Genomic DNA, 54,084 nt, shown 5'->3' on the forward strand with positions numbered 1-54,084 from the left:
AATCTCTTTCACTTTATAGAAAACAAATGCTTATAATGAGTGAGACAATCTCTCAGGCCAGAATATCCAAGCAGTGCTGCCTGCTTGGTGGAAAGCTCAAATCTTGCACACACGTACCATATGGTCATGTGTGCCTTTGCATGTGGATTAAAATGGCTGCACAACCAAATGAGGAGCATAGTACCATTTCGGCCAGCTTGGCCTATGAGCCTGGTGAATATAAAAGCCCAAAATCCAGCTTTGATTCTCCTTTTAAAATGAGTCTCATTCCTCAGAAGAGCAGCCAGCAGAAACCATGATTGAGACCTTGAACAAAGGCTATCATGATGATGTTATATTCAGTCTAGGCATGACAAGCATTCATTTTTTTATTAAATTTACTTTAGTTTTTATTTTTCCTAAAGAGTAAAGTCGCCATTCCTAGTCGACAGACGTGATCTTTTTTCCTCTCAAAGGCTCATTTTCCTCACCTTCCTCTAATGATCCTCTTACCAATAGCACATAGATTGTGTTTGTTGCTTCTATGGTTTTTCTGTACTTCTTTCCAATGCAAGAGCAATTATATGATCCATGTCCTGTGGATATGCAGAGCATGCTCGGGTTTTTAGTTAGTATGATTAGGATACCATGTCTGCTGATCCAGACTGTTGGGCCCTTCCGTGGATGGATTGTGTACCAAAAAATCTGCTTGAGAAGACAATCTTATACTTTCACTTTGTGGCCTGAAAAATAGACAATTAAGAAAGATAAGCATATCAACGGCATACATTTGACTAAAAAAGTGGCCAAAAATTTTGGTGGCTAGGATCTTCCAATTGGGAAGTTTTTGGGGGTATGCTCATCTACAGAAGATTGCATCATACCAATACTCTGGATCACTGAACAGTGGCTTCAACTTGTACAAACTGAAAAATCCAAGCATATTGTGGATATCCACAGGGCGAGGATCATACAATTCCTGTTGATGCAATCCATAAAGAAAAAACAGGAAAGGAAAGGTTTTAATTTCCAGGGAAATCTGTTATATGTTTTTACATGGGAAAATCCCTTCTTCTTTCTTGCCCTGTCATTAAGTAGAGGGACTCCAGAACCTTGTGTTTACAATTGCTTTCTCTGCACTAGAGGTGAAACCTCTCTCTTATTTGAAAGTCACAACAATTATATATTGGGCAAAACAAACTCTGCTGAAACAAAACATTGGCAGTTTGTTTTGGTTTTTTCTTGGTCATCGATTGCTGACGATGTTATATTAGTCAAATGCCGGGGTGGTCCTAACTGGGGGCGTCCAACAGTACACGAGCAGCCCAATAAAAAGCACAATGACACCACCTACGAAGCCTGGAGGTAGGGAGGATGCGACGCCAATGTATGGAAGGGGGAGGGTGAAAGCGTATACGGAGAGGGGAACTGCATCACATGCACACACATTAACACATCATGAGAAATATCACACAACAAACTTCATCAATTAATAAAACAGACGGTTATCTCTTATGTTGCAGAATGATCTACTGTGAAATTCCTCTTCCCTTGCACAGTTTAAATTCCTATGTGGAGCCCACAGTTCGGGTTGACCACTGATTAAATGACATAAAATCACCCCCATTGGACGACAAAAGCTATTTTTGATTAAGAGCCTGCAAAATGCATTCTATGGCCATTTTCTATCTTAACATCAAATATTTCAATGCCCTTATTCCGATGGTCATGGTCATCAGATCATGCCAAGGGATTTCCCCAAAATAAGGTAAGAAGAGTTTGTACTGGATCTTGCTTCTCTTATGTCTTACTTATTTTGTGTATTTGCCACAAACATGGTTAGCAGCAGGTTAGAAGAGAAAAAGAGTGAAAATCAACTCCGACTAGATACTCGAGTCTCTTAAAATTTGGGCAGAGTTTTGAAAAAAGAAGGATTTGACTTCAGTAGTAGAGTACAGAACTTCAGCATGACCCACCCAACCCAACTACAACAATGCAACACCTATCAGCCCTACCCTTAATGGTCTATAGTGTTGATTTGGTAAGCTATATCTTAGATTACATTGGCTCCTAAGTAGCTCTAAATAAAAGGATCCTACTTAGCTGATTGAGAGCTTGCAAACAGATGGTCAAAGACAAATATAGGCAACAATTCACATCCTCATCAATGTCACTGTCAACATTATCAAAATCTTGTTCCAACAATTTTAATTTTACTAATCCTGTTTTTATAAAAGGGAAAAATCTAAGGGGGGGAAAACTTTTGATTGATGTGATGGTCTGTACATTAAACCATCCATGCTAAAAAACGATGCATCATATGACGATGCATTGGAGTTTTACTGGATCATTCTATAACAGCAGTTAAAAAACGCTCCTGTGTGGTTAAACTCCTTGGTCAGGTGCGGTCCATAGTTAGGAAATTCAGAACATTCTCTTGCAGGACCTAGTTCAGATGGATCCAACACCAAATATTTTCCTGATTAGACCACCTTAGGCCCTCTTTGGAAGCCACTTAAAAATGAGTTCAACTCATTTTACTTAGATATATTGATCATGTATTAGAGATTAAATAGATTTTTGGTTATCAAGATTATTTGTAATCCCTATAAAAAAAAGATCTCTAATACATAATTGCAATTGATTATAATGAGATGAACTCATTTTTAAGTGGCTGCCAAACACGCCCTTATTAATCTTTTGGAAGTTCCCTGGTTTGCAGACAGTTGGATGTCCACCCAAATGATAAGTGAGATGGGAATGTCCCAAATTGCATATCCCACTTGGACTTGGGGTGGAAAATGCTAAGAAATGAGAGGACTTCCACTGGAAAAGAGGAACGCCCCATCTGCTGGATGGTTAGGATTTCCTGCTCAGAAATATTAAGGGCATGATCACATATGCACAATGGGCCGGCAAAAATCAACCATCTGAATAACCAAACAATGGCCCTCCTAATGTACAGATGCTAGAGCATTATACAAGAAACTGCAGAAGAGGACTGAAATGTACATCTCCACTATGATGAGGGTGCTATAGAGGATCATCAATAAGTTTTGTAAAAAACATTCACATTTTTGCTGTTTGGAAATGAGATTATACAATTGTCATCCAAGAGTTTGTGCAGTGTGTTTGGGTTTTCAGCCTGTAAAATCGTTGATATCATTGGAACCAATCTCCAATATGGAAAAATCCTAACCCTCTGATGTGTTTCCAGAAAGTAGATGTTTAAGAAAGAAAATACAACACTGTTCATATTCAACCATAAAGAGGCCAAATTATTATGGCTAGGACAATCCAGCGATTGTGGTGCATGGACCATCCATCAAATAAATAGCTTGGATAACTGAACCATGATCCCCCTTATATGAACTAAAAACCTGAGGATACCATATGAACTCTCAGGCAGCACATTGTGTAATACCTCTTTGGAAGTATGGAGAGAGAAGATCTCTCAAAAAAAAAAGTACCGAGAGAAGAGACGTGAGATATGGAAAAGAAATGGACTTTGTAGAATTTCTAGTTGGAAAGAATTGAGGAAAAAAACATATGGGTAATGATAGATGCTAACCATAAAAAGGAAAAAAAAAAAAAAAAAAAAAAAAAAAGAGAGGAGAAGATGCAATTGCAAGCCAATCATCAGTCCGCAGGGAAATTAGGAACCAATGTGGGCCTGAAACAGTTTCAAAGGGACACAACAGTCAGCCACAGTAGCAGCAGCAGAAGCAGAGCAGTAAAAACTGGCTAGGGAAAGGGACTGCATGTTCAGTTTGGAGGGGGAAACGAGGGGCTGACGTCATTCTGTCATCAACCCTTCACTGACTTCAGCATGACTTGAGTCTTCTAGCATGAATAGTGCATCCAAGTAGCGTTTGGAAGCCCTTGAAGCAGTTAATCTTACGGATATCACTTGGTTAAAAGGATCTCCCTATATTCTGGAAATTCAGTTTAGTTACTGATTTTGTGGAATCCACCCTGCATTTACTAATATCTGTGGAAACTATCTAGAGGTTATTCCATATTGTTGGAATCAAGGTGAACTCCTGGGAAGTGAGAGTGTGGCTCCCTTGTTCAATGTTTTTGCTAGAGTGCAATGTCTTGGCACCTTCATCCTCATCTATGACACCTCCATTGAGTGAAACTTCAGCCTGTTTCTCTACCATAGGTGGGTGTGGATGTGTTGGATGAAATGCTGGCCATGATGGTCGTTCAGGAGTAAGAGGATGTGGGCAGGGTCTCCTTGGTAGCTTGACTGGACGACATATAGGTCAGAGAATTTTTATCTACTGCAAAGAGATGAACCATACTGTGGACAAGTGTTTGGATCTTCTTGGCAAGGCTGGGGTATCTCAACCTCACTAAGCAAACCCTGCACTATACATACATAATGGTACTTCTACTGGTGGCAGCTCTTCTAATACAGATGATTCCAACATGATGATCCCAATCTCCCGTGCCAATTATGAAAAGCTTCTTAGAAGAAATATGGTGACTGATTCTCCTTCCACATCCTTGGCCTCTCTCGCTAACTTAGTTCATGCTCTTGCTGCATCCTCTGGTCAATCACCTTGGGTGATTGATTCTGGGGACAATGATCATGTGACAGGTACACCCTCATTACTTACCTCCCTAGACGCCTGAGTTTCTTACTCTCCAGTGTTCCTGGCTGATGGTTTCTTGTTTAAAGTCCTCAGTCGAATGTTCCTTTCTATGGCAATTAATAGGTCTTGGCCACTGTACTAATTTGATGTCAAGAACACATTCTTGAATGGTGAGTTGACTGAAGAAGTTTACATAGAGCAACCCCCTGGGTTCGTTGCTCAGGAGGAGAACGAGAAGGGTGTAAACAGTAAGAAGCAGTTTCCTAGGGGCTAGTTTGAGAATTTTGGCAGTGTGTTCATTGATGTTGGCTTTCGTAGATGTCGGGTGGATCATTCTATGTTTGCAAAGCATACTTATAAGGGGACCCTATACAATAAACCCTATGGAGTTGTGTGGTGTGTTTAAAATCCGTTCTTCTCTTGCATCAAATTGATATTAGAGCAAGTTCATCTGTGGGCTCATATGAAATCAATGGCAAGCAATGAGAGGAATGCCATGGAGATTATAATGAGGACTTAATGATCATATGGAGGGACTGCTCCATAAGATATTTAGTCGATTGGATAATTTCACAGGGTCAACACAACATCAAAGTGTGCCTCCTTGTGCATGAGAAGGTGGAAGCATCTTGGAATCAGATGTTAATGGTTCAGACGGTTCTCCTTTCATTCATCCTAGTAGTAGAAGACGTGAATTATTGGAGGATCATGACTACACTTATGATTTAAAACTTGAAATGCCCGAGTTTTATGAAGAATCTGAGAATGACAATGAACAAATCAAAGATTTCTTAGAGTAAGTGTTTGAAGATCCAACAAATGACATGCCTAGAGAAAGTGCCACAATCCATGAAGATACACACAAAGAGCCAGTTGGTGGATTTATAGATGAACATATCAATTAGTCAAATTGATGCATTAGCTTCTGGAACATGCATTGAATGGGCTGTTAGGCTAGTAGGGGAAGCAACAAGCAGCTCAAAGGTATCACATTCTACAGTACATGTCAAAATTGAGATGAACTTGTTTATCCCATTCCAATGATGATTAAAGTGCATAAACCAAAGTTCAACATTGATAAGGGCAACACTGCGTTAACAAGGAGCCGATAGACTCTCAACTCCATTTTTGCAGGAAGCGGGAACCAACGCCTACATGTGGCGGCGTGATTTAGAATGCCATGCATCACAAATGGTGCCGATCTAAAACATAGGCCTTCACCATCAACTATTGCCAAAAGGACACATTATAAAGGTGATCAATCCTATAGATTGCTACCGTCTATCAACTTAAGGACTAGTTTCTTCTAATTGGTTGGGGAATGATGCACAAATGAACGATCTAAGAAGTGTGAGATGAAGATGTGGGTTCCAAAACCCAATTTGCAGATCTGCAGTCTGTTCGGTGGGCCCCACATGTTATGTTTAGAGATTTTCAAGAGATGGGTATCCTTTTTTGTGGGTGTAGCTTGGTTCTTTGACATTTTTATTTAGTAAAGATTTTAAAAGATCTTTAAAGGGGTATTAAGTCAATAAAGGTTTTTATTTCGAAAGATTTGTTTCTTAGTAGATTTTTAATAGGATATAACAAATCTAGGGGGATCTTTAATAAGAGATTAATATCTTGGGATATCTTTGTTATTCATAAGAGATTACATGGTAGAACTTGTGTTATATTTTATTCTATTGAGAATGACTTGTATTTATACATATAAGAGACTCTATTGCTTACACCACAGGGTTCATAATTTCGAGCTTTATCATTGTCGCTCCACCCTGCAATTGCAGGTTGTTGAGATCCTATTCTAAACAGTTGTAACTAAAGAATACGATGGGGCCTGCATGCACACTAGATCAACAACATCAATTTGCTATCACTGTGAACAAGTTCCTTCCATTGAAGTGAATGAATCTTGATTTATGGTCACATTTGATCATACTATCAGATTTGATAAAAAATAATCCAAAGGTCATATATCATCTAGAAATCAATTCAGCGACCAGATCTAATCCCCTAATAAAATCGAGTGGCCAGATCTCATCTAGAATCGAATCTAATGGTCAAATATGATCCAGCGCACACTGCAATCTTGTTCCTTATCTAGAAGCCGATCCAATAGGCAGACTACTTCAAATGGCAGAAAATATGTCAAAGTTAGCAAATAAGAGGTAAAATGACAATTAAGGCAATCATAGCAATTAAAAGTTGGACAATATGGTACCACAGCATATGCGAATAATTGGATCAGACTGATGGTACATGAACAAGGCACAGGTCAGGAGAGAAATTGGCAAAGCAAAGCATCATAAGATCCAACAGCTTCCTCTTAGGGCATATGGTAAGATTGAGCCTACATATAATTTTTTCTATGCAATATTAGAGGTACACATTTACATTAAGGAAATAACATGTCCTCTTATATGTTAATTGATGAAGCACCTGAGAAAGTAGAGGCAAGGCATGACACCACAGCTGAAGAGATCTTGAGGAGGTGTAATAGAGATATGTTAAAGGCCATGTTTACCATTACAAACAATACAGGCAGCAAAGGTGCTCCATCACAACCTACAACCAATCAAAACTAATGAACTTGCTTAGCATGCTTAATTATAACATTTGTGAAAAATTGTAGATGGAGGCTACTAAGAGCAAATGCAACAAAACACGAAAATCAACAAAAAGGCAGTACGAATAGGCAATTTGAAATAATTAGAGAATAGTATTGAGTTCCTTTCGTGTTTTTCTATAAGAAGAATTCATAATATCCAAGATATCAAGGTATATTGAATGTATTTTGAGAACATGATGAATTTTGGTAGAGATTATAGACTGCTCAATGTCATTTGACTCTATTTTCTACTTGATATTCACATTTTTTATGGAAATTATGCGAAATATTTTAAAAATGGACATGCATTCTTTTATCACAACTCAGTGAACCCAGGGAACACAGGGAGTTGGTGTGCTTATTATCTCCCACCATTTAATGACAGTTAGTAGAAATTTAAAAGCATTCCAAAATCGGAAATTTCAAAAGCCCATTTCAAAATGCATAATTGGATTCCCACCCGTGCTTCTTGGATGGTGGGAGATTGAGCGTAATGACTCGGCATTTAAATGGAGCTCACACAATTGTTTCCCCTTTTTAATAGATAAAAGGATAATATTCCTTGGACTGATAGAGGTGAGCATGCATCTGACCCTTTTTTGAAGTATGATGCGAGTGTGGATAATCTATAGCTGCTCGATATTGAATATGCCACAACAAAATGGCTCACTAGAGAATAGATAAGACTGGTCAGTGTTCGAAGTATTGGTATTGCTACAAGCAGTGTTTTAAATATTGACGATATTGGCCGATATATCCCACGATATATCTTGTATCCCACCTGTGCGATACAAAGCACACAAGCAGTAGGATAAATCCCACATGTTCGATCCGGTGAACATTTTTTTATTTTTTATTTTTGGATAAATCATGTTAGATAAGTGTCGAATTGTTACAAATCCATGATTTTTCATGTTTTGCATGGCATGAAAAATCATGGATTGGGAACTTCAATTTCGAGATTTGGAGGAGAAGGATCGAGTTGCGGAAAATTGAAAAAAAAATCAAAATCAAACATGTATGTAACCTAATCTAGTGATTCTTCTTTTGCTTTTGAATGTATTGCTTTTGTTTCCACATGTCTTCTTACATTTATAAATTATATGAATAGAGTTTGAATATACTTGCATCAATTCAGTTAGACAACGCATAGATTAGGACCCCATACAAAGAAAACCCATTATGTGCACTTGTTTTCGTAATGTTTTGATTTATAAGTGTGTATTGATGTCTTTTTTAACAATCACTGAAATTTCGTTGAAAAATTCGACCAATTTCCAATGTTTCCCCATGTTTCCAACAACAATGATACATTACACGATACAACCGATATATTCCATGCGATAACCGATATGTATCTGTATCCCAAGGGTGTGATATGTAACGCAATACCGATATTTTGAACATTGGCTACAAGTATCGTTGGCTGGGGATGCAAAAATAATATCGATATCGCCAATATTATCACCGATAACTGGAAATGCGGGGAAACACAAGAGAGACATGGGAAAACGGTGAAAAGTTTTTAGTGAAACTTCACGAGATGCTAAAATACACATTTCCATATTTACGAATAAAAAAAATTGTAAAAAGAATGCATATGTAATAAGTTTCCATTTAATGGGGGCATAAAAACATATGCTATCATAGGAAACCAATCCAACCATCCCATCTATCCATAAAATCATCAATTCAAACATCCATCAATATCTTAGAATATCGACAACACATGATATTTCGCCAAGAAATCGTCGACAGTTGTGGAAAGAAAACGAAAGACTGTGATATAGATATCACTAATGCTGCGATAACGATAATATCGAGATATCACTAATTGACAAGTTGAATAGTTACAACCATGTGCCCATAAAATTTTTTGAAATGGAAAAATTTTAATATACAAATTTTTTATTATATCGATAAATTGGCGATATTATCCAAATATCATCGATACACTAGCGATACAAGCAACACTTGGAATTTACACAGTCGATATTGGTGATATCAATACATTACTGATACAAGTGACACTTGGAATTTACACAATTGAAAATATCAGCGATACATTAATGATACTAGCGATACATTGTCGATACCTAAAATTTCTAAGATTACCGATGTTCTCGGTATCGTATAGAAAGATAATGCAGTGCAATGTTCGAATGATCTCCGATATTATCAAAATATTTCTGATATTATCTTTATCTCAGCAATACCGATAACACTAGTCGCTATATTGATAACGTTGGTAGTATCAGAAATTCCAGGTATTAGCAATGTATCGCTAAGTAGTGCTAATGTATCAATATCGCTAATATAATCGCCAATATTTTCAACTATGTAAATTCTAGGTGTCGCTTGTATTGCCAATGCATCATTATCGCCAATGTTTCACCAATATTTTCGACTATGTAAATTCTCGGTAATGCTTGTACCATAAGTGTATCGATGATATTTCAATAATATTGCCAACATATTGATATCATCAAAATTTTGTTTATTTGTCGATATTTCAATAATATCGCCAACTTATTGATATCATCAAATTTTTGTTTATTAGAAAAAAAATTATTTCATTTTTTTTTCATGGGCACATGGTTGTATGTAGTGTTCAATTTGTCATTGATAATATTGACAATATCTTGATATTATCGATATTGCAACATGCGCGATATTGAGACCACAATCTTTTGTTTCCTTTACAATTGTTGATGATTTATTGGTGAAATATCATGTGTTGTTGATATTTTGCAATATCGATGGATGTTCGGATGGAAGGTTGGATGGTTAAATAGGCCGAATGGGATAGTAGGACGGATTTCTTACTGTTGCACATGCTTTTAAGGCCCCATTAAATGGAAACTTGTTATGCGTGCATTCTTTTTGCAATTTTTTTTTTTTTAAAATTTCTAAATATGCAAATATGTACATTTTAGCATCTCTTAAATTTTCGCTCAAAATTCCACCGTTTTTTACATGTTTCCTAGCATTTTCGGTTATTAGTGATATTATCAACAATATCGATATTGTTTCCGTATCCCTAGCTAGCGAAACTTGTAGCGATACCGATACTTCGAACACTGATGTAGTGTTCGAATTATCTCCGATATTCTCCATCTCCAGCTTAACGATACTAATAACATTGGTAGTGATACCGATAATGCAGGTAGTATAAGAAATTCCAGGTATTAGCAATGTATCAATATCTCTAATGTAATCGTCAATATTTTCAACCATGTAAATTCTAGGTGTTACTTGTATTGCCAATGCATAAATATTTTCAACACATGATATTTCAAATTTTTTTTTTTTTTTCATGGGCACATGGTTGCATATGGTGTTCAATTTGTCATTAATAATATTGAAAATATATTGATATTATCGATATCGCAACATGTGCGGTATTAAGACTACAATCTTTTGTTTCCTTTACAATTGTTGATGATTTATTTGTGAAATATCATGTGTTGTTGATATTTTGCAATATTGATGGATGTTTGGATGGTTAAATAGGCCGGATGGGCTAGTAGGACTGATTTCTTACTATTACACATGCTTTTAAGGCCCCATTAAATGGAAACTTATTATGTATGCATTCTTTTCGCAATTTTTTTTTTAATTTCTAAATATGCAAATATGTACATTTTAACATCTCCTAAAGTTTTGCTGAAAATTCCATCGTTTTTCCCATGTTTCCCCGCATTTTCGGTTATCAGCGATATTATCAACAATATCGATATTGTTTCCGTATCCCTGGCCAGCAAAACTTGTAGCGATACCGATACTTCGAACACTGATGCAGTGTTCGAATTATCTCTGATCTCATCTCTATCTCCAGCTCAGCGATACCAATAACACTGGTAGCGATACCGATAATGCAGGTAGTATCAGAAATTCCAGGTATTAGCAATGTATTGCTAAGTATCGCTAATGTATCAATATCTCTAATGTAAACGTCAATATTTTCAACCATGTAAATTCTAGGTGTTGCTTGTATTGCCAATGCATCAATATCGCCAATGTATCGCCAATATTTTTTACTATGTAAATTCTAGGTAATGCTTGTATCATAAGTGTATTGACGATATTTCAATAACATCACCAATTTATTGATATCATCAGAACTTTGTTTATCAGAAAAAAAAATTATTTCATTTTTTTTTCATGAGCACATGGTTGTATGTAGTGTTCAATTTGTCATTGATAATATTACTAATATCTCAATATAATCGATATCGCAACATGCGCGATATCGAGACCACAATCTTTCGTTTCCTTTCCAATTGTTAATGATTTCTTGGTGAAATATCATGTGTTGTTGATATTTTGCAATATCGATGGATGTTTGGATGGAAGGTTGGATGGTTAAATAGGTAGGATGGGATGGATGGATTGATTTCTTACAATAACACATGCTTTTAAGGCCTAATTAAATGGAAAGTTGTTATGTATGTATTTTTTTTTTTAATTTCTATATATGCATGTACATTTTAACATCTCCTGAAGTTTCGCTAAAAATTCCACCGTTTTTCCCATGTTTTCCTACATTTCTAGTTATCAGCGATATTGTCGGCGATATCGATACTATTTCCATATCCCTAGCTAGCGAAACTTGTAGTGATATCGATACTTTGAACATTGAGTGTATGTATATAATGTTAGTGTTAGTGTGTAGGTACACCGTCTTTTGTGTTCTTCTGGAGTATGTAAGAGTGCTTTCTTTTGATATAATAAAAGTTAGTGTGTTAGGGTTGGGTAAGCCGCATCTGTTTAGCTCCCGTCTACCTTCTATCCAATCACACTCAGTCACTGTTGCTGATGGAAACTAAACTCCTGTATCTGAATTTGGTTTCATCAAGCTCTCTCTTACTATGCATTTGTCCTGTGTATTGCATGTTCCTAGCTTCCCTCTCAATCTATTATCTGTTAGCTCTCTTACAAAATCCTTAAATTGTTCAATAACTTTCTTCTCTTCTCACTGTGTGTTTCAGGGCTGATTCATGGGAGCGGTGAATAGAGTTGTACACGAACTGAGTTAGCTTGATTTACTTGCTTGACTTGACTCGGCTAGAAACTGGGTTCGAGCCGAGTCGAGCTGATTTTTTGAGCTCGAAAAAATTTCGAGCCGAGTCCAAGCTAGACCAAACTCAACTCGGCTCGAAACTTGACTCGGTTCGAATCGATTCGACTCAGATTGGGTTCACTTAATATAAATATTTACATATTTAAATAAATTGTATATTATATATATTATAATATATATTATATATTATATGTATTAAAAACCTTAAACCTTAAACTTGAACTCAGCTCGTAGGCTCGAACTCAGCTCGAGCTTCTAACCGAGCCGAGGCGAGCTGGCCAGTCAGGCTTGAAGACTGAGACGAGCTGAGTTCGAGCTGGGGTAGCCTACTGGCTGAGCTAAGCCGAACTAGGCCAAGCTCGACTCGGTTCGGCTCGTGTACAACTCTAGCCGTGAATGTGGAGGAATTTACTTTTTTGATGATGCACTTGGAATGACATCTAGTGCCTTGTCTTTGGATAAGTAGTTTGTGTCTTGATGGAATTGTTGTTTAGGGCATCAATCCGTGTCTAAATTGAAACTTTTGTTTCCTTCCATATATGTATCTAAACATTTGAACTGTGAAACTTGCAAGTTCTCCAAACATTATTGGACTGTGTTTCCTCCTAGTTTGTCTAAGAGGAAACCCATACCATTCAAGTTGGTCCACTCAGATGTTTGGGGTACTGCTCTAGTTACCTCCCTTTTTGGATATAAATATGTTGTTATAGTAGAAGATTTGACGATTATAGTGATGAGAAAAGAGGAGAAGAGTGAGAGAGAAGAAGAGGAAAGATGAGAGTATGGGGGAAATGTTGTGTGTAGGCTAATATGCCAAGACTTTGTCATTGTCAGTGAACTACGTAGGGCGAACAACCCCCTGCAAATCCGTAAATTTGAGGAGCACGTCGCAAAAAAAAAAAAAGATGGTCCCCTATGCATTTCATTCTTTCCAGAACAGAAAAAAACCAAAAAAGAAGTGTTAGCGAGTTGACCACTAAAAAAGGAAGAAGAAAACAAGGGAGTGAGCTCAGTACTTCAAAAGACAAACAAGAGAGCCCTAACACCCTAACACAATGTTTTATTAGAATAGAGCATATAGTACATTGCAAGAGAAGAGGAAAGTGTGCACATTACATTAAAAGAGCCACTAACCACACACACTATACACTAAAACTCTCTAGACTCTCCCTCAAGTTGGAGCATAGATGTTGATCATGCCCAACTTGTCACGAACATGATGAAGAACATCACGACTCAAGGACTTTGTAAGAATATTAGCAAGCTGATCCCTGGAACGAACAAAAGGGGTGTGATGATTTCCTTAGAGGCCACTTTCCCTCGAATAAAGTAACAATCGACCTCAATATGCTTGGTGTGCTCGTGGAAAACCGGGTTACGAGCAATATGGATGGCCACTTGGTTGTCAGAATGAAGAGGAATAGGAACTGAAAGAGGATAGTCAAGTTCTTCAAGAAGGGTGCGAAGCCACACAAGCTCACACGCCGCATGAGCCATAAAACGATATTCTACTTCAGCCGAGGACTGAGCAACAACCGGTTGCTCCTTGCTCTTCCTTGTGATAAGATTGCCACCTAGGAATGTATAAAAGCCGGATGTAGAGCGGTGATCATAAGTACTACTAGCATGATCGGCATCGGAATAGCCAGAAATATGAAGATGACCTTGCGAGTGAAAGCAGAGGCCAAGACTCGTGGCTGATTTTAGATACTGAAGTATGTGCTATACGGCCCTGAGATGTGAAGCACGGGAAGCTTGCATGAATTGGCTAACAACGCCTACTGCAAAGGAGAGATCTGAACGAGTAATAATCAAGTAAATGAGACGGCCTACAAGTCGTCGATACATCCCGGGATCACAAAGGAGAGCACCATCATCTGGCTGAAGCTTCTGTGAAGTACCCATGGGGGTGGTAGTAGGTTGCATCCTAACATGCCGATCTCCATGAGAAGATCAATCGCATATTTTCGTTGTGGCAAGACCAACCCTGATGAGGAACGAGCAACTTCAATTCTTAGGAAGAAGCAAAGAGGACCAAGATCCTTGATCTCAAACTTGGTCTTAAAAAATTCTTTGATCTCCCACATTCCAACCGAATCACTACCGGACAAAACAATATCATCCACATACACAACAAGAACCATGATGCCTATCGATCGATGACATATAAAGAAGGAATGAATGGCATGACTATGAACGAAGCTGAACTCCATGGGAGCCTGACTAAATTTTTCGAACCATGCACATGAGGATTGTTTGAGTCCATAAAGAGCCTTCTTCAACCGACATACAAGGGCAAGGTTGTGGGAAGCAATAAAGACAGGGGGTTGATGCATGTAGACTTCCTCTGCAAGGTCCCCATGGAGAAATGCATTCTTAACATCAAGTTGAAACAAGGGCCAGGATAAAGTGACAGCCAAGGAGATGACAACACGAATAGAATTAAGCTTAGCCACCGGAGATAATGTCTCAAAGTAATCCACACCATGAGTATGCGTGTAGTCCCTAGCAACAGGATGGGCTTTATAGCAATTAATGGAGCCGCCTGGAAGGAACTTAATCATGTAAACCCATTGACATCCAACAGGTTTATGCCTTAAAGGAAGAGGCACAAGCTCCTAAGTATGATTCTTCTCAAGAGCAGACATTTCCTCTATCATCGCCTTCGTCCTGTCAGGACTTTGAAGAGCATGTGAGAGAGACCGACAAATAGTTTGTGATGAAAAGGAAGCTACAAACGATTGAAAAAACAGTGAAAGATGATCATATGAAACGAAATTACTAATGGGATGGTGAGTACAAGATTGTGACCCTTTGCGCAAGGCAATGGGGAGATCTAGGCTCAAGGTAGGAGAGTCACTTGAGCCAACATCCAAAGTGAGTAGAAGGGTGGATGGCTGAGCGTGTGAAGATTTATCTCGACGATGATACACCCGCAGAGGCTTAAAGTCACCCAAATCACCAACAGGATGATGAACAAAGGAGAGGGGAGTTTCCCTGTGATCACTAGTGGAAAGAGGAGGATAAGAGTCATGCTCCCCTCGACTTGCAAGAGGATCACAGAGGGATCAACCTGGAGCTGAGAAAAAAGAAACATCCTCAAAGAAGGTTACATCGGCAGAGACATTTCTTGCGAGTCAATGGGTCATAACATTTATACCCTTTTTTACTCCGAGTGTACCCTAGAAGATGCATTTAATTGCCTTAGGGCTAAGTTTATCATTACTTCCATCTAAAATTTGAATAAAGCACGTGCGACACAAAACTTTAGGTGGTAGAGGAAATGAAATGTCATGAGGATACAGTATAATAAATGAAGATTTGTAAGATAGGATACGTGAGGGTATATGATTAATAAGAAAAGTAGCAGTTAGAAGAGCATCACTCCAAAAATGTTTAGGTAGGTGCATACTAAGGAGAAGGGTGCGAACAACTTCAAGAAGACAACGATTCTTTTGTTCTGCGATACCATTTTATTGAGGTGTGCAAGCACACAACGTCCGAGATAAAATATTATACTCCTGCAAGAAGGATAAAAAGGCAATAGACATGTATTCCTCCCCATTATCAGAACGGAGAGTTTTAATGGAACATTGAAACTGAGTACACATTTCATGACAAAACACTTTAAACGCATCAAACACTTCACTTTTAGATTTCAAAAGATAAACACAAGTCATGCGTGACTAATCATCAATAAAGGTGACAAAATATCTAAATCCAAAAGTGGAGGTAACTGGAGCTGGTCCCTAGACATCTGAGTGAACCAAAACAAAAGGTTGAGATTTTCTCCCAGAAGAGCCAGGAGGAAATGTACCACCATGATGTTTAGACAATTCACAAATATTACAGCATAACGGTTTAGTGACAGATAAGGAGGGAAACAAAATTCTCAATCTAGCTATTGATGGGTGGCCTAAGCGGCGGTGCCACTATGTCATAAACTCTCGATCCAGAGAATGGGTACTAAAAGTAGCAATCGGTGTATCATTGAGAAGATAAATGTCTTCTCGCTCATGCCCCCTACCAATCACTTTCTTCGTCTGTAGGTTATGGAACCAATAGTGAGAAGGGAAGAAGGTAATAACAATTTAATGATTTAGTAAGAGAACTAATAGACAATAAGTTTAATGGAAAACAAGGCACATGCAAGACTGAGGATAGAGGCAAGGAATGAAAAAGAGAGATGGAACCAATCCCAGAGATGGGAGTTTGGGTTCCATATACGTCTGTGACATACTGAGTGTTGAGAGAAGGAGAATAAGAGGAAGAGAGTTGTGACTTACCAGTCATATGGGAGGAAGCTCCAGAGTCTATAACCAAGGAGGTTGGAGAGGATGACGCAAGAAACGTAGTACCTGACTGGGCCGAAACTACGTGAGAAGGCTCAAGAATATCACAAACATGAAGCCGCATCGGGGCATCATATATAGCCCAATAAGTGATCAGAGACTCCCCTAAAGAAGACTGTTCAATTTTCATGGTGGAAGACTGTCCCTTAGGAGCAACTGTGGAAGCAACAAAAGCAACGGCACACGTAGGATGACTATGGAGCTGCTAGCAATAATCAATAGTGTGATTGGTTCCACCGCAATACGAACAAATGCGGGAACCATCACGTCCTCTTCCACGTCCACCACAACCACGAGGATTGTGACCACTACGATTGCGATCTCCCTCGTGGCCTTTACCATGACCACCATAACAAAAAATGTGCCCTGAACTCGAAGATGGTAAAAATGCACCCTGAACTCAAGGATGGTGCCCGAAGGCCAAGAAGAAGAGAAGACTGATCGCCAGCAAGATGTGTTGAATGCTCCGGTGACATAAATGAATGGGAAGGAAGAGCAAAGACAATAGCGTGCTGGCACATGGCATAGACCGTCGTTAATGGGGGAAGAGGATCCTGCACAACAATCTGATCTCGAACATGAAGCTAATCGGAGTTCAACCCGATTAGGAACTGTATGATACGTGTATCATCCCGCTACTTATGGGCATGTTCATGATCCTTTTTACATTTGGAAGGAAGAGGTTGATACAGGTCCAGCTCATCCCATATGCCCTGAAGTGTCGCAAAGCAATCTTTTAATGATCTTGAGTTTTGTTGGAACCGACCAATTTCTTGACTAAGCTGGAATACCCGTCAAAAATTCCGAGACTCCGAGAACATATTATGAAGCATTATCCCAAATGCCTTTAGCCGAGGATAAAAACATCATTGAGTGGCTAACCGAAGAATCCATACTATTCAACAACCATGTAATAACTTGATAATTCTCGAAAACTTGTACGTAGCATCTGTAGAGCTTGGAGGATCATCCAAAATATACAACAACTTCTCATGAATTCCTAAGAAACTTTTACAAATTGCGGCCATTGAAGATAGTTGTCACCATTCAACTTAATGGAGGTAATCTGCAAGGGGTTGGATTCAAGAGAGTCCACGCCAAGAGATGAGGGCCCTTTGTCGTCCATAGGAGACTCCAAGTAAAAAGGATTGATTCAAACAACTCTTTCTCACTCAATCCTTCAAGGGAATGAGAGATAAACCCTAAACAATTAGTAATCCTCTAAAATAACAACAAATCCAGTCAGATCTGACACAAACGAGTGAAAAATGGTCCAGCCGCACGTCCATTTGGGGTTAAACCCACTTAAACATGAATCATAGCTAAAAACTCCTCCATGAGTAGCTTGGGAGGAAGATTTTGGTCCATCTTGAGCAAAGAAACCAAAGAAAAACTTACCGATTTGAGAGAGATCAAAGAAAAACGGATTAGGGACCCGATTTTCGAATTTCTCTATTTCGGCCAAAATGCCATGAAAGGTCTAAAAAATTCTTAAAAAATCATGAAAAATCTTTTAAAATCACAATCTATTAAACCCCTAAACTTCTAGCTCAAATGAGGTCCATTCGTCCGTACAACGCTGAAGTCAGCCGTATAGCTGCCGACGTTAACTAGGTGACCTGTCACCTCTCAACTAGTTAAGATGCGAAATGCCCTGATCTATTCTCTAATACCAAGTAGAAGATGATTTGATGATTATAGTGAGGAGAAAAGGGGAGACGAGTGAGAGAGAAGAAAAGGAAAGAAGAGAGTTTGAGGGAAATGTTGTGTAGGCCGACATGCCCTAACACAATGTTTTATTAGAATAGAGCATATAGTACACTGCAGGAGAAGAGGGAAGTGTGCACATACACTTACATTAAAAGAGCCACTAATCACATACACTATACACTGACACTCTCTAGAATTACATTGATTGATGATTGCACACGGATGACCTGGGTTTATCTCTTAAAATCTAGGGGTGAAGTTTTTGATATGTTTAAGCTCTTTTACAATGAAGTGGTCAACTAATTTCAATGCCCCATCAAAGCATTATATTCTGATAATGGGGCCAAGTATATGTCAAATTCTTTTTTGTCTTTCTTACAGGATCATGGTATCTTGTCTCGTACAACATGTCCTCACACCCTTAAACAAAATGGTGTAGCTGAGCAAAAGAATCATCACCTGCTTGAAGTTATCGTACCCTCCTAGTTGGTATGAATCTTCCAAAACGATTTTGGGATGATGCCTTATTGATGTTTTCCTGATTAATCGCATTCCATCTTGAATATTGTCACCCAAGTCTTCATTTGAAATCTTGCATCCACTGGACAAACCGTTTCCATTACCCCCTAAAGTTTTTTGGGCGCATACACTTAGTTCAGATTCTCGATGAGAGTAATGATAAGTTGAGTCCTCGGGCCATGAAGTGTGTTTTCTTAGATTACGCTCGGTCTCAAAAGGGGTATAAGTGTTATGATCCCTTGACCTGTTAAAGCTTTGTGTCTGCAGATGTCATATTCCTTGAAGAGATTCCATACTTTTCTATCGAAGGGAGATCTCCGCACAATCCTTCTACTAGTCAGAGGAGGTTATACAGTCTAATTCCAACCCCATAACTCTTCCAGTTGTTTGTCCCGATAATGATGTGGTATCTCCCTCGTCTGTTACAAAGCCTATTCTTGTGTATCATCAACGAACTAAAACTTCTATTAATCACCCACCTGCCACTTCATCCGCTCCTGCTGGTGGTTCAAGTATAAGCTCTCACCCTCAACCCCATAACAATCTTCCCATCGCTTTACGCAAGCCTTCCTGCTCATGTACAAAGCATCTGATAAGTAATTTTGTCTCCTACCACCATTTTTCACAATTTTTTCCAGTCTTTTGTAACTTCCATATCCTCCTTTGCTACCTTGCGCAATTTGAAGGAAGCCCTGACTAGACTAAGGCTATAATGAAAGAAATGCAAGCTCTGGAGAAGAATAATACATGGGAGCTGGTTTCTTAACATGAGGGAAAACACATTGTTGGATGCTAATGTGGTTTACACCACCAAGTATCGTCCTGATGTTTCTATCGATAGTTATAAGGTACGATTGGTTGCAAAAGGTTTTACTCAAACACATGGCGTGGATGACTTTGAGACATTCTCTCTAGTGGCAAAACCTAACTCTATTTGTGTGCTCATCTCTATGGCTGTAAATTTTTTGTGGCCCTTATTTCAACTAGATATGGAAAATGCCTTCTTACATGGTTATCTTGTTGAAGAGGTCAATATGGATCAACCCACAGGCTTTTCCATGCCTCACAGCTCTTGCGATTCACCCCTTGTGTGCCGACTAAAGAAATCAGTTTATGGTCTCAAGCAATCTATAAGTGCTTGGTTTGACAAGTTCAATAGTACTCATTTAGACTTTGATTTATTCGAAGCCAAGCCAATCCCTCTCTTTGTTTGTCGTCGACCCACATGAGTTATGGTTCTAATTCTCTATGTGGATGGCATTGTGCTGTCTAGAGATGATACGAAGGAAATGATGGATGTTAAATCTTTTCTCAAAACTCGTTTTAAGATCAAAGACTTAGGGACACTTTGGTACTTCTTGGGATTGAAGTCGCACGGTTTAAGTCAAGTGTTGTTCTCTGTCAGAAAAATATGCTTTTCATCTTCTCTCTGAGACGAATGCTAGGATGCAAGCTTGCCGCTACGCCTATGGATACTACTGTGAAACTCACTCCTGATGATGGTGCTTGCCTTTCTGATCTAGGGATGTAGTGTTGGTTGGTTGGCCGACTTACTTATCTCACTATCACCCAGCCAAATCTTTCTTATGCCATAGGTGTCGTTAGTCAACTCATGCATTCCCCTTGTACTGTGCATTTGATGGTTGTGTATTGTATCATTCAATATCTCAAGTCTGCATCGAGTAGGGGTTTGCTCTTTCAACAGCATAGTCATCTTCATCTTTCGAGCTTCTCCGATGCTGATTTTGCTAGAAGCCTACATGATTGACGATCTACATTTGGATACTGTGCATACGTTGGTGGCAATCTTGTCACCTGGAAGAGTAAGAAGCAGTTCGTCGTTGCACACTCTTTTGTTGAAGCCAAGTATAGGGTGATGGCTCATGCAACATGTGAACTTGTTTAGCTTCAAACCCTTTTATAAGAACTTGGTTATACTCCTTCCAATCAGTTCCTTCTCCTTGTGATAATCAGGCTGCCATTCACATTGCTAGCTGTTTATACCCTATTCGACCGGATCCGGTTTTTGGTCAAACCCGTGCGAATCACACGTGTGTTTAACGGTCGCAAGATTATTGCGAGAATATGCGACCGAATTCCAAAAAAATGCTTAACAAATGTTAAGAATTCAGGGAACGCTAGATCGTGGGAAAAATCTATAAGCAAAGAGAGGGCAGAAGTGGTTACGATAACCGTCAGATCATGGAAAGGATCCAGAACGGATGGATCGAAGCTATAAATAGAAGAGGATTCCAGCAGGAAAAGGGTTCTCACACCAACCCAAACAAATCAACAAATAAACTATCTTCAATTATCTTTCAATTATCCTATCAAATTTACATTCCACAATGAAATCGCAGCTTTTATCAAGTAATTTCTTTCCTTCAGAGTAATCATTTACTTACCGTATTTGTTACTTGCTTTCTTTAGCTTAATTCGTCGTATAAACACAGTAGTCGATAGCTATAGCTGTAAACAAAGCACTCTTCAGCGGTCGATTTTAAATTATTATTTTTTAATTATTACATTCTACTCTTCATGCATAAGAAAGTCCTTTCGTACGAAAGGCAAGGAGAACCCATCATCAGAAGACGAACCCTACCCTCTGACTATCGCCTGATCTATTTACACTTTGAGCGAGTGGCTGAATAGGCGACCAATCTCCTTAGATCTCAGTCATAGTCAGTGTCTGCCTACTTTGGCGCTCGTGGTCATTGTTGTTCGGTTTGAATTAGAACCGCAATCCCAATTCTGGCACGCCCACGCACCTGTCACCTGTGTTGGAGAAAGGATAGTTAAAACAATGACGAACAATTTTCTGGCATGCTCGGTGGGACACTATTATAAACCACCAATTTAGTTATTGCCAGAATGTAACGAAGGAGTGGTAGGATTGCTGGGAACGAACCCGCAACGCCAACTGCACCACCCCTGGTGGATGACGTGTAGGTTCAGACACCTCCAAGTGAAATTAATTTGAATGTCAACCCGATCGGAAACCAAGCAAGGCCGTCGATGACTCGCCCTATTCTTCCGGACGAGGTATCAATGGTACTAAGGGATGTACATACAAGCATCCAGATGGTGCAGGAAAATGCGAGAATTCAAGCAGAACAGCTCCGTCAACATGCAGAAAATACCAATCGTTATATGGCCAGTCAGACTGAGGCCATGCAACGATTATTGGCCGTTGTGATGGAGCGAACGCAATTTATGCAACAAAATAATGGTAGTCTGGTCGGTAATGTTGTCCCTTTCCCACCGATGCCACACCATTGCAGCGTAATACGCCACCTACTCCTCAAGAGGTCAGAAATATGCCGCCTCCTGCAGAGGTCAGACGGCTAGAGCGAGAAGCTAGAAATTATGATAATAGAAATCAAGGACCACCAATGGGATTCTACCCCTCGCAAGGTCCTAGGTTTCAAGAGAATGTTAATAGATTTGGTCCGGATCATACGCCAGCCATGGAACCTCCACAAATCGATTGTGACTAGATACTACAACTCGTGCAAGAGGTTGCGGGCTAGGTGTTGGGCCGCAATGCTATTCCTACTTATTATAAACCATACCCATAATGGGTGGATCGGCAACACCTATTGCCAAGAAATTATCAACCGGATTTCGCTCTATTCTCAGGAGAACACGGTCGATCGACTATCGAACATGTTGGCCAATTCAGCATACAATGTGGTGAGCTAGCCGATAATGATTATTATAAATTGCAGCTATTCAGTCACTCGCTAATCGTTGCAGCCTTCACATGGTATTCCAATTTGTTGCTGGATTCAATACATAACTGGCAAGAATTGGAAGAAAGGTTTCATGTTCAATTCTTTTCTAAAAATAGAGACATCACTATGGCTGATCTCGCCCGATTTCAGCAGTTACCTGGCGAATCCTGTGAGAGCTACATCATGCGATTTAAGCGAGCAAAGAGCTGGTCATGATCGAGTTGTGTTAGATCCATCAACTTCTTCGGTGGGTACATTGAGAGTTTCTTCCACCTTTGTTATACAAGAACAAGTTAGATCATTGTTTATACACTCTAAAAAGTGGTTGTGATGTCACCATTCTATCCGTGTATGTGGATGACATGTTGTTAGCTGGAAATGACTTGGAAATGATTCAAAAGACAAAAACATGGCTAAGCTCTAAGTTCGAAATGAAAGACATGAGAGAAGCATTCTATGTTTCAGGAATTAAAATAACTAGAGAAAGAAAATCTCGGTTATTGTGTTTGAATCAAGAGAGATACCTTGATAAGGTACTAAATAGGTTTAGAACGGAAAACTGTAAACTGAGTCCACAACAGTAGAAAAAGGACTGAAATTACTAGAAGTGATTGTCCCAAGGATAAGACTACTTAGATGTTCCCTATCTCCAGCAGTGGGTGGTTTGATGTATGCCATGTGCACAAGATCGGTTCATAGATATAAAGTAGGTCTAGTTAGTAGGCAGCAAAGTAATCCAGGTGTAAAACACTAGTAGGTAATTGAAAGGATGCTCAGATATTGAAAAGGTACAAAGCAACTAAAGTTATGGTATGAAGCAGATAAGATGAAGATTTCAGGATATTCCCATGAAAATTTTGCTAGGGACAAGGAAAAAAGCACATCCACCTCAGGTCATGTTTTATTCTTTAGAGGAGGTGCAGTCTCTAGGTCTAGTAAGAAACAGGGATGTGTTACCAGATATACTTGGGAAGCTGAGTTTATTACGTGGAGTGCAGCTTCTCCCTTTTTTCATCTAGATAAAGTGCTTCTTAAAGGATATGGAGCTTGACACGGCTGATGAGTTCGATCACACTTTTGTGATTACCAAGCAGCAATTAGATTGACAAAATTTGGATTGAATAGCTCAAAGGGCATGCTCAATGAAGTACAATATCATTATATATAAAATATTGTCGAGACCCAAGAAGGGTGAAGCGTGAGTTACTGACCTTCAGGTGATATCTACAAGATATTCACAAAGCACGTACACTTAATGAGACTTGGAGACTCCTAAGTCAAAAAATTCCAAAGCACATGGAGACGCCTAAGTGAGGGAATTCCAAACACTTGAAAGGTGGAAGTCATGATAGGCATATCCCTGAAAATGTGAAAAATGTGATGGTAGGAGTATGCTCATAAATGACAGATCCACAGATTTATGGGAGTAGCCTCATGACGTATTCCGATATTCAGCTCTTATGGGAAGTGGGAGATGTTGGCATGTGTGTGGCCATAGAGCTCCTTGGTTACATCTTAATACGGAAAATAACAGAAGATGCCCATATTATATGATAGGATTTTGGTTTTTTTATTTTTCAAACAATTTTTAGCAAAATTAAGTTATTGATTAGATATTTATTTTTGAATTATTTTTTAAATACATAAATGGAATCCATATGTTGCAAATGGGGAAGAGCCGTTCCTCTATGGAACTTAGTAATCTAAACATTTGAGGCATTTCATCAAATCATTTAGTTGCTATGAAATGGGGAGACAACACTCTTGAAAAATCATCCGAAATAGCAAAGGAAAATAACATTTAGAAAGATTAAAAATAAATAAAATCCCACAGAGATTGTTGGGACATAGTTTATAAGGGCATGTTTGTAATAAAAGGAACGTAAGGGGCTTATTTATAATTTTGTTGCAAGTTTTTTTAAATTTTTTAAAAAAAAAAAATGAGAATAGGGCAGCCGGCCCTAACGTCTCCTTTTCTCTTTTCTTTCGTCTTCTCTTCTTTCTCTTCCTCTCTCTCTCCTTCTTTTCGTCTTCCAATATTCCAGTCCTAGCACCTCCCCTCATCTTCAATTACCTCATGACTTCCACTAGGCATGTGGCCTGAAAAATACTTATGACCTTTTTCTATTTCCATTCAGTGTTCGAGTTGCTGGTATTGCTACAAGTTTTGCTGACTAGAAATAAAGATATAACATTGTTATCGCCGTTAACTGGAAATGCAGGGACAAAGAGAAACAAGAGGAAAACAGTAGAATTTTTCAGTGAAACTTCAGGAAATGCCTAAATACACATTTTGCATATTTAGAAATTAAAAATTGAAAAAAGTATACATTAAATAATAAGTTTCCATTTAATGAGGCCCAAAAAGCTCATGTTGCCGTAAGAAATCACTCCAATAGTAACCAAAATGAGTTGATATAATACAAATGCAGCTATCATATAATAATTAAGACATGTAAAAGTAAATGAATTAAAAAAGTACACATTTTCAGCCAAATTTCAATCCCACAGAGTGACAAGGTGGCTCATAGTCATCATCCGAATCCCATTGCAGTTGGGCGTGGTATTGTTGCCCGACATGTTGGCAGTACTGTTCCCAGGTCAACCTCTACTCATACCAATTAAGGAACTCTCTTATGTATCTTTGATAGTCTTCCTTCCTGAATTGTACGAGTACAGCTAGACGTGGGTACTACGTGACATACATCAATGGCATTGGCTGAGTAGGGTCCTAAGGGAACAAATCGAGTCTAACCCCGACTCCCTGATAGTATTGCTGCTAGTACTATGGGTATCCCAAATATTCTCCTGTCAAGGGGTCATGACTCGAAGAACTATCTGTCGGTTGTCTGTATCCATGGGTAGATGAGTGTGACTGAATGTTCGAGCTACCATGCCCATACTCGTGATATCCCCCATGCGTATAAGGTGGGATGAAAGTAGAGCTCCCCTGCTCTGAACTGATGTCCATAGATGATAAGCTATGTGCGAGAGCATCATCCGTGGCACGTCCAGTTTTCTTCTTCGAATGACGTTCGAAAATATGCTTGGGCTCTGATGCTCTCATCCTAAATGGTGGACGAGATCATTGGTCCTCGAACTGAGTGGCATGGTCAAAGTACTGCTTGTCAGTGAACTGACCAACAGATCGCCGTCTCTGACTCGTCGTGCACTCCCCACCACTGCCACCTCTGCCCTCACTAGTACCACCTACATCGGTGCCAATGCCTCCTTCCCCTGCTTCATCACTGCTATTGTCTTCATCGTCCCCACGACTAGTGTAGAGTGGGGGTTGAGTCTCATCATCATCACTCACTACAACTTGATGATGGGGAGGAGGGCGTGAATATGTTTCCTCACTCTCGTCAGGACGTGCCGAACTCCTCACCAAAGGATCAAAGGAGTCTGTATCTGCCCTCTGTTGGCTTATTACCTGGTTGGCATCGAAACCAAGATACGTTACTTCCTCGGCTACCTATGGAGCATGGCCTCCCTCTGCATCATCTAAATCAGCTGATTTAACCCACTCATAAAGTGAGTCCTTAGCATCGTCACCTACTTGTGCCATGGTACCTATCGACAACAGGTCGAGTGGGTCCGTATTTTTTCCATGTCTCCGTCTGCCCGCAACTGCCTCTCTCTTAACTTCATATTGTAATAGCAGTAAACAAGTTTCTGCAACTTCTCATATGTAAGCCCGTTCCTCCTGCTAGTATGTATGAGTAACCACGTGCTTCAATTCCTCTCGCATGGTGAAGAGGATACAATCTAACTACAAGCACAGACTACCAATAATTATAGTGCAGATGTATCGCCTCCATACATCGCCCACCACTCGCTTATATATCAATGAGGAGCATGTTTTAGTTTGAAGTTTAAACGGAGAATGTAGTTACCTAACCATATACCACACTACATAAGTAAATAAATTAAAAATTATACTCACACGACATCATATTTTTTCTCGATACTTTTGCTAGTGCAGATGAGAACATACGCCTAGCTTCCCTATACTGCAAAAACTGTAAATGCGAATTCACAGGTCACCATTTTTACCACCCATATGTTTAGAGCCTATGAGGAAATCTACTTAGTAACGAAAGCTGCTCAAATTGAATTATCTAGTTACCGAATTTTCCTTGCATCGGCGATTTAGCGAACAACCTTTCAAACACTTCATGGACGGCCATCTTCAAATCATTTTACTTGTGGAGCCAGTGTTTGTTATGGAATCTGGGATTTAGGTAGTATGTTGAAATTAAAATATTATTTACTCGATTGCATTAACATGCAAACAGAAGTGATGTTTTAAAGTGTAAGTGCAAGTGATAAAAAAATATAGGTAAACGTAACAAACTTACCAACTTGGTGGAGTGGACGCTCGAGGGTCTTGTTCCATCTGTTATTGATGATATTGATCACCCACCGATGCGAGTTGGGAATTATAAACTGTATCACTTCTCATAATTCTCATAAGCTCGTACATTGACCCCCTCGAAGGCCACGTCTCATTATCTACGGCCCATCGGACCCTGTAGATCAGATTTAGGATGGAAAAAAATGGTATGAAATCTATCCCAGAAGGTATAGAACAACACTGTTGTCGATAACTTCTTTGCACCATCTGTCTTCCTCTGGTTCCACTCTAAGCATTTCTCAAATCTGAACAGATTTCTAAGACCCACATGGATGGTGCTTGTGCAAGCTGCCAAGTGCGATGAAGTTCGTGGCGAACCGTGTCGCACCCAATCTAACGATGTCTCCTCCACAACACTCACGCATCGCAGCCAACAACCATGAGTGATTGTATATGAAGTTCGTCACTCTCCTCGCATCATCGGTGGTCTTCCTGACAGAATCTCTCTGGCCTATCGCCTCGAGCATTAAATCAATGCAGTGTGCGAGGCACAGGGTCCAATATGGATTGTACCTCATCATCAATTTCTTCCCCACCTTAACGAACGAACTGTCGTTGTCAGTGACAACTTGGATGACATTCTAGGGCCCAACATCATTAATTACTTCCACCAGAAGCTCATATGTATGTGTGATATTTTATTTTGGTAGATGCATCAATAGATTTAAGGAAAACGGGTTACCCTCTACAGTACACCATAAAAATGATAATTGACATTTTCTTGGGTCCCATCCACCCATCACACATGACCGTCAACTCGTATTGCTACCAATTCGACTTGAGTGCACGTACCGAAGCCCCCATCTCCTCGTACTCCTGATCAAGGTAGACCCCAAGAATCTTCGTTGGTGTCGGAGGCTTCACGTCGGGCCCATCACGCTGCACCTCCTCAATCATATTTTTGAAGTGAGGATTGTTGGCTGCATTGGCTGGTCTCTGACTTGAGACGAACCACCTAAATATGGCGCTCCCCACTTTCTCCCTGATCCCTTTGTTCCATATGTTTTTTTAACCTTTTCTAATTAATACCTGCAATGGGTGCATTTGTAATACGGGCGTTGTGTGCGTTGTAGGCCATGCCCGTTAGAACCACTACCACCCACAATGGCTCCCCTAAACCATCTATTGCTCCTAAACGACGAACTAGTCTTGTCAAGTTGTCTCCTCTATTCCCCCTCCCACTCCAACGACCGGGACTTGTGGATCACCTGTTTGAACTCCCTCCTATCCCATGTCGTAACACATTCATTGGGGTATGCAATTCCCTCATCGTCGTCGTCATTATCTTGCTCCTCTCCGATGACACTCAAGCCCCGCCCAAAACCCCATAGGTGCTCCTTGAAATCCCTTTCCCAATCCTTCTGTTGTTGCTTATGTGACTTCGCCCCAACTAACACTCTTCTCATCTCCTCTCTCACTGGCTTTGTTACACTCGGGCAATCCTTCACATTCTTTTACCCCCGTGCTAAATGCTCCTTCAGCCTAGACACCCCCCCACTTCGTATCACTTGGCCGCAGTAGTTGCGTATGGCTCCATATTTATTCCCCTCCATTGGCCATCCATGTTTCCACCCAATGTCCCTTGCTCCTTTTCCTGATCCAGACGACATTTTACTCCCTAGTAGCATACAAATTTGCAATAATCGACAAAATAAGAGCATTGGCTAGTATTCAATGTAATAAGCCCAAATCAGTTGAAGGGCTAGGATGTTAAATCAAATCAGAATTTCATGTGAGTTACAATTGAGGAAAGAGTCCGCAAATTGCGTATTGAGTAACTCAGTGCACCAAGCATACCGAGTAAACACTATGGGGCTTATCGAGATTTATGTACTTTGTCTACTTCGTCCATCCATTTTAACATATAATTTTATGGCTTATTGTAAAAAATGAAGCATATCCAAACCTCAAGCGGACCACACCATAAGAAATAGTGTGAATTGAACATATGCCGTAGAAAAATTCTTAGGGGCCACGGAAGTTTTGGATCAAGCTGATTTTTTTAATGTTTTACCTCCATCCATGGCTCCATGATCTTATAAACAATTTTGATGACAAATAAACATCACTATGGGCCCTAGGAAGGTTTCAACAGTGGAATCAATATTCTCATTGTTTCCTTTGATGTGTTCCACTTGAGCTTTGGATATGCTTTAATTTTGGGTAAACCCCTAAAATGAGCTGGAAAATGGATGGATGGTGTGGATAAACCACATACATTCTCGGTGGGCCCATGAGACTTTACTCAGTACGATCAAGTGTACGAGTTATTCAATACACTGACTGCATGTCACCAAGTTCTGTGGACCCACCATAATGTATGTGTTATATATCTAAACCGTCCATCCATTTAGAGAGATCATTTTATGAGTCAAGCCAAATAATGAGGCAGATCCAAAGCTCAATTGGACCCCGCCACAGAAAACAGTGAAGATTGAACGCCTACCATTAAAAACTTCATGGGGGCCATAGAAGTTTTTGATCAAATTGATATTTATGTTCTTCCCTTCTTTCATGTCTGTGTGAACTTACGAACAGGTTGGATCTCAAATAAACATCATGGTGGGCCCTAGCCCCTAGGAAGGTTTCAATGGTGGATGTCACTGTCCCAACTGTTTCCTGTGGTGGGGTCCACTTGAGCTTTGGATATGCCTCAATTTTGGGCTCATGGCATAAAATGGTCTCGCCAAATGGATGAATAGTATGGATATAACAAATATATCTTGGTGTGGTCCACAGAACTTGGTGACTCACTTCAGTAATGAGATCGCTACTGCAGAAGAGGATTGGCTGGTGTACCACACACCACCGACTTGGTTGGTGTGTTAACATCACCAAGTTTTGTGGATCCTATCATGAGGCATGTGTTATATCCAAACCGTCCGTTCATTTGGCAAGCTCATCGTAAGTCTTGAGCCAAAAAACAAGACATGCAAAGATCAAGTGGACCACACCGCACAAAGCAATGGGGGATTGAACATCTACCCTTTTGGGGGTCACATAAGTTTTGGATCAAAATGATATTTGTTTTACCTCTTCATTTGATCCAGGTTTGTGTGATCTTATGAACAGATTGGATGGAAAATAAAGGTTATGGTGGGCCCTACGAATGCTTTAACGGTGATAATCACTATCCCCACTGCTATTTATGGTGTGGTCCATTTGAGCTTTGGATATGAAGCATTTTTGGACTCGTGCTCTAAAATACTCTCGCCAAATGGATGAACGGTATGGATATGATAAACACATCCTTGTGGGGCCCATGTAACTTTGATCTCCTTTGAACCGTTCGTACAACTCGGAGCTCAAGGAGTGTCAACACTCGTCTTTGTACAATACGTACCCACTTCTCGGTTCATAGCTAATCTGTGTCCGGACGTGGATTTCTTTCGCAGGAAGTTCCTGCGCTGCGATGCTATGTGGGGCCCACCATGATGTCTATAAAAAATCCACCCCGTCCGTCCATTTTTTTAGATCATTTTAGGACATTAAATAAAAAATCAGGTGGATCCAAAACTCAAGGCAGCCGCACGAGAGGAAATAGTGGAGATTCAGAGACCACCGTTAATGTTTATTAGGCTACAACAATATCTGCATGTTCTTCAGTTCAGCTCTGCAAATGAATTTCACTTTTGGAAAGAACATCAGTTCCAACATAAATTTAGTTTTAAGTACAAATAACATACCAGTGGATAAAGATCCTATATTTAGAAAGCAGGCTGCTCCATCTTTAAGGTATGTAGGCAGTTGATTGAATGGAATGCCCCATAACTTGGATAGAAAAGGGAGTAGAAGGAATATAAACAGTGCCTGCACCAATGCACCAAATTGAAGCACGCTATGGATTATCAGCTTTGCATGATACTTTGGGGAGGAAACTTTTTTCACCAGTCTGCCAAAATGTTTATAGATGCTTAGAATTTAGATTCGGTTTATTTCAGATCACTTACTTGGAAAGCAGACCCATAGGAGTTAACGACAAAAAGATCGACCGATCCTCCCTGCAACATATAATGGTGCATCGTTGTGTATTGTAAAAATTTAAAAAGACGCTAAACTTTGATATCAGAGGTGCTATATGATGCTCGAGTGAGAGAAAATGCATCTTTTGTTCGACCAAGCAGATTTTTTGGTGATGTGAACTGCTGATGGTAAATCCATCATGGGCAATGGAAATGCCTAATATCTCTCTAATCAGATTATTCTGGACCTCCATTGGAAATGGACAACTGGAACCAATAATCCACATTTAACATGGACTACATTGGACAATGAGGATCATCTGATGATGGAGATTTTAGGGTTATCTCGTCTACCATGGATCCCACCACATGAATGATTTGGAACCAGAAGAACAGCCAACATCTGCATTTGTCAAGCCAAACAAAAGCTCGATTGAGCATTTATATTTCCTCTTCATCCATTAGAAAATGTACACCATAATGAATTTGGACAGGTATTTGAAGATAGAAAAATGATACAAATTAGTTCAATTTCGGGCACACTAAGATTCTTCGGAGCTCAAGAATAAAAGAAATGGTGCCAGAACAATACCTTTAATTGTCGGGCAGCATCCAGGAATATTATTTCCTACCAAAAAACAACAAAGGAAAATTTTATCAGAGAAAATTTCAGTTGAGAAGAATCATAAGAGGTGATACAATTTATCAAATCCTTTGGGAATGTTAACAACCTTCAACACTGTATCAGCAGCTTGAAACATAAATGAAGTAATCATCAAAAGTGTCCAAAAAATTCCAGCTTCTTTCATTGAAGCACCAGCACTGGATCCACTGCAAACATGAACAGAATCTGAATACCAATATGGACTATGGACTACGCCAGCATATATCACCGCCAGCAAAAATATTATGGTAAACCAACTATCTATTGGACTTTTCTCAGCATTGTACTAAGCCTGAATAGGAAAGCACAATATGGTTCTGTCATTTTAATGTGCTGACCTTATGCACAAAAAAAAATAAATAAATAAATAAAATGAAGATAATGCTCAGTCACAAACCATGCTAGCCCAGATACTGGTCATATGTTTAAGGAATGTTAGTTAGCATCACTTGTTTAACTCTAAAATTTGAATCGGAGAAAATAGACAAGGAGCACCAACAGTTCTAACCATCTGATTGTGACCATATCACTTGTCTTAAGATTTAGGCTTCACCCATTACTTTTTTGTCAGATATTTCCACAGAGAAATGGAAAAGATGTTACCTTATTTTGTTATGTAATATTCATTTATTGTTGCGCACTACCAAATTCAGCCATCTTATATCAAGTAGCGTCTTGAGAACTTGGAAGTTTTAATATGTAGGAGCAGGCCGTAGCTCTTATAGTGCCTGAGATGTGTGTTTCTCGTCTCTGATTTCCTATCACAGTATGAGATCTAGGTTACTTCTTTTAATTCATGTTTCCATATTCTGTATTTATATCCTCGAATATATGCTGAGAAGATTTGGCTTCAGTGATAGACGGAGGCAATGGAAAAAGGAGTGTGCAGCTTTTGACTCTTTCTTAATCTTGGTTAATGGGTCTCCAAAAGGCTTCTTTCTTTTGTGGTACTAGAGGTTTTCATCAGGGAGATCCTCTCTTCCCATTCCTATTTATGGTGGTTGTAGAGGCTCTCAATAGAATGTTAAGGTCATAAAGGCAATTAGTGAGGATAGACAAGGGACTGCAAAAAGAGAAATGGGGTTTACCCTTCAGACTTGTTTGGTTTTCCAATTTCCTATGAAATGCAATGTAAATGAACCATCATTATCATTTCCAAGTGTTTGTTTAATCAGGAATTGTGGCTAGTAATTCGAGAGTCAAATACACTTGTAAAGAAAATAGGAAAAGTAAATCCTAATCGTTACATTTTCACATTATAAAACTAACATTTTTACAGTGATTTCATGGTGAAACAAAAATGTAGCAAAATCATCATTGCAGTCAAACATGAGTGATGTCACCACACAATTACAAGAATAAGTAATCATTTACCCATTTACAGCCATTTATCATAGTAATTGGAAAACCAAACAGGTCTAAAAACCACCAAGGCAAAGCCCCAAGCCAATAGGAATAACAAAAAACAACTCGTTACTCCATGACCTGAATAGAATTGAATCCCAATCCCTTCGTAACAACTCAATGGATAATCCCCTAAATTTAGGGCTGTGAAGATCCAACCCAAAGATCACAGAGGAGATTGAACTAATTACAAAAGCAATCTATAATGCATTTCTATCAAATATTCTAGCAGTCCTCTCTCCAAAGCCCCCCAAAAATGCCGTTGATGAGCATTTGCAAATAACTGAGCCTTGGGTTTCTGTCCATCTGGCGATGACACCAAAGATCGACTCATTTAATAACCAAGAAAGCTAGAACATTTGAGTAAAATGAGACCACACAAAGCAAGGTATCTAACAATAGAATGAATAGGTGGTTAACAAACTCCACATCTTGTCTGTACATGATTCACATATTTGGAAGATCAAAGTTTCTCTTCTTAAGTTGTCTACAGTGCGAATTTATTTGCTATAGTGATCTAGGCAAAAGCTTGGACCCTGGGGGGAGAAGTGGCAAGAGGAGCCTTCCAAATATTGGAACAAGGGTAGGAGGCTCAAATGCACGAAGGCTTGACTAAGGATACGAAAGTGAAATTTCCACTAGACAACCACTTCTAAACCTTTCTGTCTTTGGTAGAACAGTCAATGCTAACATCGTAAAGCTTCCCTAGGAGCACAAATAAGGCGCTAGTCTTGTCATAGAGGTTCCTCCAAATAAGATACCTTAATCATCATGCCATGATTAGGAGCCAAGAGATGTAAAGAGTAGAGAAAGGTTTCAATGGCTAGTCCCAGCAACATATCCTCCCACAACCAAACCTTTTCAACTTGGCCAATGACAAATTGAGAACCATCATAGTCTACCCACTTTATGATGGATAGACCTACATTCGTGATGCTCTCTTCTACCCAAAAGACTTGTAGCTTTCTAGATATCGAAATCACATTATGAGCAGGGACCACCAAGAACCAAACCCCGTCAGAAGACCTGTATTTCCTAAGAATAGTCCATCCACAATGCTCTCATTTCCTCTCCAAACCTCCACTACCATTTTTCCCAATAAAGCCCACTTCCTTTGCTGGATTCTTCCGACACCCAAGCCTAATCCCTTTTTTATTTCTAGACATCATCCCACTTTTCCTGATGAATTTTGTGCTTTTCCTCTCTTATCCTGCAAGAAATCAAGCTTAATTTCAGTATTTTCCTTGCCACGAAAATTGGAACCTTGAATAAAGATAAAAAGTACATTGGGAGGTTGGATAGGGTGGATTTGATAAAGATTGAAGACATGACTTTTCCATCTTGTGAATCTTGATCTAGTTTTTTTAATAATAGGATCCCAGAATGAAGTCAAATTTTAGCCCAATACGAACCTCATCATCCACGACAAATGATTGGGCATATCTATATCTAGGAATTAGACAGTAAGCTACTGGATGAAGTTCATAGAGTTGTCTTGTCCATCTCTTATCGATTATCCTCTAGTAGACCTCCTATTTTGAATAATCACGTTGAATTGCCAGCTTCATCTTATCCATGGCATCGTAGAGGAAGCCCACGGTAGGTGCTTCATCGGTTTTAACAAGACGGAGTACCCTCATTAGTGGCTTCATCACCTTTAGGATCTTTCGGACCTTCTTCAAATATTTGTTGTCCCTTATGGTCTTCACAACCTCAACCGGAGTCCCTGATGTCTTCTTTCAATGTTTTGTGTTGAGCCAATCTTAGGAAGCGAACATCTCACTCAACTCTCCCCTATGCTAATACAAACTCTCCAGGGCTATAAAGTTAGTTGCAAAACTAGTCGCCGTAGCCCTAAGCAACTCTCTTCCCTTCGTAAACCTCCTCATCATTGCAACTACTTGATTATGATTGTAAATAAATGCCTCACTTCTCGTCCTTTCAACCATTTCCTAAACACTTTTCTTCCCAATATATTCCATTGTAAGATAAATACAATGGGTAACACATGGTAACTAAAATATATGTGGTCTCTTTATCATCAACTTTTGTCCAGCAGCCTTATATGTTGCTTCATTATCTGTAAAAATCTGCACCACAATCTCCTCTCCAATCCCATCCACCATTTTATTCATTGGGGAAAAATAAGTAGCATTTTTTTGTTTCATCTAATGCATCAATTGACTTATGGTACACCGTTCCTAAGTGGCAATACACCATAAAGTTCATCATGTTGCGTCTGGTTAGGCCAGTCCAACCATCGCACATGATCGTGCATCATTTGGCCTGCCATATGGGTTTAAAGATAGCTCACGTATGCTTTCACATCCATATACTCTGCATTTGTCCATTTCCCCCTAATCTCCCTAGCCATGGGAGCTTAAATTTCTTCTCCTGCTTCTACTACTTCATCAATTACCACCTACCAATATGGAGAATTGGTCGCATTATGGAGTATGTTGGCATATATAAATAACTTCGTTGCTACCCTACCCAGCTTCTCAATGGAAGTTTTACTCCACATTTTTTTTTTAAATCTTCTTTTGTTTAGTTGATTCTTTCCTAAATTTGATCAGATCAATAGAGGGTCTCCTTGGCTCGTCTACTTCCACATCCACATCCACAGGAGCATTACGTGAAGATGCCTTGCGTCGACTACCAAATATACATCGTAATCCACAAAACTTACCCCCACTTGCAGATGCAATCGCACTGCACTGCATTTAACGCCTTTATTTGCATATCTACGTTAAACTCTAATCTCTTTATCACATTCTTTAGCCCAACACGAACCTCATCATCCGCAACAAATGATTGTGCATATCTGTCTCTAGGATTTAGACAATAACCTGTTAGATGAAGTTCGTGATGGAGTTGTCTTGTTCATCTCTTATCGATCATCCTCTAGTAGACCTCCTAGTTTGAACAATCAAGTTGAATTTTTAGCTTCGCCTTATCCATGACATTGTAGAGGAAGCCCATAGTAGGTGCTTCGTCGGTTTTAACAAGACAGAGTACCCTCATTAGTGGCTCCATCACCTTTAGGATCTTTCGGACCTTCTTCCAATATTTGTTGTCCCTTACGATCTTCACAACCTTAACTGGAGTCCCTGATGTCTTCTTCCCATGTTTTGTGTTGAGTCAATCTTGGAAAGCGAACATCTCACTCAATTCTCCCCTATGCTCGTACAAACTCTCCAAGGCTATAAAGTTAGTTGCAAATCTAGTCACCAAAAGCCTAAACAACTCTCTTCCCTTCGTAAACCTCCTCATTATTGCAACTACTTGATTATGATTGTAAATAAATTCGTAGCTTTTCTTGCCCTTTCGACAATTTCCTTAACAAATCCCCCCCATCCCAACCCCCCCCCCCCCCCCCAAAAAAAATATTTCCAATATAAGAATAATACAGTGGGCAACTAATGGTGACCAAAATATATGTTTTCTCTTTATCATCAACTTTTGTCTTGAAGCCTTATATGTTGCTTCATTATCTGCAAAAACCCATACTACATTCTCCTCTCCAATCTCATCCACCATTTTATCCATTAGGGAGAAAATATAAGTAGCATTTTTTGTTTCATTTGATGCATCAATCAACTTATGTTACACCATTTCCAAGTGGCAATACACCATAAAGTTGATCATGCTCCGTTTGGTTGGGCTAGTCCAACCATCGCACATGATTGTGCATCCTTTGGCCTGCTATATGGGTTTAAAGGTAGTCATGTATGCTTTTACATCCGCATACTTTGCATCTGTCCGTTTCCCCCAATTTCCCTAGCCGTGGGAGCTTTAATTCCTTCACTTGCTTCTGTTGCGGCATCAATTACTACTTGCAAATATGTATAAATAATTTTGTTGTTGCCCTGCTTCTCAATGGAAGTTTTACTCCACATTTGTTTTATCTTGTTTTGTTTAGTTGAGTCTTTCCTAAATATGATCGAATCAATAGAGGGTCTCCTTGGCTCATTGTCTTCCAAATCCACATCCACAGGGGCATTAAGTGAAAATGCCTCCATTCGGCTGGCAAACATACTTCATAATAAACCCAACCTACCCCCACTTACAGATGCAATTGCACTACAGGCTGCACTCCCACGTATAGATCCCGCGCCAAACATTCAATGACATTCTTCTTCATCATGAGCAAGGCATGCGCTCTCTCTTCTAGCTATAGTTATTTCCCAATCTGAATCTTTGTCAGAATCAATGATCTCTTCATCACGAACATTCATATATTCAAGACCAAACACCTCATGTTGGGTCGATTCCAAAATCTTATCTTTCTTCTTCTGCACAACAACTCGTTTCCCTTTTCTTTTTTTTTCTTTTTTTGTTCAAAGAGGAAGAGAATTCATTAACCACCAAGTAAATTCAAACATAGAAAATCCAGTGAATGACCTTCCAAACTGAGAGAATACTAACTTGTATGGAAACCTATTCTAAAAATTAGCAGGAGAACAAAACAAAAACAAAAATAAAATTTTGATGCATCTTCCTTCATTGCGTGCCGCTTATGAAGCATTTCTCCTCTTAAAATACTTGATGAAGCCAATCTCCTTAGCATTGCTTCAGAAGCACTGCCTGCAGCATATAAGCCCATACTTCCTGATCAACCCGTGTGGGTTTCCAAAGACACGACAGCTACGTGATCCAGGGCCGTAGCTCTTCGAATGAGAGTTCCAGACGTTTGAGTGTCCCATTTCCTATTCCGTCGTTGCAGATGAAAAACCTTAGTTTTGGAGAAGCGAGCACGGAAAGAAAAAATCTATTTTGGGAGATGAAAGTGCTAAAAAAACCCAAGCTCTCTCTCTCTCTCTCTCTCTCTCTCTCTCTCAACAACTCGTTTCCCCTGACTCATCCAACCTAACTTGCATCAAAATCATTATCTCTTTTCACACTCTGATACATCCCGTAACTTGACCCTTTCAATGTACCAAATGTTGTTTAAGTCGTGTAATTCCACTAGTTATTAGTCCATCACAATGGTTGCACTTAATTTGGTGCCTACCACCACCTATCCTCGAACAATGTTGCCATTCAATATCCTCACTTCCCTGTTGGCCAAACATTTTCTTTGGTAGATATGGCCTGTGTGAGAGTCTATTTGGTTCTCCACATCTAAATACAATTTTTATAAGAGAATGGATTAATTAAATCTCGAAACTTGTAAATAGATTAATGAAATAATGTTCTAACATCTTCTAAACCTAATCAATAAAAAAGTACTATACCCTATGATTACGTAGCTCCAAAACCAGCCCAAAACAAGAAAATATAAACATACAGTCACTAATTTGAAAAAAAATAAAAATTAAAAGATTGAATCAATAATGAAAATATGACATTCAAGCACATCACGTCATCTTATATTAATACCACACTCTTATTCAAACATCAAACAAGAAAAAAAAAAAAAAAAAGACATACTTTTCTTAATTTTTAAAAATAAGCTGAAAATAGTCCATAAATACAAAATAATACTAAATGAATTGCATAATCTGTAAAAAGAACATTTATATGTTGTACTATCACTAACACATCATATTAACCATTAAAATAGAAAAAGAATGAAAAAAAAATTCCGAACTTTTAAAAATAGGGTGAAAATAGTCCGAAAATACAAAAAAATAAATAAATACCAAATCAATTATGTAATCCGTGAAAAGAACATTTGTATGTTCTACTATCATTAACACATCACATTCAACCATTAAAATAGAAAAATATTGATTTTTTTCCTAATTTTAAAAAATAGGACGAAAATAGTTCGTAAATAAAAAAACATAGAAAATCAAATGCATAATATGTTAAAAGAACATTTATATATTCTACTATCAGTAATACATCATATTCAACCATTTAAACAGAAAAAGATTGATAAAAAATGATTTTTCCTAATTTTTAAAAATAGGCCAAAAATAGTCCAAAATTTTTAAAAAAAAAACAAAAAAAATACCAAATCATTTGCATAATTTGGAAAAAGAACATTTATAAGTTTTACAATCATTAGCACAACATACTTAATCATTAAAACAGAAAAAGATTGAAAAATTTTGACATTTCCTAAAATTTAAAAATACGCCTAAAATAGACCGTAAATACAAAAAATACCAAAAAAAAAAAAAAAAAACCAAATCATTTGCATAATCTGTAAAAATAACTTTTATATGTTCTAATATCATTAACAAGTCATATTCAACCATTAAAACAGAAACAAATTGATTTTTTCCCTAATTTTTAAAAATAGGCCAAAAATAGTCTGTAAATACAAAAAAAATACCAAATCATTTGTATAATCTATAAAAATAAAATTTATATGTTCTACTATCATCAAGGTATTCTGTAATGGTAACGGTGGCCGTAACAGCCACCATTGTTACCTTTATGATATGGGTTGTAATGGCCATTACGGCCCCCGTAATGGCTGTTATGGTCTCTCTCTCTCTCTCTCTCTCTCTCTCTCTCTCTCTCTCTCTCTCTCTTCTATTAAAAAAACCCCGAAAAACCTCTATCGGCCCCGTAACAGCAGCCTTTACAGGGGGGGCGGGCATAACGGGCCGTTACGAGGGTTTTAACGGCCTTTACGGGTTATTTTATCTGTAACGGCCGTTATGACCTTTACGACCCCGTAATGTGTAACGGTTGCCATCATTACCTTTGTGTAACAGCCTTTATGACACACCATGACTATCATTAACACATCATATTCAATCATTAAAACAGAAAAAGATTGAAGAACATTTGATTTTTCCTAATTTTTAAGAATAGGCCGAAAATGGTCTGTGAACGCAAAAAAATACCAAATCAATTGCATAATCTGTAAAAAAAAACATTTATATGTTCTACTATCATTAAAACACAATATTCAACCATTAAAATAGAAAATTATTGAAAAAAAAATGATTTTCCCTAATATTTAAAAAATTGACCGAAAATAGTCCAAAAATAAAAAAGAAAAGAAAAGAAAATCAGTTGCATAATCTGTAAAATGCACACTAATATGTTCTAATTTGAATATGCATCATATTCAATCATGACAACAGGGATTTTTAAAAAATAATATATAAATACCTATTTTTGAAGATTTTCAGGAAAATGGCCTACGGAGTTTCGATTCAACCAAATCCTTGAAATAACTTGTTTTGATCCTCAAATTCAAGCTAAGAGTGGTCGGAATTTGCAATAGAATAGTTTAGGAAAGAGTTTGGAAAAGAGAAAAGTGCATATAAATGAGAAAAATCACAACTTAAAAAGACAAAAAAACAAGTCGTTACTGACCACTACGTCCCTCGTAATGGCTGATCTGAGCCAAAAACTAGGGGGTCACTGTTTCAACCCCTGTATCGCGTAACGGACTTGGCCGTTACCGTTACATATCAGCTAGTACACCCTGATGTGATGGAGTTGTGAAAATGGTTTGTCAGTTCACGCAAAGTCCTTGCTCCCACAATCTCGATACTGTGTATAGGATCCTCCGCTACTTGAAATGAGCTCCAAGTAAAAGGGCTTCATATGGCAATAATGGTCAGTTGGATATTCAGGCACGTTGTGATGCAGATAGGGCCGATCGTCAAACGATCGACACTCCACTTCTAGTTATTACACGTTTGTAAGAGGTAACCTTGTTTCATGAAAGAGCTAAAATAGTTCATTTTTTCTCAATCATCCTCCTAAGTTGTTATATGGCTTATGTTGCATGCGAGGTTATCTGGCTTCAATCCCTCCACGACATGGGCATCACAATCTCCACCCAAATTCTGTTGAACTGTGACGATTAGGTTGTTATTCACATTGCATGTGATCCTGTCTTTCATGAAAGGACAAAACACTAGCAGTTCCTTGTCATGCATGTATCCTGTGTTTCATTAAAGGAGAAAATACACGTTGAAGTTGATTGTCACTTTGTCCGTGAGAAGACTTCATATGGCCTACTTTATACCCTTCACATTCAATCTAACAACCAGCTGACAGATATTCTTACCAAGGCCATACATCCTTCTCTTCTCCAAGCAATTATGGGCAATCAGGGCATGTGTGACATCTTCACTCTAGCTTGAGGGGTATTATAAGAGTAGCGTGTGTGTGATGTAGTAGTGTATGCATGTATGGGTATAGATGGTGTGTGTGAGATATTTTCTATGTGGTGTGTATCTTATTTTAGTGCTCCAGGTGGACATCATTTCCTTTTATGTCAATTAGGTTTTAATAATATAGCATTGGGCCATTTGAGATTATCCTATTCTCTACACAACCCTTTCTCTCTCAAAAACTCTTCTTCTCTACTTCGTGATTAGTTACAAGAGGGAAGAGCTGGATCATTGCCAACCAGTTGCTTCCCCTCCTGATGCACTTAAAAAACATATGGAACGATGACACAGATTGAGTTTCTATGTGGGCTATGCTCTGATTTTAAGCTTTAGCGTGTCTAGGTCTTGGGAAGAGAAATCTTTCAAAAAACAAAAAAGGTCTTGTGCAGAGAAACCTTCCTTCTTTTGAGATAATCTACAATTATGGAAGAGGCAAAGATCGTTGTAGGGACTCTTCGGGTATGCAGAGTTCAGTTATTCCAGAGAGATCTGCCTTTCCTGTCAGGTCAAAGCCTCCACGTCGAGGACCTTCAAAGAAAGGTCAATCTTGATCATCCTCTTAGAACAGCGACAAGGAGAAACTCAGTTGTACTCATTTTGGTCATCACAGACATGTCTGTAAGCACTACTATGATCTTCACCCTAATCTCTGACCTAAGCCCAAGAGAGCAGCTCATAGTTTTGAGGTTGAGAGGGAGCAGGCTTCGGATGTTCAAGATTCCAGAGATCGATCAGTGCCCTCAGCCAGACCACTAGTGACCTCCATCAGGAGCTGGCAGAGCTGTCATTCACATTCAACGAGTACTTCTAATGGGCAGGGAGGCACATTTGCTTGTTCTACTCAATCCTATGCACATCCATCCACATCTTGGATAATTAACTCTAGCGCTATGGATTATATGACCAATATGGGAAGGTAACTTTCTTTTGTATTCCAAATCCTTTAGTTGCATAAAGTCACTGATGGTCCTTTTTTATAGCCTCTAGGAAAGGAGCTGATCAGGCAAGGTGTTCCATAACAGTAACGGTGGTCGTAACGGCCACTGCTGTTACCATTACAATACGGGCCATTACAGCATTTTTTTATTGGTTTCAGGACCATTATGGGGCCGTTACAGCCAGTTTTTTCAGTAATGGCCGTTACCGTTACATAACCATTTTTGCATACCATGTTATCAGGTCATGTCATCCTAAAGTAACCATTTGTTCTTCATGTCTCTTTCTTTCCAACTTATTATCTGCTAATTCCCTCACTAAGCAGATAAATTATTGTATCGCATTTTTCCTTCTTGTGTTACAAAGGATCTGCAAACCAAGAGCGGTGGTGGATGTGAAGCCCATGGTCTGCACTTATTCAATGCCGGTGACACCTCTACTGCTCATGTTTCAAAGTCACATCTTAGAAAAGAACCTATCTAGCTTTGGCATGCTCACCTGGGTCATTTGCCTTATGTTGTTATTTCCCAATAAATTCTATCAAATGTTGAATTTAAATGTGATTTTTGTCAATTGTCAAAACTTTGTAAAACAAATTTTACCCCTGGTACTAAAAAGTATAGAACTTTTTTATTTAGTTCATTCTGATGTAGGGTCCTAGCCCAGTTATTTCTGTTTTTGGATATAAATACTATATCTCATTTGATGAATTCTCCTACAATATGCATCTGTTTATGTTTGTGCCCGTCTATCTCACTCCAAAACTAGATGCCCCTTGATCAAAAACATTGCTCGGATCCTCTAGAATGAATTCGGGTCAATTGAATAAGAATTTTAAAAGCGTTGCTATAGATTTGAAAATATAAGTTAAAAAAAAAAAAGAAAAAATAAGGCAAAATGTAATACAAACAGAGCAGACATAATTAGTAAACCTGTTGGGGCATTGATACTAATGATTTACTTACCTTGCAACAGTTATTATTACACCAACTGCAACAAGAAAGCATCCAAGTAATTGATTGACTCTATACCGCCTCCTAAGGAAAATAACTGATAAGAGAAGTTGCCACACAAGAAAGGTCTGCAAAATACATTTCAGAAAAAATAGCAATTCCATTATTTCAATTATGAATATTGTGAAGGAAAAGGAAAACTATACTACTTTTAGAATATAGTGTGCTATCATGGGTATGGGAACTACTGTTAGGGGTGACGACTAATTTAGTTGTCTGACTCATTTGCATGCCAAATCTCTAGTATATTTACACAACTATATATGTATTTAGTTTATTGTAACTTCGAAAAATAGAATTATTTTCATTTTATTGGCTCTATTATTTAAAAGGACGGAGAGACTGAAGAGGAAGTTTCCAATAAAATGAGAGCTAGGTAGATGAAGTGGAGATGTGCCTCTAGATTGTTGTGTAATCCCCAGCATGCTAATAAAACTAAAGGGAAATTTTTATATGATAACTATTAGATTGGCTATGCTCTATTGTGTAGAATGTTGGAGGCACATGAGTAGAGGATAAAAAGTTGGAGCACGAGGATGTTGAGATCGATGTTTTTGAAGACTAGGAAAGATGGAATGAAGAATAAGGTCATCGAAGCAACCTAAGAGAAGCTTGAAGTGGAGATAAAATGGAAAGCCAATTGAGAAGGTTCCGCAATGGGCTAAGGAAACCAGAGACGGCATGGATAAGGGGACTTTCATCAATGTTGAAGGGCCGGAAATGAGGGCATTAGTGTTGAGTGTGAAATATTACATATTTCCCCCTATTTATACCCTGGTTTTATAAACATGATAGTGCTTAATTGATCTAATTATGCATGTTTTCATGTGCGAGGTGATTTCGAGAGCTTAAGGTGAAATTGATGCCAAAAAGAAGATTTATGCTCAAAAGATTACTAAATGAAGATTTAGAGATTTAGAAGTCATCAACGAAGAATTCACATGCCTAAGATCCAAGAAAACCAAGTGAGGAATGAAGAGAATCAAAGATTTGAAGTGAAGAAAAGGAATCCTGAAATTGTCTTAAAAAAGCATATTCTAAAACTCGGAGTCTATTTTAGCTGTGCAAAGTGAAGTATATTTTGGAAAACTGCGCAAAGTGAAGTTTAATTTAGCAAATTGCAGAGAGTGCGTAAATTTGAGGCGGTTTCTAGATTTTTCCAACTAGGTGCGAAAATTGGAGTTTCACAACTATAAATAGGACTCCCTAAGATGCTCTAAAGCATCTTCTAGGGTTTGGAAAGGTCTCAAGGAGCATAACAAAGAGGGTGGAGCAACCGTTAAAGAGGTTTTCTTCTTCCCTAGTTTATTTTTCATGCTTTGTTTAAGAGATTTGGTTTCAATCACGTCTATGGTTGGCTAAACCTCTTAGCTAGGGCTAAAAGGTGAAGCTTGTAGCGTGTTCAGATGTTTATTTTGCTTTGATTCTTGTTCTTATTGAACTTCATTGATTTCTAGTTTGATATTAAAGGAATATTTTCAGTTTTCTATGATATATTGTGACTCAAATTATAATAGATGTTGTGATAACTTTAGATATCTTTTTTTTTTTTTACCAGTTTTGAGACAATGAGATTGGTAAATCCCATTGTTCACCATCGTCTCTTGGGCATGGTAGGGTGATGGAATCCCAATCTTCACAATTATCCTCCATTGAGAATTAGGTCAATGAAAAGTTCAGATTTGATTTAAATTGCTATATCTTCCAATTAGATAGGATAGGACTCCAATTCCAATTGTGTTTATTGAATCCTTGGCACCCTAGTTCTCACCTTTAATTGATAGTTTAAACATTATTCACACTTACTCTCTTTTATTCCAGAATTTAGATTTAGATCATCTTCTAGTTCTAGTTCTAGTTCTTTTATACGTACAAGTTTAGTCCTTGTGGATTCGACCTCGTTCTCATGAGTTATTACTACATCACAACCCTAAACTTGGGGTTGGGAACAATTAGGGATACCTAGAAGGACATGCATCAAGGTATGTTGTTAAGGGTAATGGTGGTCGTAACAGTCCCCATCGTTACAGTTATGTGTAACAGTAAAATAAATAAATAAATAAAAATTTTTAAAGTCGGAAAAAATTGGAATATTTAGAGGATAACAAATATGTATTCTTTTGTGGATTTAAACATTTTATGATGGCATTAGAATCTAGTCTTTAGCATGAATGTTGTTTTAGCTCTCAGCATGTCTTATGATTTTCACTAACTTGCTAGACAGAATGACCTGAAATTGGCCCGAAATTCATGCAAGCTATGGCACTCATCCCATTAGTTCACATTCTTAAGCATTTGACATCATTCCCCCTAATTAGTTTAAAGAAAAAATTAAAATTAAAATCAAATGAATAATGTTGCCGATTTGGGGGACCACTTGAATGCCCCAAATGGCCCCAAAATTCATGCAATCTATAGCACTCATCCCACTAATGCAATCAGCTAGAAATTGTGATTATTTCATTACCCAACTATTTGATTGATGAACATTTATTGGATGCTGAAGAATAAAAAATATCTAGTGGTCCTATTTCAACAAACAAGTGTCCCCAAATAAACAGGTAGGGTCATTCGAACAATCTGCTTTTGGGACTGTGACTTAGTAATTGTGGACCCCACCCACATTTTAATCGGTTTAGTTTTCTTTAATATGTGCCACATATACAAATTTTTAGCATAGGTTATCAAGCATCATACATGGCTAGAATATCATATCTCTTATCTTAAAGGTAGGCCTCAAGTCCAAACAGTTGGACTATAAGTAACGGTCCACCTAGTAGACAACTTCAAACCTTTTGTGTGCAACATCATACCCATACAATAGGCTGGCCCCAATATGAGGATCACCTTGCGCACAAATCTATTATATTGACTCATTGAGTGCACCACACTTGTATTTTGTAGTTTATCCATGGTACATGTTGTTTTCATGGTGTGACCCCCAAGATGAGTCGATAGGGCCGATTTATGTACCAAGTGATCCTCATGGTGATGCCAACCTCTTGGAAGGGTTGGATTTCACATGCACTTAACAGGTTGGAAGTTATCGCTTGGTGGGCCATAGCTTGTGGTCCAACTAGTTAGACTTAAGACCTCCTTTTAAAACTTGGCTGCAATGAGGACATGTCACCCTCATTGCTTTTTTACTTATTAAAATGAAAAAAAGCCAAAAGAGACAGAGAGAGAGTGAGAGAGACGTTGCTGGCAAAAGAGAAGAAGAGAAGGAGAAAGAAGAAGAGAGTCCATCTCAGACCTAGGTAGTTTTTTAGTTTTTCTCTTTCTTTTTTTCTTTTTGTTCTCAATCTAGAAGAAAGAATGTAAGGAAGAGAGAGAGAGAGAGAGAGAGAGAGAGTGGACAACTCTGGTGCTCACCCGCCCCCACTCCTCTTGTTTTATTGTTAGGGCTTCACTTAAAGGGGAAAATTACAAAAATACCTTTACACTAAGAAACATAAATAAGCACGGTAGCATATAATCAAAAGCTCATGTATACTCAACCCATGCACAAAGACCAGACCTAAACATGATGGTCACACATGTGGACACGTCACATGTGTCCACATGTGTGATGTGACCATTCTAACACTCCCCCTCAAGATGGAGCATATATATCATAAATGCGACTGCATATTCGTAGATGCGATCGCATATGTGAATTCCCATCTGATGGCATATGCAATCACATATGCTAAATGTGCAAGGATATGCGATCACATATGTGATGTATGCGATTACATATCCGCCAACTATTGGCACATTATTTTATTTATTTGCAAAAATAAAAATAAATAAATAAATAAATAATCGAACTACAGTAAGTAGTGTAACTTGTAACTAAGTTGTGTAAGTATATTGTTGAATGTAACTTAGTGCTAGTGTAATTAAGTTGTAACCTATTGTAACTTGTAAGTAGTGTTAGTGTTATAGTGTATAAATAATAAACATTAAAATGCAACTTTAAAATTGTATTTGTACAATAAATAGATTTATTTGATTGTTTTATTACTTAACTATATTGTTGAATGTTGAATTTGATGTACTTCATTCATTTTTCTAACAAGTCACAAACTAATTTTATATATGTAAAATTACTAATTTTTCTCCTTATTTTCTCATTTTTTTTCAAAAAATAAAAATTAAAAATTAAATATGCAATTGAGCGATCGCATATGCGCACGGGCATATGCAATCGCACAGAACTGCATATGTGGTTTAACAACATTGATCTGTTCTTAACTTAGAATTTGCATCAATGGGAGTTGTAATCGGCTTAGCCCCCATTAAACATGTATCTTCTAACAAGTCCATAACATATTTCCTTTGCAATAAATTAATTCCCAACTTTGATCGAGTTACCTGAATACCCAGAAAGTATCGAAGATAGCCTAAATCCTTTGTACAAAAGTGTTGCTACAAGAACTTCTTCAACTCAAATATGCCTTTACTATCATTTCCAGAAATGATGATGTCGTCCATGTAAACAACAAGAACCAAAGTGTCATTTTCACTCTGCCTAACAAATACTGGGTGATCAACCCGACATCCTTTCATCCCAAACTGCATTATCACTATACTATATTTGTCAAATCATGCATGTGGAGACTGCTTTAACCTATAAATCGACTTTCTTAGCCAACAGATTTTATCAGACTACCCCTGAGCAACAAAGCCAGGTGGTTGCTCCATGTACACTTCAAGTAAATCAGCATGAAGAAATGCATTCTTTACATCTAATTGATATAGGGGCCAATCTAAATTTGCGGCAATAGAGATCACCACATGAATTGAATGAAACTTGGCCACTGGGGAAAATGTTTCAGAGTAGTCAATTCCAAACATTTGAGTATATCCTTTTGCCACAAGATGAGCCTTTAAATTAAACGATCCACAGTGCCATCAAACTTGTACTTCACGGTAGATACCCATCTGCACCCTATTGCACACTTTCCTACAAGTAACATAGCCGAAGTCTAAGTTTGATTTTGATGAAGCGCAGTCATTTCTTCTTCCATAGCTCTTTCCCGCCCATCAGAATGTAGAGCCTCCTGACATGATCGAGGGACAGACACAGAAAACAAGAACAAAGCAAACTGCTGAAATGAAGGTGATAGACCATTCAATGAAACAAAAATGGAAATCGGATGTAGAGTACAAAAACGTATACCCTTTCAAACAACAATAGGTGTATTAGCTTCATTCAGCAAATCTGGTGAAGACTGAAGAGGAGGATCTTCAGACGAATTGGTAGAACTGGCATATGACACATCACTAGGTGCTTCAATACTTCTCTCAGAATGTCTTTAGTAAACTTGCAACGGTGGATGATGGGGATTGATATGTAATTCCATGTTATTCCACAACAATGCCTTAATTTGGGCATCCTCTACCACCCAATCATCATAATTTGTCGCAGTGGTATTAGGCTTGGGGGATGTCAAATATCTAACTTTCCTTTTTCCAGTAAGAAAAGCTTCTACAAATGTGGTCCATTATAGATAGTTTGTGCCATTCAATTTCACGGACGCTATTTGGAGGGGCACCAAATCTGATGACGATAAAATACTGCTCTTGGGGATCATTTTTGGAATCCATCTGAATAATAACAAGAATTTTCCTTCAATACAAATTCTCCAACAAACTGATGTATTAAATCAATACCTGATTCCGACTTTCAACTCGTCTTGATCAACACAATAAATGAGGGTCTTCACGAACTTCTCAATTTTCAATCCTCAAATCTGATTCCATGCTTTGAGAAACTTAACATAGATTGCACACTGGATGAATGATGGCCCACTTTGTCCCATCACACTAACATAGCTATGGTACACCCACCACCTATTCATGGAGGACTCCACAGGGAATTATTTCTTTTTTGTTCATCCCTTGAAACACAGAAAAAATCAAAGTCAAGTGGGCTGCTCACCCATCTCGCTGGTATAATGCAAAAGTGAGACTTACACATACTCGTTAAACACAATTTCACCACTCATCATGTGGGGGTACAACACTCGAAAGAGATTAAGATAGATCAGCCCTAGACACTTTAGGGTTTCCCACTAGAGATTGAAAAAAAGAATAAGAAGAGAGATCAAGAAGCAAAACCCGGATCAAAGTTGCTCTAATACCATATTCTCGATCTAGAAGAAAGAATGTAAGGAGAAGAGAGAGAGAGAGAGAGAGAGAGAGAGAGAGAGAGAGAGTGGAGAGCTCTAATGCTCACACACCCCCACCCCTCTTGTTTTTATTATTAGGGCTTTACTTAAAAAGGGTATTTACAAAAATACCCTTAGCTCGTGTGAGGCAAGACCCATGTGAAGTGGGGCCCACGAGGGGGGTTTGGTTGAGGGCCTGACTTGAGCTATTAGATAAAGGGATTGATTCCCCATGCTCTATCAATTCGAGCTTTTAGAGCAAGTGGTATTAGAGCGGGAGGTCTAGTGCTCGAGACTCCTCACCGGAGGTGATTGCTTCGAACAAGAAACAAATGTATTTGATTTGGGAGATTATCTTATTCAAACATAAGAGTGGAAACGTAATGAAAAACAGTCATCATATTATTAATATTGAGTTGGTTTACATCTTCAAGTATGCCTCGATTCTGAGATAGATTACAAAAATTGACAAAGTTTGGATATTGAATCTGAATATCAAATCCGGCAGCATTTCAACTTGTGATCTGATCATCTCTTTAAGAGGAATGTTGTGCGGATTCGATCGTCTGATCTTTTCTTTAGAAGATGTCAGAGATAAGGTAGAAAGAAAAGGAAAGATTAGAAGGCATAAAATTACAAGAAATGTGCAAGAAAAGATGAAATAGAGTGTAGCTTCATGGGTTTGCGCAGTCCGCGCAAACCATATCAATTGCGTGGGCTGCACAATCTTCTAGGAGCTCTGATCTTCTTCCAAAAATCTTCCAACCACCAAAATGAGAGGAGTGGGGTATTTATAGACCCTCACACGTGTGAACCCTCGATCTCTGTGCTGTGGGGTCCACCTTTCATCAAATCTGACCGTCCATTCGAAACAATCACTTCATCCCTTCGCGTGGCTCATGTAGTCAATAAAACTGTTTGCGCGGACCCGCGCAACCGATATCGATTGCGCAGTTCCGCGCAACTGCCATAACATGATACTTATTCTTCCCATTTCCTTTCTTTCTCTCACTTTCTTGATCTTTTCATTCTTCATTCTTCTTCCTTATTTTTGTGCCTCAACAGATGCCCCTTTGATCCTTTCTTTGTTTCCTCTGAATCAAAGAATCAGGATCAATTCCCCCCCTTTTCAATTGTTACAGTCATTCACGCGACCCGCGCAACGAGCGCTCGAGTACCATACTCAGGCCCAATCCCCTATAAATAACAGAAATTCTCCTTCATTCCCCATTTTCCATTTTCTGTTAGCGAAGCTCTGTCTTTCCATCATCTTTTCACGCAATCGATATCATTTGCGTGGACCCGCGCAACAGATTTCCTTTTCGTGCAAGTCATGAGGGCGTAGCGTTGCTCCGCGCAACTATTTTGTGCTTTGCCCGACCCGCGCAACAGATCCTCTTTGTGCAAGTTACTCAGGCGTGGCGTTGTTCCGCGCAACCAGCTTCGTTTGCGTGACCCGCGCAACGAACTCCTTTGCAGACTTAGCCTTTTTTCAAACTACTTCCAAAATTTGAACCCTTTTCACCATGGCCCGCACCAAGAGGACTTACCGCATCGTCGAGCCTTCCACAGCACAACCCTCCCATCAAGAATTGTCGAATCCTTCACCTTCTCAAGCTACTGAACCATCACCATCTTCTGACCAACCATCACGTAAACGCTTCAAAACTACCTGTAAACGTCCCGCCTACATAAAGGAGCCCGTGCTCCCCACCTTCGATTTTACTGATCGAATCCCCACCCTGCCCTCCACCATTCACAGGGCGATCTCTATGGGTGAGATCAAATGGCTGCCAAGACACGGTCGAGACTTTGACTCAGATGAGTGGCTAAAGACGAGAACTCACTTGCCCACAATGAGTCAGAAGCCACCAATGAGAGAAGACACTCCTACCCCATTTAAGTCGAAAAAGACTCGCCGCAACAAGGTTGAGGAATTCCAAGAGAAGATTAGAGAGCATAAGAAGAAGAAACTCCAAAATTCGTGGGAGATGGTTCGAGTAATTGAGGGTATTATGAAATTCAACAACCCTTATAAGCAATATATGGTGGTGATCGCGCTGAATCTTCACCGTCATCATTCTATTCTCAACTACAAGCCATCAGATAAAATGGTCGGAGAGAAGCTAGCTTTCACAGAATCTTGGTCATCGAGGGAACCCAGAATTCTGGAAGGTATCTTACCGACGAAGAATCCAAGACAACAGATCGACGACGTTCATCCAATGATCTTCCTCACCCCTTCCCATAATCCGCACAATCTATTCCCGACTTATTTTTACGAGACACTTAAACAACGTTTCAGAGAACGCCCATCCGCTTTGGGATCCGAAAGAATTCAGGACGAGAGGCCTCCTGACTTCCTGCAACTACTATTCTGAATGGGCAACGGCGATCTTGGCCGAACATTCGAAGATCTTGATTAAGATTGATCTCTACAACGCCATAGAAGCTACATCGCAACATTTCTACAAGGAGCCTTCTATTCTGAAAGGTTTCCTTAGTTATTGGTGTCCTACAACCAATTCCTTCCACCTTCCCGCGGGCGAGATGAGCATCATGCTCTGGGACCTGCATCGAATCACCGATCTTCCAATGACTGGGAAGTTCTACAATGAATATGTGCCGAGGAATGAAAAACTGGCCTATATCTCTTCTTCAAACCGTGTGGCCTTGATCTCAAAAACAACTAACCTTAACCTCACCCATACCTGACTCATTGATCCCCTAATCAAAGCAAATGAAGAAATAAATCTCTATTTATGTCTATCGAATGCATACTATAAAAATGTTTACTAACATTTATTTAAGGATAGGTATAATACATTTATTTGTTAATCATCATGAATTGACTGTGTATAATGATATCTGGTGTGTGAAATTGAAAGATATCTTACATATGGATTTCATCTTCTTCTTCTTCTTCTTCTTTTTTCTTTGGGGTTAGCTTGTTAGTACACACCCATGTCAGTACACACACTCCATGTTAGCCACCCCCGCTAGGGATTGATACCAAGACCTCAGTGTTGAAACGAGGTATCTCCACTCAGTCTGCCAGTTGAGCTATGGATTTCATCTGTTTTTCATTGTAGCACATGAAATGTAGTTAGACCTACTTGGCAATGAGGATCATCACAAATGAATTCATCTCTATATTATAAATTATACTTGTTTTTAATATAGAATAATTGCATATAGTTTCACTCCATGATAATAGTTAGAAAGTTGAGTTATTGTAGCCCATTTTGCATGTGCATGCCAACAAGTCAATACAATCATCAAGTGGGTATGGCCCAAAACTTAGTCAATCCAAGTATTGGGTGGGGCACACCATAAGAGAATAATGTACAACCATCAAGAAGACTCCAAGATAAATGCAACGCCTGTTGTGGTGTGTATGCCATCCAACTCGCCTATCATTTTTCATTGTTTTGTATATTGTGGCCCACCTGATGTTAGATCAGGCTAATTTTTAGGTCATCCGGTCATCATGGTTGGGATCATTTGCTAGATGTCATCCACACACTCGAGGTGCTCCATGACAACTCAAGACCATGATAATTACCATGTAGTGCACTCTGCATGATCATTCTCCTTTTCAAGGTCATATTGTTCAGATCCATGATGAAAGTTATGGCATAAGTTTGAGGCCAGCTGCTAACCTGATGCAACCCTCCTCTATCCAAGTTGGGGACCAGCAATGAGAGCACAAAACTCCCACATGTGCAATGTAATGGACTCTTACATAGGTTGATTACAATCAAGTGCTATCTAATAGTCTATTACATGAGTTGATTACAGTCAAAAGAGTTATTCTCATTTTCAAAGTATGCAAGAAAGATATGCCACTGTCAAAATATGTATGCAAGAAATACAAGTAAAATATCTTTTTTAATCTTGAAGTATCTCATTTTTCAATAGTAAGGCCCTGCTTGGTATACGCCTAAAAATGATTTGTCTCAATTACATTAACAGTAATTAATTGTGCATTAGAGATCTTGACCTCTAATAAGTAATTCTTGAACTCATTAGTGTATTAGAGATCAAGATCTCTAATACATAATTGTTGTTAACTAAACATCTCTAATACATAATTGTTGTTAACTTAACAAAGATGAATTCAGTTTTTGGTGTCTTCAAAACTGGGCTTAAGGATGTGTGAGAACATTTTTATACGGCGCCCAATGACAATTTCTAAAGACTGATCTGTATTTTTATTACACAAGTCCATGGTTCGCTAATCCAGACCAACAGTATGATGGAACCCACTTTGTATATACCACGCACAAAAGAAGTTGTTCAGATGAGAAAATACATAGAGTATTTCAATTGATGGTAGAATATTTCAATTGATGGTCTAATACATGGCTAGGAACAGTCTCCTAAGGATAAGACCACCCATATTATGGACGCGGTTTGGCTAGTGACACTGCCAGTAGCCAAGTGGCTAGTGGTCAGTGCTTTGTGGGCCCCACCATGATGTATGCATTTTATCCACGCCGTCCATCCATTTTTCCAGATCATTTTAGGGCTTGATTCCAAAAACGAGGCAGATCTAAATCTCAGGTGGACCACACCACAGGAAAATAGTAGTGATTGAATGTCCACCATTAAAAACCTCCTAGGGCCCACTGTATTGTTTATTTGACATCCAACCTGTTGATTAGGTCATACAGACCTGGATGAAGGGAAAAAAAACAAATATCAGCTTGATCCAAAACTTTTGTGGCCCCCAATAAGTTTTTAATGGTGGGTGTTCAATCAACATTGTTTCTTGTGATGTGGTCCACTTGAGATTTGGATCTACTTCATTTTTGGGCTCATGCCATAAAATGATTTGGAAAATGGATGGAC

The 54,084-nt window shown here is 38.8% G+C and overlaps 1 protein-coding gene and 1 pseudogene across 1 annotated transcript; both read right to left on the reverse strand.

Moving 5' to 3' along the window:
• Positions 1–974: 974 nt before the first annotated feature.
• LOC131227533 (protein CLT1, chloroplastic-like) lies at positions 975–43,194 on the reverse strand. Its single transcript, XM_058223337.1, has 7 exons — positions 43,028–43,194; positions 31,697–31,796; positions 31,558–31,593; positions 30,954–31,004; positions 30,690–30,813; positions 7,020–7,145; positions 975–1,407 (listed from the first exon to the last, which is right to left on the reverse strand). The coding sequence occupies exons 1-7, from the start codon at positions 43,177–43,179 to the stop codon at positions 1,250–1,252; spliced, it is 747 nt and encodes a 248-aa protein (XP_058079320.1). The 5' UTR covers positions 43,180–43,194; the 3' UTR covers positions 975–1,249.
• LOC131227342 (small ribosomal subunit protein uS14z/uS14y/uS14x-like) lies at positions 37,551–37,845 on the reverse strand (annotated as a pseudogene).
• Positions 43,195–54,084: the final 10,890 nt, after the last annotated feature.

The sequence above is a fragment of the Magnolia sinica genome, chromosome 15, assembly GCF_029962835.1.
Source record: "Magnolia sinica isolate HGM2019 chromosome 15, MsV1, whole genome shotgun sequence".
In the NCBI taxonomy this organism is placed as follows: Eukaryota; Viridiplantae; Streptophyta; class Magnoliopsida; order Magnoliales; family Magnoliaceae; genus Magnolia; species Magnolia sinica.

Excerpts from the sequence above, each read along its gene's own strand:
- LOC131227533 (XM_058223337.1), bottom strand. The coding sequence starts at position 43,179 with ATGGAATTGCTATTTTTTCTGAAATGTATTTTGCAGACCTTTCTTGTG. Across the intron at positions 31,005-31,557 it reads ATGCTGCCCGACAATTAAAG|GGAGGATCGGTCGATCTTTT; the intron begins GTATTGTTCTGG and ends TATATGTTGCAG. Across the intron at positions 1,408-7,019 it reads CCTTGCCTCTACTTTCTCAG|TTCCCCTCTCCGTATACGCT; the intron begins GTGCTTCATCAA and ends CATGTGATGCAG.